This window comes from Prinia subflava, chromosome 2, assembly GCF_021018805.1.
Source record: "Prinia subflava isolate CZ2003 ecotype Zambia chromosome 2, Cam_Psub_1.2, whole genome shotgun sequence".
Lineage (NCBI taxonomy): Eukaryota > Metazoa > Chordata > Aves > Passeriformes > Cisticolidae > Prinia > Prinia subflava.
In genome coordinates this window covers 85,383,785-85,455,873 of record NC_086248.1, presented here as the reverse complement: position 1 = coordinate 85,455,873, position 72,089 = coordinate 85,383,785, and the positions used below count along the sequence as shown (strand labels likewise).

General features: G+C 39.9%; 1 protein-coding gene across 1 annotated transcript; it reads right to left on the bottom strand.

Moving 5' to 3' along the window:
* Window positions 1-12,772: 12,772 nt before the first annotated feature.
* Window positions 12,773-52,906, bottom strand: LRFN2 (leucine rich repeat and fibronectin type III domain containing 2). Its single transcript, XM_063390848.1, has 2 exons — window positions 50,480-52,906; window positions 12,773-18,610 (listed from the first exon to the last, which is right to left on the bottom strand). Exons 1-2 carry the CDS (start codon window positions 51,850-51,852, stop codon window positions 17,692-17,694), a joined length of 2,292 nt encoding a protein of 763 aa, XP_063246918.1. The 5' UTR covers window positions 51,853-52,906; the 3' UTR covers window positions 12,773-17,691.
* Between the last annotated feature and the right edge of the window lie 19,183 nt (window positions 52,907-72,089).

Below are 72,089 nucleotides of genomic sequence, written 5' to 3'. Positions count from 1 at the left end.
AGTATGAACAGAATGCAGGAATATTTTGATCATCTTTTCCAGGATTATTTTAAGAATTTGTCTGGAATTTGACAGCAACATTTTCTCCAAATTTCATTGAATAATACAGTTAACATATTGCAGTAATGTGCAGGGAAAGATGTTGTACCACTACTGGATCTCATTCAGAAATAAGATAGAAGATTATGCCTATCAAAAGGACCATAAATTCTGAATATGATACTTAAAGGATTTGCCTGCACAACTTGTTACTAGTTAAATTATTTTATATACAGAGCTGTTCAATCAATGTTTGGACCAACCAAAATATTTGCTAAATATGAAATTTCTATTAAGATTTGCAGCATACTAAAACCACATAGCACAGCACACTGCCAAAACTGTCATGTGGCTGATATAGTCTTAAGGGACATAAAAAATTAAGAGGTATTGGAAGTACAGCATTTCTTTATGTCAAAGATGATGGCATTGAAACAAATAAGATTGATTAGTCATATGGATGTCTTTACTAGTACTTCATACAAAGCAGATTTCTTGTTCTGTGAAATTTTAATACTGAAAAAACCCCATTAATTTCCAACAGAAATACAAAAGAAAACCATTTTTTAATTTATTTTGCATTGTTGAGTTGTATTTTTTTCATTTCATAATAGAAGAAAAAACCTTTTTCAATGGAAAATGATGCCTTTTATTTGTGAAAAGGAGCTGAAATATCTTTTTGTGACAGTTCTGTTATATTTTCCTGAAATATTGTGCGAAAAGTACACCTCATGAGGAATGGCCTACACACATAAATATTTTTTATTTTATCAATCAGTAATTCCTGACTAGAAATTACAAAAAACTCTTCTTTTAGTGCTAGACAGTATAATGTGTACAGGCCTGGGATAATTCCATTAGTTTTAATTTATTCTAATTTTTAATATTGTAAAAGATTTCAGTATCATGTCTCAAAATTTGCTTGAAATGGTGTAAATCCTTCCAGTTTCCTGATATGACAGTGATGTAAACTCTCGGATGAAGGTTTATTTTTGCACAGGATCTGGAAAGAGAAGGCATTTTTCCTTTTTCGTATGACACCTTCAGAATCTTTAGTCTCTGCATTTACTATAGTGTTTCTTTTCTTCCTTTTTATTTGCTTTTATTCCAACCTTGCTTCAGTCTCTTGCATGGCACTGGGTTCACCATTCCTCCTTCTTTGCTCCCAAACATTGTAAAGGCAAGGAGAGCTTTCATTTTAAAACCGTTGAACCGTGGGTGCAAGTACCATTGGAAAGTGTACCCTACTCTCTTTTTAATTTAGGGAGGCAGGTACAGGGCTTGACTTCATTTGGAACTGCTTATTTTTAGTTTCTCAAAACTAGAGACTGGCACCTTTGCTCCATTTTCCCCTTATGTTTTCCAGTGTGCCTCATTCACAAGGAAAAGTGGGTATTTGTAAGGGAGAACCAGCAGCTGTTTAGAGAAGAAAGAAGCAAAGATTAACTCTGCCAAAGGGCCATTGTATAGGTGGAAAAAGCATAAGTAAGCACAATTAGTGTCCCACAAACCTGTGGGCTACACAGCCATGGTGGGTCATTACATTTGGGTTCAGGACAGCCTCTCAAGGAGCCGTGTATGCAGCAAGTAAGCAAAATAAGGATGGACTGGATAAAAAGTACAGACTCCTGAAATACTAATGACAGACTTGCACTGCATCTTTTTCGTTTGTTTTGTTACTTCCAAGGCAGGACAACTACCTAGGAAATTCCAGAACGAAATGGATTTTGTCTTCTTTGGAGCTGTGATGTAAATGGTGCTTAAGGACACTTTGCCCCAGATTAGTCCATTCCTCTCATGTACTCTTCCTCTCTGTAAAACCACTATGAATCCAGTGCTATTTGTATTGACTTCTGTGCCTACCTGTCTCTTCTTGCCTTCAGAGAATCCTGAATGGAGTTTTTGCTACTTGTCCTGATTCTATTTTTTTTTCAAACTTTGTGCTGGGGCTATCAAAAAACAGACTGCCTGCCAAAGTGTCATCTCTCATTTAGGGGTGCTGTTTATTTTATCTGGCTGTAGATGCTCTCCTTGTTCACTGCCTTCCCCTAGCAGGTCAGAGAGGTAGCCCTTTCCTCCAAGCCATATTTCACATGGGATAAATCTATCCCACACAAGCAGCAAGGAGGGATTTGTGTATGCAGTGTCTCTAATCCAGTGTAATTCAGAGCAGATGGCTCAGGGAGCTGTGCATGTGGCCACCTGCAGCACCGCCCCACCGCCCCGTGCCAGCTTTGGCTCCCTGTCCCTGGCAATCCCCACCCACCCGTGCAGCCAGAGAGGCAGGAGGCTCTCATGCTGTGTCCCCCTGCAGGGGTCCACATCATCTTTTCACATGCCTGCCTTACTTAATTACTTATAATCTTCTGGAAGAAGGTAGTTAACGTTGAACCTCATTCTGTCCCTTAAAATCCTGTGACCTGGAGGATGTGGAGGAGGGCTGCTATCCAGTTAGTGGCTTAGCACGGGGGCTGGAGCCCTCAGGGACGCAGGGAGCTGCAGGTGCAAGTGTGATGCTCACCTGAGACACACTGAATCAAGAGAGAGAAGTTAACTTGCTATTTTCCTCTTGAAGAGTTGGGGTAAACACACCCCGGTTTCCCCGGTAGGGCCTGGGAAGGACTGACTTCTCTAGTGGGTCTCATGAAGTCTCCAGTTTAAGTGTCCTATAGCTGGCTGTCAACTCTGCCAGGTGCTGTAAAAGACAAAGCCAACAGGCTTTATTCTGAAGGGAGAAAGGGTGTGGTTTCCCTCTCACCCAGTCTGATACACACGATGGATGGCCCCAAGTTTTCAAAAACCTCTAGAAAGGCTCACTGCAACCCAATCACGAGATATTATGGTTTTAACATAATAAATTTGGCATTTGAATTATCTTCTGATCTTCAAATTTAGGCAAGAGGTTCTTTGCTATAATCTGGAGGACTAAAAACTTATTTTTTTAATAGAAGCTGACAATCTGTCAAAATAATTTAAGTATAGGACCTTTATGAAAGACACCAAATTTAGCAGTGTCCTGATATAAATCACTAACTTTGAATCCTCTTTTTGCCTTGAAGCACACAGTGACAGACCTCAGAATTTTCATGCCAGGAAGAGTAGTTGCAGATCCTATCATTATTTGCCTAAATGAAACATATAACCCTTTAACCAAAATGTTTTCAGCTAGAAATCAGCCTAATAATTTAGTGGACTCAAACCAGGTACTTATTCTGCCCCCATCAATCTAGTATCTGAATGGCTCATAAAATTAAAATATAGTAAAAATTTCAAGGTCACTGTCTGTTGGCAGTAATTAAAGCAGTCTCTCTTTTTTCTGAAGAACTCTTTTCTTTTCTTTATTTTTTTAATATGTGATCCTACACTTGATTTTGCATGTGATGTGTTAGTGCTACCAGTTTATGGGGTGACTGTGTTCAAAAGAGATAAGATTTGACCCTGAAATGAGGGTATTTCGTGGTTTTGGTTATTATTCAGTGTAAGGTCAGCTAAACCAAAAAATTTAAGTGTTTATGATCTCTGTCTTGGAGGGGAAAAAAAAATCTTTTGCTCCAATAAAACAGGAGTGCTAACAATGACCAAGGACTAGGGATGAAAGGCAGGGTTTTAAGTCTCCTATTCCTCCTATTCAGTGTTGGAGACATTGCAGATGAGACCAGGAGACAGACACACATGAACAATGAGAGGTCTTAGGTGTTAAATAAATACTTAATGTTAAATAGATACTTAAGGTGTTAAATTAATACTTAATTCTTCAATCTCCTGGATATGGAGATTGAAAAGCAATCAGACTCAATAATCTGGATGCTTATGTAAGTACTATTTGTTATTAGGTGGCCTAGATATCTTTGTAGGCCCTCTCTCTGCTAACAAGAACATGAGTGTAATGCAAAGTTGAAAAAAACATGAACGAGGTTTGATCAGAGAGTCCCCCCTCTTTGGAGGGACTATTCCTGTTTCATACACCAGATCCAGTTTTTCAGGTAGGTCTAAATAGGCAGGATTAAATAGTATGGCAAAACAAATATGACATGATAACATAGTCATTAATCCAAAGGACAGGGGACAGTTTTCTAGGTTTTGTGGTATTCTGGAAAAATAAATCTTCATAGTTGTGCATGAAAGGCCACTGCTGCATTAAAATACAAGCTCTAAATGTAAATACCCCCTGTCACCAGCATGCTGTAGTGCTGGGCATGGGCCATCAGACAGTCCCAGCGGGCTTTCCTCTCTTTCCCCCATTAGATAACCATTCTGACAATGTTGTAGACTGAAGCAGGGGAAGTAACTGCATCTCCTATCCCCTCTACCAGATTCGACTCCCTGTGGGTAACCCAAATCTCACTGTGTTCAACTGCTGACCAAGCAAAGGCACAGGGAGTTAGTTTGTGCCTAATGTGTTAACAAAGAAACACATTCAAATTCCCGGACACTTGACAAATCCATCTTTCTCTATTCTAGGATTCAGTCCCCACTGATACCCTGGGAGGCAATTTGCAAGTGACTGTGTTGTGCAAATCTGCTTTGTTTCCCTTGATTCAGAGATCAAAGTTGGGAGTACAATTCTTTAGTATTTAATATATAAATCCTTCCTGCTTCAGAAGTATATACTTAAAAGAACACATTGGCAGTATATAGGCATGAGTATACACACATTTCCCACACAGCAGGCAGAAAGAAGAGCAGAATGTCACATTAAAAGGTGTATCTGACAAAAGGATAAACTCAGTAATTAAGTATTCCAATTCCAATGCACCAGATGGGAATAAGCTTAGAAACCCAACACTGAAGCAATACATTTATTGCTGTTGAGTTTAATTTCCCTCTTTTGCTCCACAGTGTGGAAGGGAAGAAAACCACGGGAAGATCATATAAACCAATCTTGCACCCATGAGTCAATAAGGCTGCTTATCCTGCCTCATCCTGCTGAATTCTCATTTTCCTGTCTCATATTGACATGGTTCACACTGGTCTTGCAGCAAAACTTGAATCCTAATCCCCGATGCTTTTTATGCATCCAGTCATCACAGAAATATGAAGAAGGAACCCATACCTAAAGGGGGAGTGTCTGAAGTTCTTCTCTTTTGAAAAGAGGTATTCATCAGGAGGGAATGAAGTGTGGTGAATGGAATCCCTGATTTTAGTAAGGAATTATCAGTGTGATCAGCCCTAGAGACAGACAGCTGTTTGTACACCTCCCTGCTTGGACACCATCCTTTTCCACAAGCTTGGCCATTTTACTTTTATTTGGTGAGAAAAATGAAAGTTCCATGTCTGTCACTGAATTCTGACAGAATCATTACACAGATGTGTGCATGAATGTATATATGTACAAGCTTCTCTAGGCAAACTGTTTCTGTGTCTTCCCAGTAAAGAATTTTTCAGGTTTTTTTTCTCACACATTTCCAAATTGCCTGTATATTTTCCCAGGCTTAGTGAAAAATAGTAATCAAAACTCTGCAGGTACGTTTTCTCTTTCACACCAAACTTACAAAAAGTGTATCCTAAAAGGAAAGGAGCTGTTTGAAATCTCGCCTAGAAGTAATAGAATGGTTGCACTGTCAGTACCTGGATCAATGCAGACCTATGTGGTGTCTGAGCTTCCAGTTTCAGACAGAGAATATATAGTCATATAAACATATCTACCAGAGATGAGACACACAATAAATGGAAACAGAAAATGTATATGCGTGTGAAAGAAAAGGGAAGAGAGGTCAATGAAGAGACAAGAACATGCTTCATTTCTGTCAGTTCTTACTGTAAATTTGAGGAAATCAGCTGTTGCCACCAGTGATCAGAGAACTGTGTGTAAATTCCATTTTCAGACAGTTTCAAAACTGTGCAATGGTCCGACAGGAATGGAAACAATGGTACCGTGTGCTTCAAGTGCCTGACATTTATACAGTCAGTCAGCCATTGAAGAGCTGAATGGAAGCCATATATGGGGATTGAAGAAAACTATAGAAGGAATAGAAAACTATTAAAGAAACATATTTTCATAGAAGTTAAAAATCTTGTGCCATGTAGTGGACTGCAAAAAAAGCTCCCTGGTTTTGCCTGCTTCTTATCCCCCCATACATGGAGAAATTTGCACATGCTCTCCAAGGTTTTCTGCAAGGCCAGCACTGCCAGGTCATTGGCACCATGCTATCATGATGACAGGGACCCCCCCAAGAATTCAGCAGAATTTTGAAAATTGTAGATTTTCTCCTGCAAATGTGGGTGACTTCTTCTTTCTGAAACAAGCAGAAGGTCCTAACAAAATGTGTGGAGTATGAATTCACTCAAAAGCTCCCACTGGAGTAATATTTCTCTAAGTGTTTTGGGATGTCTGCACCTTAAGACAGGTCAAAATTTATGAACAGGAGACTAGGTCAATACATCTAGTGATCAGATTTTTTTTGTTTGCTTACTGGAGCAAATGAATGTTTGCTCTAGGTCAGCAATTTTATTCAAAGGCACCCTAGGCCAAATTCTTTAATTTGAAAAAATTGAAAGAAATTTTCAATTTGAACAATTGAAATTCAGATTATGCCTGTATGTACAAACTGAGAGGTGTCCCCAGTTCCTCTAGCATTTCTTCTCAATGTTTTAAAAGAACTCTACCTTTGAGGGAGAGGGCAATACAGCCAGAAAAAAAAAAAAAAGTGTGAGTGAAGTAAAACTTGAACACAGACTAATTTAGATGTTTTTATAAAGTCTTGCAGACTTCCCTCCACAAACCATTAAGTCCTAATTGCCACGCTAATGTTATTTTATATTGTAAGTGCAGCTCCTGAGTCCTGATATTATGGCACCCAGTGGAATTAAAGCAGGCACTTAGCTTTGCCACCTTCTCTGCTGTAACCTTTTCAATCTGTGATTATTATTCTGTCAATGCACACTTGTTCATTATTACTTAAAGGTGTCGTCCCTTCCTCTAGGAAGACACGCTTCTGTGTAAATTAGGGCCATAACTAACCTCGTTCAGTGCTGAAGCAAGCGCCTTTCTTCTGACAAGCCATGAATTAAAGGCTTCTTTCCTCCCAGTGCAAAGAGCCTCTCTCCTTCACTCCTAATAAGGGCAATGCTGAGGTGGATTTAAAAGGCTCTTTTCTGTTAAAGGGGTTTGATCTGCGATAATCTCCTATAATCTGGACATTAGGAGCAGACCGAGTATTAGGTCTGGATTGCAAATCCACTCTCAGCCTTTTTAAAAATAATTTATTTCAAAACTCATTTGAATACATTACCTTCCTTTTCCCTTCCATAAAGGACATTAAGGAAATGCCTTTCAAATTAGGATTCAAATTTGATTAACTAATATTCGTTAATCCCAGTTCTGGTAATTGCATTTCTCCTTCAGGAATTTCATGACCCTTTTAGAAACTGTACAGTCTTGTGTTGCAAACCACATGCTATAACCCCATGTCAGCTTATCAGCTCATTTTCTTGCTCTGAGTGTATATGGAGTAGATGTAGCACAGTTGAGGAAACAATATAATTTCCATTTTAACTCACCATTAAAGCTCTTGGAGTTACATTTTCCAGATAAATTATCTACTGAATTTTGTTTTGTTTCTGTTGTGTTTTCATTTGTGAATTGCTTTTGATTTACCCTAATGTTAGCAAATCTTTTGCACAAGCCTCATTTTCACATATTTTTGCAGAAGGAGGTTTTTTATTCTTGGATTTGTGATTATACGGGTAATTTCAGCTGCTACATTCCCTATACAGCTATTTGTGGTAAAACCAATGTTATTACTTCTAGTCCCTTACTGTACCAGAATAACTTTGTCTATGGCCAAGTGATGAGGAGGACATGAAAAACAGCAAATAATGAGTGGAGAATACTTGTACTCCTGTGGGAGTACTGTACCCTAAAACAGTCAGTGGTAGAAAGACCATTCCTCATGCAGTCATATGCATGGAAAGTAACTGACAAAGATATTTAAGAGTTGAAGCTAACGTGGGATGAGCAAACCACGCCAATACCACACACATTTTGAGTCTGTCTGGGTTGTCACCAACAGAGGTAGTGAGGAGAGCATCATTCCTTCATCAGCTGCTTTTTATCGCGTAAAAAATAACAGGGGACAAAACATCCAAGGGAAACTCTGATCATTGTGGGAAAATATACCCCAGTTCTTTTGGGATGCACTGCTAATTAAATCCTGCTTTGAGAGATGGAGATGACAGAAAAAGAGAAAAAAAAATTAGACCTGTAGAACTGCTGTAATTTGTACAGGTTTTTAGCACTGGTTAGGTTATACTGGGGGCTGTGGGGTAGTTTAAGACCAGAAGAATTCAGATCTACTTCTGCTCAGAATATTTGGGGTTCAAGTTTTGGGCAGAAAGCATATGTGGATATTTTTGTCAATAGCTATATCATATTTAGCTCTTATTTTCCCACTCTGGTTTGTACTAAGAGTATAAATTCTTGAAAGGCTGGTTATTTATTTTGGTGAGTTTTGAAAAATATCTGGTATCTGTACTGGATTTCATTTTGAACAACAGTGTGGCCCATCTGTATACACCACAAATTATATGGACAATGGGAACATGCCACATAGCATTCTACATTTATGGGAATGAAGTTATATAACTACATAAATAAATATTTACAGTAATTAGCTTACTAAACATATAGAGTAGATACTCAAAAATATTCAGGAGAGAATAAGGCACCTGAAGGGTAGGAGATCCTTTCCTCACTAGAATGAGATCCAGGTCACCTGTCCTAGAGATTAATTCTGAAGCTCTTCACCAGGTATCATCCATATTAATGCCAGATGCAATTTAAACTCGGTGACATTAATTACAAATCTAACATATCTGACGTGATAATATCTTTTAGCTTTAGACTCAGTTTAAAAACTGGGTCACTGGTTTGATATTCCTAATGTCTATGCTTTGTATCCTGCTGGAACAATGGTAAATCTAGAGGGTCTGCATAGCCAGTGTATTTATGGCCAATTGCTCTGTGATTGTTCTGGAGAAATCATCCTGAAATGGCCAACCTCAAATTACGAATTGGGAGTGAAAACATAGCAAGGTCCCCAGTACTGAACTGAGTTCATGCACCCATTGAGAGAACACCGAAGGATGATGACAGATACATCTCAAGAAAACTGGGTCCCCAGTTTGTGAGTGATGAAGGATCTCAGTTCATTTGGTTGTCTTGTTACACTGAATAATTCAAACAACTGTAATTGCAATGATCAGTCAGTGCAGTCAGCAGCAAAGCTGCAGCAGAGTAACTGAGAAGGGAGCACGCCAGAAAGCACATCAGCCATGTTCATTCTCCTGTTGTGTGCAGCTACTTCATGGCACTGACTGTCTATAGCAGACAAAAAAATAGCCTCTCACCTGAAATCAAATGATAAATCAGTAAAGAAAGGAAACAGAGAAGGAATGAGATCTCATGGGGAGATAGCAAAGAGGGCTGAAGGGGTAGAAGAGGAGTGGGGATGGTGATGAGTCCTGGAAGGTTAGGCTAGAGATGTTCCTTCCATCTCAAATAAAAGCAAGTTCTTACAGGCTGATCTAAACAGCAGAAGAGGTATTCCCCTTCTGGACTGAGGTTCTGCAGGGTTCTGTAACCTAAATTCCCCGAGGAGGGAAATGTTCTTTACCCTTACTCAAGATTGTGCTCAGTGGTTGTAAAGGAAATACAACCTGGGTGACTTCACCCCTCAGATTCTGGTGGCCCAGGCCAGCAGTAACACTGATTTGGGCACCCAGCAGGTACAGAGAACTGTAGCCCAGAAGCTGCAGCCAAATCTGTGTTGGTCTCATCTGCATTCATGACTTCTAACCAGTGCTACCCATTAGTCAACACTCAGAGTATCATGGGCAGATACATTTCAATCATGTGGGTCTGTGCAGTCATTTTGGATGTGTTTGTGTAGCAGCCCAGCCATGCACAAGCTGAGGCTCTCTGGCAGCTGTTAAAAGCATTTGTGCTAATGGCCTCAGCCCTGTTTGCATTTTCATGCATCTGCTGAGCTTGGAATTGGCCTCACAACTTGATTTTAAAGGTCCACAATACCACTGGGGTTTCTTCACCAGAAAAGCATCATTTATGGCCTTGTATTAAAAAAGAAGAAAAAAAAAAAGATATCTTTTTCTGGCCCTAAATTCAGGAACACCTGTTTCTTAGGATCAAATTGGTGTTATATGGAGTGTTTCTTATCTCCAGATATTATTACCTGGTACTATGCAATGGTCTCTTAGAAAATGAATCTTTTTTTCCACAGAAGTTTTTTATTATATGCACATCCAGAGGTGTATTTGAAAACAAGAATGAATATCTGGGTTTTTTTTCTCAAAACTAGGAAAGAAAGTCACTATTTGAGGTGATGGAGTTTTTGTTAGTTTGGTTTTGGTTGGGTTTTTTTGCATTATGGCCCAAAGTTTCATATTTTATAAAGTTGCTATGTGTTTTATTGTCGTTGCTATTTCTGTTGCCATTCACCTTGGTTCTACATTTAGTGACAGTGAAGCACACAGAAGGTGCACTCTATCCTTCTTGCAAATGAGGAATATTCTCATCAGCTCTGAAAATACTCACCTGTCCATTTCCAAGTGCCTCAGGCAACCCAGCCTTAGATGACAAGAACTATCTTGTTTTAAAGTCAGGCTTGGCAAACTCAAAGACAGGAACTTGAAAGGAAGACAAAGCATTCAGAACTTTTTTTTTTTTCTTTTCTTTTTTTATTTTGGTCCTAGTTTTAATTCTACTATGCTTTATTTCTCAGGGTGTGAATTTTCGAAGGAATTCTTTGCTTCTTTATGGACAAGGGGATAAGGATGTGCAGCCCATCAGGCTTTGGGACAGAGTTCTCTGAAATTTTCCTAAAGGTCCTAAAGGTATTTTGCCTGAAATATCTAGTGTCCTGTCACAGGATACTAGGATAGAATGATTTATTAGACATGGAATAGCTGAGTATGACATGTTCCTGCATCTCCATGCCTCCTGTCTCAGCTGTGAGCTGTGCAGTGATCCTCTCCTGGGGTTCTTTTTCAGCAGCCTTTGTGCATGAGGGTTTCACCAGTGATCAGCAAGCAACTCCCTGCTGCAGCAACACTAGGATCACATCTGTCTGATGGGCACCATTACTCTGTCCATGGCACATCATGGACACATGATCATGGCACATCACACTTATGAGACTAATTATTTGAAGTTTCCCATCTCTGAGTCATGCTTGAAGGAAGGAAAATTAACACATCCACTCCTTGGATTTTACTTTAAGTATCATCAAGACTCAGGGTATAAAGCTGGAATTTCATCATGTCTGTGCCTTCTCAGATCCTGCATTTCATGCCTGTGGACCAAAAATGTTGTCAAAGAGGAACAGCTTCCCTGAAACAACAGTCTCTTTTTCCTGTTCAGACACCTATTTTGTGATTTGATCCATAAATTGTACAGGTGGTGTCTAACAGCTCAGCATTAAACTAGTCTGCATTATTCATTGCAGAGCAGAGGACTGGAGTACTAATACTTTAAAAATAGACAAGTGCCACAGAAAGAACTTGAATAGTGCCACCAAAGATATCCATTCAGTTTCTCATTGCATGAAAAATATTACAAGCAAACTTTCGCCACAAGTTGATGTCCAGCTCTGTAACTGTACAGGCAACCAAGGGAGCATTTTCCTTTCCTTATTGCAAACTAAGATTTATTGATTTAAAAGTTAAGAATTACTTTCCTCTCCTACAGGTTGTTGATTTTCAGTGTTTCTCTTTCCTGCCAGTTTCTCTAGCCTTGCCTCTGGGCGCCTCAAGTGACTGAGTGTAACGTGATGCTGCTCTATCCCAAGAAGATAACTAAGTAAAGCACAATATCATCAGAGCACATTTAAGAGCCCAAACAGGGACAGTGAATGCAGAAGAGTAACTCCTCGTGGCTGTTTGCCTCTCTGCAGAACACAAGTGCTCACTGACAGGAGACTTAGCTCGAGAATGTGGTAGGAGCATCAGCTGAATAAATGCCCTAATGGAGGAGTTGAGCCTTCGCTGTGGTCGTAGGAAATGAATGAACCCTCTAACCCCCAATTAAGTTCATCTGAAGCACTGATGTCTCCCAGCTGTCATGAGATGCAGCTTATCAGCTAACATGCTTCTTATAAAGAAGAGGTTTCTGCTCTTTCTCTCCTTTTCTTCCATTAGCATTTAATGAAAAATGTAGATGTTTCTTTATTACCAAGCTAGGAAGTCTTTACATCACGAACCATACAGATAAAGAGAGCAACATGTACACATGTGCATGGGAATGTATATGCATGACTTCCAATGCCTGCACTTGCTGATATCTGTATCTGGGTGTGTATTTATATCTCTGACATTTGCCATCTGTTGAAAGCCTAACACTGGGAACAAGCATCTGGCACTGTTTCGTATAGTAGGGCCTTTTGACAGCTGATGCTGAGGAATGCTGTACCTTTGGGGATTAAGGAGTACTTAATTAGGACAAGGAAAACATACTGCAGAACATAAAATTCCTATATTGAAAGCAAGAGTTTCAAGGAACTCTGATGTGCTTTTCGTCTGGCCCACAGCCTAAAACCAACCCTCATTTCATGTACTCAGAGGGATCCCATCATCATATTTAGGGGAATTTAAAGGTGAAACATGCAAGATATTAAAACTGTTTCTTGATAATTCCACATCCAGAATATTATTACACATCCAGAATTGCCCAATTACAAACTCTGAACATAGAGAGAAATAGGCTGCGAGAGGTAGAAGGGTGTGCTGTGAGCACCATATGGTGTACTGTGGGTTACCCGCGGGTTAATAGGTGCAAAACATCGCAAGCAGATGTGACATTCAAGCTGTTCAAAGACTAAAATGTTTTCTTAGCTATTCATTGCCCTCCAGGTTAGAAAGTGCTTAAATTTGCTGTATTAAAGTTGCTGCATTTATCGCACTATTTCAGAAACCTCCAAGGATTGTCTTTGGTCATCTGTCTTTGCAACTCTTTGCTGGCTGAGGAGTGAGAAATGAAACAAGCAGGCATTTGGAATATTATTTTCTTCTCTTGCAGAGCAGATCACTCCCATGATTTGGAATATAAACAATTTTGGCAAAAGAAAATCTACCACCTTTTCAATCTCACATCATTCCGGGAAGAGATAATTCTCATTTCTTTGAGTATTTGTAAAGCATTGCTTTACAAGTGAATTAATCCCAGTTATAACCAAGTGCAGTGTGTAGTTTGGAGACATATCACATGTGTTTTCTTCCTCTAAGGAAAGTGGGAAAGTTTGCCGTTTGCTAGAGCTGGCAAACTCAGAAAGAAAATTTGAAACCAGAAATATCTTCCAATTCATGAATCTGTAAGGATATAAATGTAAGGAAGTAGTCTGGTCTTCTTTCCTATGCATATGTACATACATAGGCACACAGTCACACACACACACACACACTGTTATTTTCATTTCATACAACCACTTGGTTCTTAGCAGACATCAAATGAAATCCACATAATCACTATTTTCAGAAATTTCCATTTCGTCATCTTGTTTAATATTCTCCAGGATGATATTCTGGGGATTTGGGTTCGATTTTTAGCAGGACTAGCTGTGTGGAATGTAACAGGACAATCAGATCTTCTTCTTTCAAGCCAATGACATACATTTTTAGGGAAAAAAGCTAGTTCCACTATTATAAAACACATCAAAATATTAACTTACAGGAGTTACATATGCAGATGTCTTTAATTATTTCCATAGGCTTCACTTTAAATTATCTAGCACTCTTAATTTCTCAGACTTCTCTTATCTAAAGGCTCCTGTTGATCTCTGTTGTTCTCCTTACTATCTGCACTACCTTACCTTTTCACCTAAAACATGGCTGGTATAGCTGCACATCAGGCTACCCCATATTAACTTGTGAGACACCATATAAACTTCTTGGTGTAGACATTCTCTCTGCTGAGATGAGAGGACTAGGCCATCAGAGCTATCTCAGCTCCTAAATGATGAGCGAAAATGTTTATTGCAACAAGTGGGCGTCTTTGTATCATTTCATGAACCACTGATGTGCAGCTGGGCTCAGAAGCGAGGCAAGAAGGAATCCCTACCACATAGCAGCACTACAGAAGGATAATCAAATCCAGAGATGCTGAGTGAGGGACACACAGGAAAAAAGAGGCAAGGTAGAGATTGTGTGCAGAGAACCCTGGGGCCTTAATTGCACCTTGACAACAAGGGAATGGATACAGGATGCAACCCAAACTACAGAGCTGCCTTCAGCAGCTCTCAGAGGGGAAAAGAGGAAGCCACAGGATAATTCCAAAAGCCTGCTTTGTTGGTAGTGGAAGTAAGGCAGTGACTGGTGGCACCTAAAGGATGATCACAACCCATAAGCAGTTGAGCCCTCTCTGAGGGCTGGCCAACATGAGGCTCCCTGCCTCACCTCTGAGACCCTGAATCCTCTTCCTCTCAAGTAGTGTGGGCACCAAAGACTGTCGCTCTGCACCTGTTTAATTTTGCTCAGTATTTGCAAATCAGCTGATGTGGGTTGAGCTTCATTCATTAATGCTAAATGAATTAATATTATGATTAACAGTAATAAATGCAGCTGCTAGAGTGTGGAATTTATTACCTTGGTTCTTTGGCAACTATCCATTATTTTAAAATGGTATCTGTTGGCTTACTTCCCATAATTTTATATGAGAATGTGCAAGAGTATTCCTCTTTAAGAGAGAAAACAGTATGTGATATACTTGAAAATTCATGGCTGCATATGCTACTAATATTGAAGTTGAGCTCAATGTCTAAATTAAAACAACCCAGATGTCATGTTCAGAGCGAAGTAGCAACATAATAAAAAAGGTCCAACTGTACCACACTGGAACAAGGAAAAGAAAATTACTAACTCGCTACATGAACATCTTTAAGGGTTTTCAGTGCAACATAAATGTCCATGTCATCAATGGTTAATATGAACTGCCATCTGGACAGTTGGATTATGTAGATTCTGGCACTGGAGGTGTCATTCTCAGAAAGCGTGAGAAAAAACAGAGAGTTTGAAAAATATTCCAAACAAAGTTTGACTGAATCTCTCTTGAGAGAGATTATCATCTAATAATGTTGGTGAGCAACAATCTCAGCAAAAACCTACAGAGAGTCAGGTCCTAAGTCTAAAAATGCTACCTCTTCTGTCTGTAGATTTTAGATCAGGGTTCAGAGTACTCTAGTAATATAGACCTATAGAAATGCAACAACAGAAAAAGAGGTGAAATGCCTTTTACAAGATCTTTTCTTATGCATTCCAAATAGGTTCTTGAATCCTATTTTATACCTAAAATTGTTTGAAGTCAAAGACAGTTTGTGGGAAAGAAAAACCAAATATCTAAATATTAAAGACAATTTTAAAAACAATTACTTCTTAGGTTTCAAAGCAGACCACGGAATAACAAATAAATGAAAAGCAGGTACTTTTTTTTCCCCAAGGATGTTTTTTTACTGTACATTTTGTAGCCAAAAAAAAAAAAAAAAAAAAAAAAAAAAAAAAAAAAAAAGAGAGAGAAAGAAAATAAAGAAAAAATATTCTGATCACAGGGATGTCATTATCTAAAACTCCAAGTAGGAAACATGACAAATACAAGATCAAGTACACAGCCATGTCACAATATATCTCTGAACCTTAAAAAAAAATATACATAGCGTTTTTCATGTGTTATTTTCTCTGTGCCTTGCACACTTTCTCCACTTCTTCTACAAAATCATAGTAACAATGCGCAATTTCAGAATGATTCCCAACAGTTGATCAAACAAATAAATAAACAAATGACAGGACAGTTGCAGTAGCCAGCAGAATGTTAGAAATTGCAGTAAAATTGGTAAGGAAAATAAATTCTGCTGGATGGGACATGTATTTCTACAACCACAACAATACTCACTGAAAACCAATTTGAGAATCCGTTTACAACCCCTGAAGAGCTCCTGTTATAAGTACCTTCCTGAGGGTGAGAGACAGGGGAGTAGGAGTGCACCAGACTGGGAAGGGCTATATGTAATGGAGGGGATACATGGGACACACCATGGTCTGAGATACCCAAATTTAACTCAGCTTCTGTGGCTAATTTGGAGCATAACTAATCCCCTGAAATACACAAAAACTCAATTTTCCTGATGTTACTGATACAATCAAGACATGTCATGGTGACTGTAGAGATGGAGCTTTTGTCACAGTGGGGTGCAAATTTGTCATTTTAGTGGAGTGAAAGCATGACCTCTTCCAGAAGCCACTGCTATTCGTCGTATGGAGAGTTCCCAGGAGCTACTTTTGTTTTCCCTTTCTTTATCCTTTATTAGGGTATCCTCATAACCATTTTCCCCATCTTTGATAACAACATCCCTACACATATCAATATCTGCTGCAATCTGCCTTGACCATTGACTAGAAGAGGTTATGAAGGAGATGAAAGAAAGAGGATTTTTTTTTAATTTGTCCCTAGATTTAATTTTTCCTAGGACAAAAACTGATGGTATTAGAAGTGGGTTATACAGTACATCAGATATTTGACCTTTGTACATATCCTCCTTCCCATCTGGGGGATTTGAGAGGCTGAAAACAAAAACAAAATATGCATGGAAACATATCTTGTGTTGTGGGGAAAAAGCGACTCAAAAACAGTAAAAATCAAAACAGAACAGAAATAATTAAATACAACCAAAAGTCCATTCAACAATAAATATTGTTTGCCCAGATGTCACAGTTTAGACCATGAGATTATGCTGAACAATTTACTCTGATCTGTCCCTGTGGGTGCCCTGCCTTCACTTTTGAGAAAATCCCTTGCAATGACAACCAGATATATCCTAGCACCAATCATATCAACAGAAGTATTTCTGTGGTTAAAAAAAAAAGAAAAAAAGATGCCAAAAGAAAGAAAGAGAGAGAGAAAGACAGAGAGAGAGAAAGAAAGAAAGAGAGAAAGAGAGAGAGAAAGAAAAAGAAAAAGAAAAAAAGAAAGAGAAAGAGAGAGAGAGAGAGAGAGAGAGAGAGAAAGAAAGAAAGAAAGAAAAGAAAGAAAGAAAGAAAGAAAGAAAGAAAGAAAGAAAGAAAGAAAGAAAGAAAGAAAGAAAGAAAGAAAGAAAGAAAGAAAGAAAGAAAGAAAGAAAGAAAGAAAGAAAGAAAGAAAGAAAGAAAGAAAGAAAGAAAGAAAGAAAGAAAGAAAGAAAGAAAGAAAGAAAGAAAGAAAGAAAGAAAGAAAGAAAGAAAGAAAGAAAGAAAGAAAGAAAGAAAGAAAGAAAGAAAGAAAGAAAGAAAGAAAGAAAGAAAGAAAGAAGAAAGAAACCCTGTAAAATGAAATTTCTGCTGTTAAATCCCTTTTAATCGTCCTTGTTTAATCTTCTGTGAAGGTTCACCAAGAGTCTGAGTAACTTTTGGAAAGCAATGCTAAATACAACTAGCAAATTCCTTGAAACATTCACGCATGGTTTAGTTGGGGCCAGACAGGAATGGTACCATATGTGCCTATTCACATTTCATGACCCTCTTTTGTCTTTTACTATTCCTGCAACTTACTTGCTTGCCTATCTTTTTGGCCAGTACAACAGAAAATGTTTCCTCCCCTCTCTTTCCAATTGCGTGGCCCTGAAGCAAACCACGCTTTATAACACATGAGGGGAGAAGAGGAGGGGGAGACACTGATATTTACACCGTGCTTTCCATTACCCACTCTGAGCTCCCGAAAGTCCCTTTTGCCCCTGTTAGGTCATTGTCATCATATTGCAAAAGCATGCCGTTGACCGAGAGGCTCCTCTTTGTCCAAATGTTTGTTATCTTTTTTGGGTAGGTGCAACACTGAGATGTGGCAAAGTCCCCCATGTCAAAAGAATGGCTACGTTTAGTTTTGCCCTCCAGAGGCAACATGAGGAAGCTGCGCAATTTGGACTCTGTCTGGCCCAGCAGTGGCTCTTTGTCCGAGTGGCGGGCCACCGTGGAAGTTCTGGAGTCTGTCATTTCCTCCTTTTTCTGACATTTCAGTTCCAGGGAGGCAAAAGCTCCCATTAGCCGGTCAATATTGTGTTTTGACCGGGAAGGAGGCCTCCATTTACTGGACAATGTGCCCTGTTCACTTTGGAGGCTGTAGTTGTCACAGTCACGGCTATTTGCAGAGCTGGAGGAAGAGGAGATGCTGCTCCGCGCTGACTGACAGTTAAACTCCATAAGTTCATTCCTCACCACCACTTTGGGATTGACTTGGGGCAAGACTCCATTCTGAACTGGCTGTGCTCCGTTTGTCTGTGAGTAGACGTTGCTGACATTAGACATCTTCCCCTGGGAATTGTTGCAGACCTTGTAGCGCACCATGAGAATTACAATGAACACCAACAGCGTTGCCACAATGATGCCTCCAATGATCAGGATCATGGTCCCACCCAGGAACTGGCTGTGCATCGACTGGCACTGAGGGTAGTCTTCTTTGGTGAAGAACTGGGCGCATCCCACAATATTGGTGGCAGTAAGGGTTGTGGCCGTGTCATCCCACATTGCCAGGACACAGAGGTCATAGCCTGTTCCAGAAACAAGGTTGGTTACAACAAAGGCCTTGTTTGTAGCTGGTATCATCCTTGGGGAAAAAAAAAAAAAAAGAAAAATAAAAGAAAAAGAAAAAAATTGGTTACTCGTGACACAAAGGTAAAAGAGACAACAGAGATTAGAACAACATGATGTTAACTGTTCCGATTACCGGCAGAGACGAACCATAAAATTCAGAGCCCTAAAATTCAAACAAGCATTCCAGCTTCCCAGCTCCTGAGGTTCAACATCCCAGCATTCAGTAACACACAAGTTTGAGGGCCAACTCTCAACTGTACAATAAAGGGAATAAGAAAAAGCAGACCAAACTAAACTCAGGATTCTTTTTCCCCTCACTTGCCTCTGTCCTAATCTGAAATATATTCAAAACTAAACAAGTAACTTAGAATAAAAGCATACAAAAAGCAGTTATTTCTGAGTATGCAAATGGCCCTTGTGCTTGCTGAGTCTCAATGTAGCAATTGTCACATCACAGGTGCCTGAACATTTACTGCCTAACATCAGGAGGTTACTTACCTTGTGAAGGCAAGGGTCTACACTTAGTTTTCTCATTGACTGATAATGAAAGACAGGCAACTATTTCTCTCTTCTTCTCCACTCTCCCACTTACTTTCCCCATCCTCCTACTTCCCACTGTGGGAAATATCTCCTAAAAATGCAGCTAGCATCATCTTTGCCAGAAATTTATCACTGCAACCACCTTCCCGTTTGAGCGAGAAAGAAATACTGGCATTGACAGTATGGGCTGTGGAAGTGTGAGGAGACGTAGGAAGATATAGGTATGGAAATAAGAAGGTTTCTTTAAAATAAAAAAAAATCTACTCATGTATAAATCCATTTCCAAAAAACAAATAGCTAGGCTGAAACTGTGCTCCAAGTTGGGACATTTATGGACATTATTCTTTTCTGCCACAAAACTCAAGCAGTCATTTGAACTCATGTGATATTACAGCATGACTAGCATTCAAAGTTAGCAGATGGGAAAGAACATGGTCTTCCCCCATTTCAAACTGGTGAAAATTGCAGTACACTAGTGGAACACAGTGGAGAATCTCAGAGTTGGTGCCTAGTGGGTAGCCAAGAATAACACCAAAGAGATACCCCATGCATGTTTCTTGTTACTGCTATGCTAGAGGCTTGGGGGAGAGAAAAAAAGCTGAAATTAAAACAGCCTGGTATGATTCAGATCTGCAGGTCTTTTGCACCAGCAGCAAGGGAGTCCTACAGGCTCTCGGAACACGCAGTGATCTGGTGTGACTATTTGGGATGGCAAGGCCTGGGCACAGGAGCAAGGCAGACTCCCTGTGGGAGCGCCAGGCTTCCTTAGCCTCAAATCACTGCCACAGCCAGCACAAACTGCAGCTCTGCAGAGCACCTTCTGTGCAGTGGGAGGGAACAGACCTGCACAGAGAAGCAGCAACCTCAAGGCACTGCAAAGATGGTTTTCTGATCATCTTTGCATTTATGCATTCACGCCACTTACTCAACCCTTCGTCTCGCCACAGGCGAGGATGTGGCTTCTTTTTAAAAAGCAAACAAACACAGAAAAAAAAAAATTCTGTAAGGAAAAGAAATATCCATGAGAGACATTTGGAATATAAACATCATCTGTCAGGTTTGCTCAATGTTGTATTTGAAATTCTAGGCACATTTATCATCCTAATGGTGCTGTTTGACACAGATATAGACAAGCTATTCAGAATGAGCCAAGGGGTCATAAAGCAGCCCTCATGAAACACTCCAGATACTGTTATTAAAATGGTTTCCAAAAGTTGAAATATTTGGTCTCAAACTATTTCTAATTGTAATGCTTTCCCTGTGGCTCTGTCAACAAAACACCTCTGCTCACAGCAGACTGCATTTTGTTGAATTGTTCAAGTATGGTTCAAGCATACACCAAGGATGATAAATTGAATAACAGAATAGTATTGATCATCAAGCATTTGATTTTAAACCCTAGAATAGTTTCACCAATTTCTTCCTATCTCCTTCTGTAGTGCTATACTCCACTTTTCACCACTACTCCTAGACCAAAGCTTAAAAAAATCTGCAGTTTTTAAATAATTCAGAAGTTATTTCAATGTAAATCTCATTACAAACAAGTTGCACTGTTAGCAGAAAGAGTAGTCAGCCCTACAAACTGAGTCTTGGACTTGGGTCATGACTCTTGGAAAAACAGGACTGTATCACCATCTGTTAGAGTGGTTTCTTTGGCTTTGCACTGATGGAACACAGAGACAATCTCCGAGCAAGCAGCAAACACCTGGGTTTACACACTTTATAGCTTTGTATGTGCCTGGTCATCTGTGCATTTATGGTTTCTCACTACTTACACAAGCCTTCAGTCTGGCCTCAGGTAAGGATGTGGGTCTTTTTAAAAAGTGAACAAACATAAAAAATAGAAATACTGTTGTTCAGCCTCACACACTAATGCCCAATTTGAGTGAACACTGATAGCCCAAATCATTTACAACTTGCTTTCTTCACACACAATTACACAGAAGCTTCCAAAGAAATGTAACTGCCTAGAATATTTCAAGGACTGGTAGGTAGTGAATAGTTGCAAGAAATGCATAGCCAATCTGTTTTTGAATGTACAGAAGCAAAGTCGTAACTAGTCCTAAAGCTTGGACAGGTTAACTGTGTTGAAATGTGCTATAATAAAAACCTCATCTTAGCCTTAAAAAGAAACTGAGTCATTTCTAAATTCAATGAATTCTGGAAGCTACATCTGTGATAATATTGGGACTAATAATGTGTTTTTAAAAGATTACAGCTGTAATCCCAATTAAGGAAAAAGCAATCAACTCTCCAAAATCTAAAATGAAGAATTTTGGATGTTTCTGTAAATAAACTTTAAATGCTCTTGAAAAATATTCAAATTATTCTGCGAAGGAACAGCTAAGCATAGGAATAAGCAACAATTTCAGGAGTACTAGGAGCTAGTTTTCTATCTTACAGGAAAGGCAATCTTGTTCTCTTAAACTTGCCAGATTTTAAGAGTATTTTGGCATTGCTCCATGTTTCAGTCTACCCTTCCCAAACACACTGCCAGTCAGATATGATGGATGACATCTCTCAACGCTCCCCACATCTAAAATCGATGCAGACACATTTTTATTCTGGGATATTGATGACTCTTTATTAGATTGTCCCCAACACAGGTAGCTGCAAGATGCCACTTCAGTCTTTGCTTGGCTGCCTAGGAGGGGGTGTCTCCTCATGGCTGCTCCATACGTGCAGTGCCATTAATCATGGACCACCACGCCCTTAACTCTGGGACTCAATAGCACAGAGCTGCTGTAAACCTAAGAGGGGCCAATAAAACTGGCTCTAGGCAGAGACCTTGCAAGGCTTTGTCCAGTCCACTCATCACCTGAACACAGAAAGTTGTTTTCAGACAGCAAGGATCTGGTGCACTGGAGGTCAACAATAGCTCTTTAAAGTCGTCAGCTTTCAGAACTCAGAAGATCCTGGTGCTCACTTGCCAGCCCTCATATAGCAAACATACTTAACAGACGTGGCATCTTGAAACAACAAGCTTGATAGTGTCCACCTGCTCTTCAGGTCAGGGTGACCTCGCAGAGATGATTCTTATCACAAAAGAGGAATAAAGATCTAAATTTGATACAAGCTTTTCTTCAGGAAAAATGTCACAGTTGAATAAGTGCAGGAGGAGATCAACTAACAAAAGACTTGCTTATAGATTGTAGGTTGTGAAAGGTTTTAATCTATCCAGTTTAAGGAGTCCTGGAGCAGTGAGGACTGGGAAAGCAAACAAACACAAAAATATGTTAACAGGGAAAGTGTAAATTTAGTTCCAGCTAGGTCAAGACAAAATTTGAAAATCTTATGGAAATTTCACTGTCCAGACACATAAGACAGTAATTTCTGCCTTTCTCATTTGGTTTATTCTCTTTGGAGTAGGAGGAGCAGGCAAATCTCTACATTCCTGCCACGATTTTGTGATCTGATTCTTAATCTGGCTTCTGAATGCTATTTGAAAGTCAAAATATCCCAAAGATACATGTCTTAACAAGGTTCTAACCTCTCTGAAAATCCTGCCTCTACAAGGAATGAAATGAGGATGGGGTCTTACAACTGACCTTCTTAATTTACAAGAAAAAGCCCCCTTCTCTCACCCTTTGGTACAATAGCTTTAGTTACTGGAAGAGGAGGAGACCTATGGCCAGGATTGGGGCATGGCATAAGTGTCTGAATAGAACAGCAGTGGACAGATGCTCCTTGGAGAGTTACTGTGTGATGAAGAGCTGTGAAGCCGTGAGGGTTTGCAGGGCTTGTTCAAACAATGCATTCCCTTCAGTCCATGGAGATTTGTGTTGCATTTTGTGAAAGCACCAAAATGAGCCCATGAGACACTTTTTACAAAAAGGGAAGGAGAGGGCTAGAACTCTTACTTGAAGTTCATGTTATTTTGTATCATCACTAAAATGTCCTTGTTATGTCCTTGTGGACACAACATACAGAAAGCAAGCAATTTTGTAATCATTCACTTCGGTGTGTGGTGATATTAAGAAAATTAGAAAATAAATTAGTTAGAAATAAAGGGGAAAAAGGTTTGCTGCAGACTTCTGTCATAATCCCAGATGTAAGTGAGCACTGAAGCTTGCAGAGAGGGAACTGTGCTGAGAATTTAGGATAACTGAGTTTTATTCTTCCTTTATCAGCTTCACTGATATCAGCCTCCACTTTATCAGTAATTCTCAGTTCCTGAGAAATCATTTTGCTGTACTGTAAGGCTCCTCATTTATAAAATGGAGATAATGCCAGCAATCTCCTTTTAAGAGAGGCCTGTAGTGTATCGGAGGAAATTAGTAGATATTGTGATTACACTGTAATATACAAACGGTTCTTTTCTTCTGCGTAGCACTGGGGATTAGCAGGACTGAACTGTTGGTTAATACTCTGGTTATGCAAAATAGACAAATTAGACAAAACCCAGATTAGCTTAATTGGCTAGGCAATTCTCTTCCTTTTCTCTATCAAAAGAAGGATGTGATACCATCTAGCTTTAGTTTAAAACCGCTTTAATCACAGAACTTGCAGGGACCTTTCAAGGCAATTTCTTTGGGAAGGTACTTGCAACTAACTTCCAAGACTCAGTTTTATAGTAATATGCTGGATTATGTTGCTTTTTTAATAGGGTTTTTTTTTTTTGTTTTGTTTTTTTTTTTTAAGTAATATTACCCAGGACTATATACTACCTATGCACAATTTTTGTTTTATTATCTGGGTCTATAGACTACCTGCATGCAATTTCTCCTTCTGAAATGGATGCTAGGGCTTTTAAAATAGAGTCATGCTAATTTATTAAATGCTGTATCAGGAAATAGTGGGGGAAAAAAAGGTTAATAAAGCTTAATTCCTTTTGTGAATTTTGTAGCTGTTGTAGACTATACACCAATTGTGGAGGAACTGCTAACTGATGGTGTCATTATGCACTATGATTTGTAATGAGTAGGGGAAAAAGAAAGAGGGGTGCAAGGGTGAAATGGCAATTGTTTTGTAAAGTTGCATTCCAGTTCGTGATCACATATTGTTTCTGTACAATAAAGCCTTACTGTGAAAATAGCAGTCTCGTTGTACACTCCTAAACGTCTTCTTGATAAAGTTGCTTTCACTTAAGTGCAAAATATTACTCTCAGAAATAGAAATCAATCCAGAAAAATTAAACACTGGAATATGAACAATTTTCATTTTTCAGGGAAAATCTCATGCCAAAAATGATCCTTTTTTTCATTAATGAGTTTGTCTGCTATTTTAAGATATTTGTAGGATTTTTTTGGTGTTTTTGTTCCCCTTCAGTCCAGTTTCATATGTTTTTTCTGGAGGAAAAGAGAAAAGATTCCAGGTAATTTGCTGCTGAGTGTTGTAGGAGGGTCTGAGAGAGTCCTACATTTCAGGTAGAGTGTCCACCTTCAATCTCAGTAGGATAGAAGTAGGATGGTAGAGAAAGGGGATAGGGAAAGCATCAGTGGGGGCATACTACAGAAAGATTGACTAAAAATCATGTAAAAATATGATCTTCCAGCTAAGCCAAGACAATTGTAAAGATAATGAAGTGAATCAAGAGTGGAAAGGGTTCTGATGGTGCACAGAGATTAAGAAATCTGGAGAAAAGGTCAGAAAAAGATCAGGGGAAGACTAGAAGGATCTAAATTGAAGTGAAAATGTCACACATGATGCATTGCCTGGGAGCAAGAGCATGCAATTGACAAATTTGGGCTGCAGACTTAGCATTCTTCTTGGCTGGCAATTTTGTGATTCGCTTGAAAGTTTAATGGGATATACTGGTGTATGTTTTTTCTGTATTTTTATCCTGTAAATCCCCAATTTCTGTAGTGATGGAAAAAAAATAGAACCTAAAACATTATTAAAAATTAAGTAAGTTAACAATGGAGATTAATTTCTGACCCTTCAGATTTCAAAAGAAATCCTTGAATATGTGTCTTCAGGTCATTCTAAGGCCTCAGGAATTAAAAATAAAAGCAAACAACAGGTAAAAACTACCAAGTATATTTCTGTGTGAGATCTCTCTTTTGGCACCTGATCCAAGATTTTTTAATTTAGAATCTGAGAAAGACAGAGACCTATGGTGACCTACATCTTGAAAAATGACAGTTTTATTTCTGGTGTCCCGGGAAAAGAGATGTTTGTTAGTATTAGCAACAGGGTATAATTCCTCTGTCAGTCAAGTCAACACAAGGAAATGTCAGATAATACCAGGAGGTAGCCAGACTTTTTCAGTAAACACTAAATCAACCCAGTATGAATAATTTCTTGCATTTTTATTTTATTAGTTTTGCGGGCTTTTATGATATGCAATCATAATTTTGCCTTCAGATGGAACATTTATTATTAAACACAAATCCCTTCTCGCTTTTCTGAAACTTATCTTCTCATCACTCATTCATCCATCTGCCCTTCAGAGAATCTGTCTTGTCAAATAAAATACATAGTACATATCATTTCATCATTATTTCCTAATTTGCTTATGTTCTTTCCTGCTCTTTTGGGGTTGAAGGTGGGTAAGAGAAGGTAGAGACAAAAGCAATTCATATGCCTGTCAGAAGATGGTAAGCCAGAGAGATACTGATACTTAATATATGCCTTGTGCTATAAGAGAAAGTAAAAACCAAAACATCCCAAACTTTAAACTGTTGGCTCAGAGAATATAATTTTTTTTTTTTTTATGGGCTGCTGAACAATGTCCCCTGGGGGTACTTTGAAGTAATTTATCAGGTGACAGAGGAAAGTGTAGGCCTCTAGGGGACATCACTTCCTAAGGCTGAGAAAGAGGAGCCATGGTACAAATTATGCTGCTCCCCTCCATTGCCATTGTTCTAAGGGAAAACTCTTACAATTCTCAACAAGATTCTTGCAAACCACAGGGAGCTGCAGTCAGGCACAATGGGTGAAGCACTTGGGATGAAGATGACCAGAAACATCTTCTGATTTTTTGGATCAATGAAGGTGCTCACTTCAGCTGTCCAGTGACTGCTCTGGGACAATCTCATTTTGGTTCATGTTGGTATGACAACACAAAATTAGACTTTCAGGCTCCCTGATCTAGGCTATAATTTCTTGCATGTGGACACAACAGCAGCAGACATTTAATGCCCTGAGCTTTCAATTTTATCTTTAGAGGGAAAGCTTCTCTACACTCTAGGAAGCCTTGTCAGCACTAAAGATTAATCCAGTCACACCCAAGCTATTCAGCAACACACAGAACACCTTTCACCTCATTATATTAACTACCTCAGAAAAAAAATCCTCACACTGATTCAAATCCAACTAAAACATATTTAAGCTCATTAGCAGAGTAATTGAAAGCCCACACAATATTTCTGTTAGTAAACGTGAAGCTGAAGTATTTATGGAAACAATGCAGAGGCACACTAATGAATTCACTCTGTATCTACACGTAAATGTTGAGTTAGAAAGCCATCATAATTCACAGCAATGTTTCAAAAAGTCAGGAAGTATATTTCAGATTACTCAACAGTATGTAAATTTAGCAACTGACAGTGGTAGCAACATATTACAACCACCCTGTTTCTAAAAAGGAGAGAGGTAAAAGTTTTCCATGAAAAGGGTGTTCAAGACATTAAGCAGAATTTGGGACCTGGGACACAATTTTCCCAGGTTTTTATAGACAAATGGCTCATACACTTGTCTGAAGGGTCATGGCTGTTCTCTCTGACTCAGGTAATTCTGAATTATTTTCTGCAGTGCTGGACAGTTACATCAGAAAAGGTCATCCTTCCATACCAGCAGAGGTTACCAGAAGGGAGCACCTTTAGAAGTAATGAGCACATTTAGAAACTCACATGAAATTAATTTGGAAAAGGGAATCTGCTATTTTCCTGGCAGAACACAGCTGTCAGATTCAGCCAGATGCTATCCTTTCTTGAGAATTACAAGTGGGGTTTTCCACTTATTTCCAGGCAGTGAAATCTGTATAAATTATAACGAAGGGATCCTATAGCTAACAGATGTCCACCCCCTTTTTTCTGTGAGAGCTCAGGCAAGCCGAGATGAACAGGATCCTCAGAGACTTGCTTGCAATTTTGCCCATGCTTGCAACTCAAAGCACTTATGCCAGGTTAAAACTCACATTTTCTGTAGAAACTTGGTGTCCAGCCACACAGGATAATTTTATGTCCAGAAGGTCGTGCTGGAATGTCAAAAACTCCAGGCACTGCCTGAAGTTATGTATGCCCATATTTTGTAACCAGCTGGCCAAAGCAAACTCCAACATGCTGTTTCAAGTTTTTCTGTCAAAAAAAATCTTTGTGCACTGGTAAGAGAAGTGTGGAGTCAGCTAACAGCTGACAAGACTATTCTAATTATTCCAACCAAAAGAAAGAGTCATGAAATGAAATGACAAGAAATTAAATTAAATTAAATTAAATGGCCATCACTACTCATACAAACTGTGTATACACTGATACATCAGTTTGTACAGAAGAGTGTCTCAACATTAGTTTAAGACACAATTTATACATTATCATTCAAGTGTTTCCCCACCCAAGTGACTGAACTTGTTTTGGATAGTCTCAAGAGATAAGGAATGGTTATCTACCAGACTCTCAAGCATCTCTCTTATCATGAAAGTTATAAAATAATTTAATTCCCACGGGAGAGAAAGGGAGAACTGCATTTAACAATTCTTGAAAAATGAGATAAAGAATAACTATCAACTCACCAAAGACACAGACATAGTTTACCTGTGTTTAGAGAGTCTCTCTGGCAAACCCTCTACTCAGTTAGAAAATATTGGAATTACTTTTTACTATGGGATACTAAAAGGTATACAGAAGAATTGTTTGCTTCTTGTAAACTGAGGAAAATTTTGAAAAACATATAAGCAAAGTAATCATCAAGCTTCTAGATTCTTTGCTGTAAGAGTGAGAAGATCTTTTGGAACAAAAGTTTCTGTGAAGCATGCACAAGGTAAAGAAAACCAGAAGGATTCAAGGTGACTTTTGCAGTAACATCAGGATTTTTTTTTTTCATATGCAGAATGAGAACAAAGGCAGCAAAAATCACTAATGGTCAGAAAATATTGTCTCCTAAGGGGGGAAAAAAACCCCAGAAAACAAAAAAGAAAAAAGTAACATAGATATGTAATGAAGGCATTTCCTAAAGCAGAGGTTTGACATTTTGTCATTTTCTGGGTATTGCACAAAAAGCAAAGGAAAAAGAAGGCTGGAAGGACTGGATAGCCTAGAAAGATGTGGAGATGTTGAATTTTGGAATGCTCTACAAAAGAATAGAACACAGTTACATCCTTTCAGCTTGTGATACCAAAATTAGACAAAAGCATTCCTCACCAACCAGAGACACCCTGCTTTTTTCAAAGCTGAGACTGGACTGAAAGTATACTCTGTGAAGAGTGACAAATCCATTACTGAAAAGGAAAGTAAAACCCATCCAGAAAAAAAGAAGTTTTTGCTTATAATTACCCCAGGAGAAAGAAAATAAGAAGTCATTTATAGCTTCAAATAGTAACATGATTTTATTATCCAGAAATACGTTTTGTCTTTTAGGAATATATTTCTCTGATAAAGGATCTTAGATAAGTGCCATAAGATTTCTGGTACATAAAAAATATAGTAAAAAGTAGTCTACTATTTATTTACATTTTACAAACGCTCTACAAGTCTAGAATCAGACTACTAGCAGCCTAGTAAAGATCAGCAGTCCAGAATCCAGGCTATGCATCCCATTAGTGAACTCATTGGAAAGAGGAAAGCTTGAGCAGTATTTATTGGATTTTTCTCTCTTGCAAGTACCAGCTATATACTTTGCAAATATATATTTGGCCAATCCCAAATTAGTTCTCACTCACAGAAAGTATGCAGAAGATTTTTTAAGTTTCCAGAAAAGGAAAGGAATCCTACTCTTTAACAAAGTTGCATATTAAATGAGTTTATAGATATAGGACTGCTCAAATTTGGTATCTCCCTTTTATTTAAGAGAAACCCAATTTTTCTCTTTAGGTTTGATCACATAACACTAAGAAGAGAGCAGAAATTCTTCCTGTGTTTCAGCTTCCCTAATTGATTGAAATTTTACCTGGCTCCTTAGATTTACCCAGTAATGGCTTAAATTACTGAATATGTTTTAAGGTCAAATAAATTCAGACAGTGAGCAGGTGACCAACAAGTTAATTTGATTGCACAAAGTCCCCAAATGGTAGGTATGGCATCAAGCCTGTTGATAGAGCTACATCCAGATCTGCTAGGTTTATTTTTCCTTTACCATGATTAATGGCTAGTCATCATTCCTAGAGGTTTTTGCAGGCACAGATATTTCATTGTTTACTGGGAGAACAAAAGCTTTTATTAGTTATAGGCATCCATATGAGGTCATTACAGACAATTAAAAGCAGCTTATGAATAATTTTACTGAAAAACTATAAATTCTGTGGAATAACGTGTAAGAGTGCTCTGTACTGTTGAAAGGGAAATGAAAGAATGTATTTTTCTTTATCTTTGCTTGAAAAACTTTCAAAGAGTAATAAAGGAAGAGACTGACAGATTGCTCTGCTTTGGAGAGCTTCAAGGGTAAAGACTGAAAACCTCAAAATTTTCACTCTGTAAAATCTTCTCTGAGCTTTCCTACTGGAAGTCCAGAGAGGTTAAACAAGTAGAACATGCAAAAATTACCCTGAGAGCTAAAAAGGAGTGTGGAATAAAATGCAACTCCAATGCACAATGGTGCTCAGTGCACAGCTTTTGCCTACTTGAAGAATATGGAATCATTAGTCACCTCTACTGTCAGTCAAGGGAATGCTGTCCTCATGCTGTCAAAATGAGCAGCAGTAGAAATTTGCCAAATGTTCATTGATACTTAGGAACAAAAAGGTTGAGCTGAACATTGATTCATTACACCAAGCAACATCAAAACCTCAGTGTGATCCCTTCAAAAAGACTGAGGAATCAAAAGTCAGACTCATTCTTAGAAAAGGAGTCCGATAAATACTTTTAAACATCACTACATAGAAATATGAGATTTCAGGCTTCTTTGGAGAGCAAAGCCAGCACTGCATTCTGGGGTGTATTAGTTATAGGACTCTGTTTTCCCTTATTTGTATTTGTCATGAGTAATCAGCATTTGACTCAACTTTTCTAATACCAATGTAAATCTAATGAGGAAGCTTAAGCACAACCCTCTGTAACCACTCTAAGGGCTGGGAGATTTGCTGTGATTAAAGAACAAATTATGTTGCACTAGGGAAAGCATTTTCCCCTCTCTTGTCAATAAACAGTTACCTTAGAAGTACCAGAGTGCAGCTCAGAGTGTATGAACATGAGAATAAAGAAATTTTACTCCCTTACAAAGTTCTGCGAAATTGTGCTTCATTAGAAGAACTGTTGATTTTGGTTTGTTTGCAGTGGGCTGGATTAGAGGGAGTCCTAAACTTGCCTCTATACCAATTGATACACAGCTTCTGGGCTCTGAGTTCATCTCTCTAAGTGTTGTTTAGGTCCATTCCTGGGTCACACCCAGACAGTGCCAATCCCATGACATGTGGAATTGGGATAAGTGGAACCATCAGTGTATGGCAGGACTCCAGCAAAGCACAATGTCTGATTTTGTCATGAAGAGAGAATAAGGGCCAGATGAGCATCTTGGCTGTTGAGATGACCTTTCTTACTTTCTTGCTGGGGAAGTCATCCAGCTTGGTAGAGGTTTTAATTTTTTTGGAAGCTTAATTTCCTTCCTTATTTCTCTGTCTCACCAAAATGGTGGAAGGACGGTCACCTGCAGAAGAAATGAAGCTGCAAATCTGCTGAACAGCAGCTCTGACTGTACAAGATGGGAGGATCCGGCCTGTACCCAACTGCGTATCAAAGGAACCCCCACATTTCCCTCAAACATGTAGTAAAAGAAACAAAGTGGGAATGATCTAATAAGAGCTGTCTGAAAATCTGCTTGGGACCTGCCTTTGTTTCCAAAGTGTCTGGAGACATCTCAAGCAGAACACACTCCTGTTTCATCCCTTGTGCCTCTCTCAGGAAATAGTAGAAATACAAAAAATCTTGTGTCCAAGTGCGTCAAGGGCTTTTCATTCACTTTAAGATTGCTTTCAAACCCATTTAGGGTGTAGTCATTTCCCTGCCATGTTGACTCTGTCTTTGAAGATGTGTATTTGTACCATCCCTCCACATTCAAGTGTGAATCTTTTATTGATATTTACCCTACTGTGACAGTGCCAAAAATAATTGTGACAGTGTCAAAAATCATTACTTGGTGGTTGGAAAGTGCTGCATTCAGAGATCAAGTGGAGATAACTGTGGCACTGCAGAAAACTTCTATGAGCTGTTGGCTTTTACAAAATTCTTAGAATTTACTATCTAATACGCCTCATAGGCAGACTAAAATTAACTTACCTCAGACAACAGAAAGTCCAGATAGAGCCAAATGATTCCTCACAATGCATGTGAATTTCTCTTCCACAATAACCTGACTACAAGCTACAAGTCAAAAATGAGTCTGATTCTAAATTCATGTGGCTATCCACCTAATGAAGATAAAACTCTGACTCATGGTGATTAAATTTCAATGAAATATTTAGGAATGCTAAATTGGTTTCAACACTTCAGCAGTAGAAAAGAATTTATTCTGTCATGACTAAAATTCATAACCATGTTTCAGAAAATGAGTAGATCTTTAATGATCATGCTGGCAACATTTTGCAGTGCCATAGAAAAGGTGAACAAACAGAAAAGCTTCTATAAACACCTGCATAATCTCTCACTCCATAGTGTAACTGTATGGTAGCCTGCCACAGATTTCACTCAGGTCTTTTTTCCTCATGTGCACTCTGGGTTTGTTGGCAAATACTGGCCTCTTTATTCTCTAAAGTGTCCCAGAACTTTCACAGTCATATTTCTGATGCCACTGCTATGTGGATATTTTTTTCTTACCTTGCTATGGAATGAATCACTCCACCCTCCCTCCAGCACGAAGACAAATGTGAATGCTGCTCCTGAACATATGGTAGAGCCTAAAAAAAGGGTTATCTTGTAGGAGTGTATCTGTATGCATCACTTATCACACCATCCCCAACGGTGAATTTAAGAGATGATAGCTTCTCTTTTTCTTTCTCAAACTGCTCATGTTCAGCATTTCTGTCTACTGCTTTCCAACATGCTCATGATTCCTCGAGAGGGGAAAGCCCACTCCCAGTACAACTGGCCTTTTACATATTGCTCAGCAAACTTGGATTTGCTCTACTTTCAGGGACAAGTTTTATAAGGTTCAAAAACAAATGTACAGAAGTTTTGCTCCTTTCTGTATTCATAATTTCTGTGTGACATTATAGACACTTTTTTGTCTCTGAAGAGAGCAACCTCTAATTGTATGAAGAGACAGATTTTTGAAGTTACAATATTTTTACACTGCCCTCAGTTTGAGAGAGAAGGTGTTAACATAATATTTTATCCCAAAGCAATCTTCTCAGATTACAAAGTCTGTCTCCCTCGAGAAGCTGTGGACGTCTTCAGAGTGACCCATGTGATGACAGCAAAGGGTCATTTTTCTGTGAACATTCACTACTGTCAGGAAAATACTTTGAGGATTTCAGAAAGCTTAAACCAGTACTCAAAAGTTTTTATCTAGAATAGTCTCTAATGGAAATGCTTTCTATAACTCCAGAGACAGCTACCACTAGTTGAAGGAACACCTGGCTCCATTTTTGTCTATAAGACAATTCTATACATGTTCCAATGGCTCCGGCTAAAATAGATTTAAAGCTTGGTAGAGAAATGGCTGCTGTAGTTGCCCACAGAAAAGTTTACAAAGACATTAAAAAAGCAGATCTAGCCTGGAAAACTGAATGAAACACAACCCGCTTACCTAAACAGAAATTGCAAGTTTGACATCAGAACTGCACACTTCTAAGGATGGGAGGAAGACAATTTTGCCATGGATGCAGGATGCCACAGATAAAGGTGAATTTTAAGTACATGGGTCAATATGATCATAAAAGAAAAGGCATAAAAATTGCAAAGGTACCAGCATTTTCATCTTGGCTTAAATCAGAGTGGAGTCATGGGTATATGCACAGGGGCCCCCGTGAGCTGCCTGGTACTGAGACTGCTCACCAGCCACAAGAACACTGTATATTAATAATTCCTTCAGTGATAACCAGCAATTGTTTTAAGGCTGAGCTTGTGCTCACCAAACCTGGCCTAATCTGTACCACTGCACTGAGCCTGAGACTATTTCTTAAAAGAAATCTGCTCTTGCAGTCTCTCACCTGCAGCCCTGCTGTCTTCGCAATGCTTGAGGCCTTCACACAGACACACCAAAAAACAGCAGGAGAAGCAGCAAAGAGGGTGATGCTGATGAATGGCTGCAGGGACCACTGACCATCCCAGACAGCTATACCCCAAAAGACACATCTACACCAAACCCCTCCCACACTGAATCACAGCACAAAAGGCATCCTGAAAGGCAGACAGGTGTGTCTGCAGTGCTGAAAATATCCTTGGATGCAACAATCCAAGGGACTGGCTAGTGAAGAACATCCCTACAGCGAAGCAAGAAAGAAGTATGCACTTTCATATTTTCCCATCTCAGATGCAGCCCAATGCAAATTGTCATAATATCCTCTTAATTTACTCAGGTGCTTTGTTCAAGCTGTACCTTGATAAAATCAATCCACGAGATTTCAGTGGAGCAGGATAGGAGACACTTTGTGGATCATAGCTTAAGAGCTTACCCAGAGAATAAACAAGGATAGAGAAAGACTTTGATCCTGCTTTCTGCACCTGTGGACACTGCTTAAGGTTTGGTAGGACCTTTCCTACCACTCTTCTAGACAACCAGCAGCCTCTGAAATAGCCAGTACCTGTGGTTTCCATCAGCCTTACTCTCAGTAAGGTTCAGGAAGGGCTGGTACTTGGATACAAGGGCTGACTGAAAGCTTGACAGCCCTTGCCATGTCTGTTATAAAAGCTCTCAAGAAGATGAGGCTGTGTAGTGCCTTTTTTTGATGCAGCCTAAGAAGATCCATATGACTGCTGTGATATGACTGCCACTTAAAGTAATGAGTATTCACTCACAGAAATTGGGGCAATTGAGACATTAATGCATACAACTGTAGCATTAGCTTAGACAGAGATGTTCGGTTTTACAGAACCTGCTGACTTCTCCAGAAGACTTTGATCGACAGTTTAACTGCTTCTACATTCTTGCCTTTGTAAGGGGTGGTTCCCAAATATTAAGAGCAGTATGTGTAGTCATTGCCATCTAGTCTGGCCTTCTGTTCACCAGAGTCCAGCACAGGCTGGGAACTTTATCCAGGGACTCTCCTGCTGATCCACAGAATGCAGTTTACTGGACATGGGGGCTGAAGGATTTCTCAGGGGATGAAAAGTTGTTGACTCTACCTCTGTCTACTCGTTCATACCACAACATCAAAACGTCACATCTGATTTCCACTTTCAATATATAGGTCCTCACTTCAGCCTGAGAAAGATAAAGAGTCATTTACACATCTGCATACAAAGAAAAAACAACAAGCAAAGAAAAGACTTTTGGGCAGGATGGAGAGTCTATTTAGTCTACATAGTATATTTAAAGCTGTTGAGGTTTATTAAAGTTCTGAAATTTACTTTTGGAAGAGTCAGAGGATGGTATGAACTTGTGGAGAGGAGACAAGGTGTTGTGGAGATTTGGAATATAAAAAAAAAACTCATGGGTGATGCATGGTCTGTTACTGGCCAAGATGACCAGCTAACAGTTAATGGATTTTTATAAAATCACTTTTATAAAATAATCGAAGGGCAGACTTGAGAAAGCCCAGGTGGTCACAGACATCCTGTCCAGGGCCATGATAAACATGAAGACAAGTATCAAGAGTTTAATTATGGGAAAATACCTAGGAAAACTGGTTGAAATTGAAGGAGATAAAAAGACAACATGGAAAGAGAAAGACCAAGATATTACATGCATAAAAGGCATTTAAATTTGGTTCCAGAGTGTCCAAAGATAGGTTGTTTTTTGCATCCAGTCACTCCCACTTGAAACATGCCTGTGACTGTGAGGTATTTCTGTGTGTTATTATCACTATTAAAAGTGGCATAGAAAAAGTTCCCTAAGATTTAGCAGCTTTTTCTGAAGGTCACAGGACCACATGAACACAGAATAATGTAAAACCAATACCTTTTCAGCTGAGCAGGTTAGTTTCTGCAGTACTACTCAGTTCTAAAGTGATTTTACTATCAGACATGTCAGGGAGGCCAGCACCGTTCAGCCCAAGGGTTTTGTGCAGCAGATCCTCAGTGCTTTCATGACAAGCCATTTTCAAAACTTCTGCTGTGTAGATGAAACAAAGGTGGCCTTTACCCTTCGCTTTTCTCCATTTAAGGTCAGCAGCAGTTCTCTGATCTACTGACAATGGCACATGATGCCCATGGAGAATATCCCATTGTTACCAATGATTAATAGTTGCATTACACTCCCCTCGGGGTCACAGCTACTCAACACCTGAGAATCTGAGAATGATGGAACATCCCCAGTACAGATAAACTTATGAATCCTTCCAAGCCAACACAAATCACCAGCTCTCTAGGAGGCTCTTCACAAGTCAGGGTATCATTTTCAGATTAACATGTGCATGCATCACAAGAGTGGGGAAAACAGATCACTGACAGGAGGTACCAGAGAAATAGTTTGACTGATGATCACCACTTCTTAACTCTGCTCACTGTTGTTCACTTTGCAGAAAGAAAATGTCAGAAAGGCAATAATTTATTGTCCACTCTATCTGTGTCTGTGGCAGACATTTCATTTGCAGTTGTGCTGAGAGGTGCATTCCGAAGCACACGACTTGTCCCAAAACCAGCAGTACAATAACATCACGAACCAGCTTCCAAAAGGGCTGCCCGTGGGAGTAGTGTATCAGTCACTTGGAGACATAGCTCCTAATTTTAACCACCAAAAACTTTTATTTCTGGTAGCTCTGTAGAAAAAAATTCATGCATTAAAGAGAGCTGGACTATGTTTAGGCTAGTGGATTGTCTAGAAATGGCTCAGCCACAAAAGCTCAGCCTTCCTGGCTGCTCAGAGCTCCAAATCACTATGTAGAGACAGAGCCTTGCCCCTATCCTGGCAAGGTGAGGGGCCAGCCAGTCCAACTCTTTGGACCACCTGAGACGTGGTCCCCAGAAAAGTGAGAGTGCCTCCCACCCACTACAGCTGGGTGTAGGAGCTGGCAGGAGGAGGAAAGGCAACCCTCCTGAGCTGCCACTGCAGCCAATGTCTGAAATAAACACTGGAACTTGGGGGTACAGAAACCTCTCCAGGGGAGCCAGGCTGTCTGTTTGTGTAGGCTGACAACTACACTCAACTTTTTTGTAAACAAAACAGAAGGCATGTGAGATTGCCAAAATGCTAACTCTCTGCTACACACTGTAATTTTCAGCTGTGAAGTTTAACAGAGCTTTTCTGGATACATAATAGAAATGTATCTTGTAGTTCTCAGAAGCTGCAGTTTATTAAGAAAAAAAGGAAAAAAAAGTATTTTATTGGCATCTTTTGTTTTTAATAAGAGTATTCATAGGTTCAAGAAAAAAAGTAACCCTGTTTAGATACCCATTTTCAAAAACAGAACTTAGAAAGCTTGTTTTTCAGTGAAAACCTTTAAAATATTAATGGAATAGAATATTATTTCCTACATATTTTTTCTTACTCTTTCCATAATTTCATTTTTCATTTTGGGGGAAATAGATCTACAATTTTCTGAGTTGTTCTACCTATAGATATTTAGAATTAACAATGGCCTAATTAAAAAAAGCTTGAATTTTTCATTGACTGGTTGGTCTCTGCAAAGTTTTGGTGCTTATCCAGATCTGACTGAACAGCAGTTAAATTTCCATAGTTTCTGAGGATAGGAGATAGGACTCAAACCCACAGAAAAGTCTGTTCTGCTTCCATTCCTGGCCTGCTATACAGCAAAAGAAATCACCTCATTTTACCTCTGTGGTGGAGTAGAGAATACAGTGGATTTTCAGAGAACTGTGTGTGTTAACCCATCCTTGGAAGCAGCATTGAATTTCTAATTTCTGAGTCCTCACAGAAGGTTATATCTCATCTGTAGTTACCATTATGTTTGTGATAGACACATGTATAAGGAGCATCCTATATTGGCTCATGAAACTGTCCTAAGTATATATCCATCTATCTGTGCCCAGTAAAATATTGGTTATCAAAAGAGGTATCTAAAAATAGTGGGGTGAGAAGAAACAGCAGAAGGATAAACAGACAGTCAAACCATAAAACACAGGATCAAATTATTTATCAAGCAGAAACATTTAAAGAAAAAGTCTGTGACAGAAAAGTCAACAGTCATAAATCTTATAGCTCACTAGTTAGCAAAAAGTCTCACAGACCCAGAAGCTTGATAATTCTGAATAGAAAATAAAAGCAAAGAAATTTCAGTCTGGCCTTAAATTAAATCACAAGTGGGAAAAGAGGATCCAGTCCTGACAAATTTGTTGGCAAATCCAGAGGGGAACAAAAGGAAAAGAAGTAATACATTAAGCAAAGTTACATGTAATTCTTATTTGGGAATGGAAAGAGGGAGTAAAGATAAGACTTTTTTCCCCCCAAATTTATCCCTCTGCCTTCATGTACCTTTCTATGTGTTCATGTCACCCTTTTCAGATTTTATCTTCCATCTTCATTCCTCTGCCTTTAGCTAAATGTTTTGAAGCTCTCTGCCTTTTTGAACTGTCATTAAAACAAGGTGTAAGAGACAGCACTGCAGATAAACAGCAATGCGTGTCACCTGCTGAGCTGTGCTGTCACTGCCAGCAAAAACACAAAACATCACACACTCAAAATTGGGCAAAACATCTGAGAATATATAAGAGGGCCTTCTTGTTTCTCTTAAGTGCTTTTGTTTCACCTGTAGCAGGGAGGGTGCAGCTGGGGCAGGACAAATGCAGTATCTACTGCTGCTGTCAGAAAAAGGCTGACAAATGGGATGACTCCCAGGACAGGAGGTTTTTAGCTCCTGCAGCTGCAACTGTGTGAGGCAGAGCTGTTTGGTTTGTGTCTGGCAGATGGACTCGTTACCTGTGCCAAACAATCCCCTCCCTTAAGGAGCTTGTGTAAAGTATTTTGCATTACTGGGATGTCTCCTTGTGTTCAAAGCTCCTACAGGCAGTAACATTGGATGCTAGCAAACTCATGGTACACTTTGACTGTAAAGGTGATTGGATATCTCAAATTAAACATGATTTTAGTGTTAAAATAGGAGGTTCCACTAGATCCATTTTTGCTTGCCTCTTGTAAGAAAAATGACAATGAAAGCTGTAGCTGTGGGGATGCACAATGTTCTTCCTCTCCCTGACACCTGTGAGGGGTGCCCTGCTCCCAGCCCTTGCTCTGTGTCCTCTGCTCCTTTCCCACTCACCCATGAGCAGCTGCCTCCTCTCCCTGCACACTCCAGCCGTTCCTTTGTCACTGAAGGAGGTGAAAGCAGGGACGATATGGGCTGGAAGTAGGAACTCTGTGTGAGGTGGGGAGTGCAAAGTGAATGTGATGAATTTAGGGAGGCTCACATCCAGGAGGAGAGTAACTCCTCAAGGGGCATGATGTATGGTGGAAATGGGACTGACATTCTGAAAGCTGTAACATCCCCAAAGAGATTGATAGCAACACTTCCGCATTTCCATATGAAATGCCTTTATTTTTTTTCCCATAAGCAAACAAAACAACCAGTATGGAGAATTTTCAGTCTACAGAAACAGATGTTGCAAAATTGGAATTTCCCATGGGAGAGATATTCCAGCATTTGTTCCATTTATAACAGGGCTAGAAAATAAAACTGGAGTTGATACATGGTTTGTTTCTTCATAGCCATTGCAGAGGCAGGTGTTTGGAGGGTGTGCTAGACAGATGTTGCACATTGCTGCAATGACTGCAAGACCGATTACCATTGATCTGGGCTTTTTAAATCAGCTCCTTGTTTGATGTCAAGAACAGTCAATTACATTGTGGTTCTGTCCCATTATATGCCAGATTAAGGTTTGCTTTGGTTAAACTGAGGTACTAGATTCAAAACTTCCCCAAGATAACATCTTTTGTTTGGGAACTAGTAAATGTGACCTGATTTGGAAAGCAGCCTGCATATACTTTTGAGTATATGCCTCCCTGTCAGCAGCAAGCTTAACTGGGGTTAAGCAGAGGAGAGGAAAATGGCAGGAGCCAGGAAAACTCAGATCATGTCCTCAGAGACTTCAAGTAGGAAGGACTCCGGTAAGTTTCTGTGGCTTTTCTTGGAGTCTCTTTGCTACCTTAAAACCACAGGAAGTTTCTGGACTCAAATCACATAAAGAGGGTAGAAAACAGATTTTTATCTAGTGCAGACATACATGGTTTCACTAACAAATGGTTCTCAAGCTTGGCAAGCACATTAACCGAGACCTTACATGAGGAGGTACAGGGACCAGCAAACTGTTAGGAGCTGTGTCAGAATGGAATTTGTTTAAGAACAGTGAAATAAAGTATTTAGTCTGAAAAACACTCCAGCTCTGGCATAATTAGTTAATTAAACCACACCAAATAAAATTATCTACCATAAAAGAGCCCAAATAGGGAAAAAAGAGGAAAAGGGAACCAAAGTTTTAGTCAGAAAAAGACCTTACATCCCAAAAACCACACAGCTAAAACCTCATATGTGTTCATTAGGCAGAGTTTGTACAGCACAAGGTCTTCACCCCACACCAACCTGTACAAAGGTACAGTACTGTGCCCTGACATGGGACTGCTGCAGTGACTCAGGCTTTTGTTACTACTCTTCCCAAGTGGGAATCCTGCTCCCAGAGTTCATTTTATCTTTCCCCTTGCAAAGACTTCTTCACCTCATAGAAGTTGCTAGTGTCCCCAGAGAAAAAGAAAAACAAACTATTTAAGCTGCTGGCCACACATACAGCCTTGTGTGCTCAATGGGGGTCATACCCCTAAGCAAATCCTTCAAGAGACAGATGTACTTATGCACTGTTTTTTTTCTAGCAAAGAGATTGCAGCATTTCTAGTGCCACTGAGAATGCAAGAGGTTTGTGTGACACCACCCAGAGAAGACAGAGCTGTCCCTGCCCCTCTCCTCAGCCAGCAGCCTGTGACAGCAGCCAGCCTGGGCTCTATGAAGCCTTGGGCTGGAGGAGCCAGGTTCTGATGGTGGCTATTCCTTCTTCTGCCTTTTCAGGAGTAGTCACATCATGGACTCAAACAGCGGCCAGGGAAGGCTGCAGGGACCCAGGGGTGGAGCAGAGAAGAAGGAAGGGGTCCTCTTGGCTTCGTTGCCTGCTCAGCTTACAAGAACATTTGGCTCCCTTTCAGGGCTAGAAGGGAAGAGGCACAGAGAGAGAGGACAGTTCCAAGCCAATTTCCTTTCTCTTCCCCTCTCCCACTGTCCAACCTTGGCAGCACTGTTAAGTTCCTCCCCACGGCACTTCCAGGCTGCGAAACTGCACGCAGCAGTGGAGAGACGAGCACGCGTCACGCTAGGGACACATCCTTGCCCCGGAGCAGCCAAGCTGAAACTCTGCCTCTACGCACCCAGATCAGCCAGATTCGGGCTCCTTTGGACACTGCCATCCCTCCCAAGCCCGCAGTTGAAGGAGTGTGGGGGCTGTGCATCCTTCTCATTCCTTGCCAGCCTTCTGGAGCAGAGGCGTGCCCCCCTCCCGGCGCCAGCAGGACTGATTCATCAAGCCTGACTCTCCAAGGCAATCTGCCAGACGACAGAGCTGCTGGTGGGGTGTCTTGATGCTGTCAGCTGCCCATATGTCTGTTGGGCAGCTACTGCCTGTGCAATCCCCACTCTGAGAAAAATTCAGAGCACGGTTTGGGATATCTACATCAGAGCCAATTCCACCCTCTAAGCCGATAAAATAAACGGATAATAAAAAAAAAAAAATGGGTTGAGCAAATAGGACTTTTATGTGTTTTCTAGTCAAAGTGAAATAAATTACGAGACAATAAATATATTACAATGCTTAGACAAATTCAAAGTGATGGAAGGGGAAGGGAAGGGACGACAGATGGGCAAATACAGCATGCATTCACACCTAGTGCTGGCTGTCTCAAACTGTTCTTCTCTGCAGATAAACTAATCTGTAAACCAGGAGCAGCTGATCAAAAGAGGCTTAGGGCACAGCCTTACCTTGCGGTCTCCAGGGATTTTTCAGCCACCCTAAAGCATGGCTGTAGTCCTGTAGTGGATGGACTCTATCCCATCCAAGGATGCCAGACTAACATCCCTTTCTTGCCCAGATCAAGTGCATATCTCTCTGCTGCTGTGGAACACAGGTGATTTTGCTTCCACACTACAGTGATCTGAAAAGGCCAAAGCCTGTTTCCTTTCTGGACAGAACCACTTTATTGGATTCTTGACAACTGTTCTAGGATCTAATATGATCGTGCTGTGGCTCTGAGAGGTCAGTAGGGCTGTGACAGTAGGGCAGATCAGCTGCTTTTCTCTGCTATGAAAATCAGGACATTTAATTTTAAACATATACAGTTCTCAATGGCATTATAGTTTCAAGGTTTCTTTAGAAAAAAACACTAGCCTGCTATCCTCAACTAGGGCTGGATTACAATTTTGCTTGGCCCTGTTAGAGATTATTATGGATTACAGGGTACATGTACATATTGGACTGCAAAACACGACACATTTGTGGGAAAGGGTAGTATTACAATGAAATAAACCATATCTTGCTTTCAAAGACATCCATTACCTCATATTTTCTTCCTTTACTACTGAAAATTTGAGCTACATTTCTCCTCTGCCTGTTTAAGAACAAAGAAAAGATAAATGACTTCCTTGTAGTACAAGCCTTCATTGAAAACCTACAAGTACAGCACTCGAAAAATTACATAGACTATGAACTTGATTTCTGCCTCAAATTTTAAGTTCCTCAGCTTGTCTGAATCCCCTTCTTTCATCTTTCCTAACCAAAGTACTTACACAAAGACTACTCACCATCAACATCTCAACTGAAGCCCCAGAATAGGCTTAAATGAGAAGCAAGTGTTGTATTCAGCTTGCACTGTATCATCTGAAAAGAGACTTTTTCTCACTCTTAGTGCAAATGTTTTGCTCAGAAAACCTGCCTTTTATAGGCAGCTCTAAAAATAAGCAAGCCTGTGAGGTCTAAAGCTAATCAAGCCTTTATAATATAATTTATTTAGTCCAGTGTATTCTTATCTTGATTTTTTTTATTTTTCCATTGCTGTGTCTTTTACAGTTCAATATTTTAAAGTCATTTCTCTAGGAAAACAAGCTGTATCATTGCTATTATGTGTTAGGGTTAATCAGTGCCATCATTTTACAAAAAAGTATATTTTCTTCTGAAAATAGCCTGAGCCTAAAAGCAGAAAGCCTGGTGCGAAAGAGAAAGGGTGTAATAGGAAATTCAGAGCAAGCAATTAAGTAGGTAAGTCTGCAGCTATGCCAGTGAAATCAGGCACTATGTTCTGGCTGTGTTTGCCATTTTGACTTATTCTTTCCCTGCCATCTCTTTGTCCTGTGTCATGTATTTGATAGATAAAATAGTCCTACATAACCAAATGAATATAATTGCTTGCACAATCCTCTAAACAATATTCACAGTCAGAGCTCAACTGTTCAGCACTGAAAAGACAAGGAGAAACAGGAACCTACTGCAGGAGGAGCAGGTGCCCTCTTCCAAGACCCTCCTACCAAGAATCTAAAACCACATCAGCTTTGAAATGGGTAAAAAGGCTTTCCAATGCCTTCAGATGGGAGCTGCATGGGGTGGGTGTCAGGAAGCTGGGGAGGTAGGAGCTGGCAAGGCACCCTCTTTCACCTGCCTACAGCCTGGAACCCGCCCGTGAGCAAGTGGGAGCTCAGTTAGGCAGAACGATCTCAAACTGGCAAGGCAAACTTTAGTAATAGAGTGTTTTAGAGAACAACGTGCCTTTAAGCATTTTTTAAAATTTGTAACTCTATTGCAAAATGCCTGTGGACAAAAATAGATCATCCTCTCCTTCAAGCAGGTGTTTTTCAGCCATTACCTTTACTATTGGCTCAGCACACTTGAAGCAGATTTCTTAGTAGTCTGAATTGGTGGTGATCCAGTTGAAATGAAGGGTGAAGGGAGGGGAGGGAGGAAATCCTCAGCTACTGATTTAGAAAGACTAGGAATGGTTGTCACACTCTGTGATTGCTGATACCTTTTCCATTCCTCCTATAAGGACCCAGATATCAGTAGATGTGACCCAAAATGAGGAGGACATTAAAGTGGATCTCTGACACCAATTAGAATTCAATGGATGAGCAGTAGAGAGAAAAGGAGTATTGGGAACTTGCTGCAGGTGCTGAAGTGAAAATGCAGAGATCAAATAGAGCTTCTTGGGTGGTTAAATATGCATTACACATACAAATTATGGATATGTTAAAGATTTTTCATTTAGAGATCAAATTGTTGACTCACCTGAAGCTAAATAAAAATCTTATTTCAATAGTTCATTTTGGCATCAGATGCATAACTTTTTATTACAATGAAGGGAGTGGGGACAGATATTGTCACTTAGGTTCAGAGCATCTGAGAGAGGGGATGTGGCAGATTTTATGGGCAAGAACTAGCTCATCCTGAATTCCCCTCGAGTGAAGATTCTCAGCCTTATTGATCTGAATTAATAATTGGTAGCAGAGATAAAACAGGATACTGCTGTCTTATGCTGAATCACAGAACTACAGACTATTCTGAGTTGGAAGGGACCCACAAGGATCATCAGATTCCAACTCCTGGCCATGAACAGGGCTGCCCTAACAATCACATCAAGTGCCTGAGAGTGTTTCCAACTTTTGCAACACCCTTTGATGTGCAGTGAGATGAGAATCAGGTGATTTAACCTCATATTCAACTCCTGAGGCTGTACTTGGGGGTAGAGCTGTCGCATACAATTCTCCACAGGCCTCAATAAATGTTATTTGGCAGGAGTTAACCTTTGAAGGCCATGGGAATGCCTCCAAGCTGGCAGCAGGTGCTGCCCTGCCCTGCCCTGCTCTGCTGGGGCACTGCAGCCCAGTCAGCAGCAGTGCAAACACTCTCTCATGAGCCTTCACATACATCTCACAGGCTCGTGTCAGGGGCACATCTCCCCCAGGGATAAGGGGCCGTTTAGTATTTTATATCCCTTTCTGTGTCAGCAATCAAACAAGAAAATTATCTGGGCAGCATCCACATGGTCAGGCTCTGCTCATCCTGAGCTGGACTTGCTCTGACCAATGGATTCCTCATCAGCTTCTGTACAAGCACCAAATGGATGATAATTTGTCACAACTAAACAGGATGAATTTAGGGACATTACTAAGATGTACATCTACTTTTCTTGCATATAGTTATTTTTAATATATTTATTTTATGTTTTATATTTCTATTTTCCACTTCATTTTCTGGTAATATATGCAATTTTTCTCATTTTCACTACATTTTCTTTTTTATTCTTTAAAGATTTCTCATATTGCAAGTGAGGGTGAGGTGGTGGGAAAAAAACCAAGCACAAAAAGCAAAGAAAAAACAAACAAACAAACAACAACAACAACAAAAAACCAACAAAAAAAACCCCTGTCCCTGTACTTCCCACACAAAAGAAAGAAAGAAAGAAAAAAAAAGACTAGATGAAAATGTTTTCAGCAGACACCAATAAAACCCCACAGTCCCAGAATACAGGCACCTATAAAGCAGATTCTTCATTATGACTGCTGCCCTGCAACAACCTTGCACTTGCTGAGGGTTCTCCAACAGACATTCCCACTGCAAACCACTCTCAAATGATCTGAAGTACCAAATGTCCATGCCATACTTCCCTCTCTAATGATTACATAAATTTTGCCTCCCTTTGGACTTCATGTTTTTATTTTTATAATGTGGCGCTCTCCACCTGTCAAATACAAAAGATTAATACATGCTGATTAGCATCTTCCTGTGCTGTCCTCTCTCCCAGTTGTTGTTTTATTTAATGTTTAAATGTGCAAATGCTTTGGCCAAATCAAGGTTTGTATCCTGCATACAATGCAACTGGACTAGCTCAGCTCATGTACTGAGGCTGGGTTGGGAATTTTGGTGCAGATGTGATCTGTGGAGGCAGGAGGTGGGAGATGGGTGGAACTGAAAATTGGATAGAAGTGTGGCAGGCATTTATCTGCAAGTCTGTATTTGTCTGAACCCAGTGACCAAATCACAAGTAAGGACAGATGTTTGGGCCTTTCTGAATAAATGAATCCCCTGTCTTTTCCAAAGCTAACCCATATTCCTTATTTCTAACTTTCCTCAGAGAGAAAATGACATAAACACACTTTGCTAAGGAATCAGGCTGTTGAGAAAATTTGCCCTGCCAGCAACAGGACAGGGCTTCCTCTGTTTTCAGTCTTTAGCTGGAAGATCTCCACACAGTAGGCCTTCCTTGCAAGAAGCATTAGACACTGGCATCCTCTCTGATGCTGAGTGTGGCACTGCTGTTCGAGACAACATCCTTACTTGAATTCAATACTCCTGAAGTTTGCAGCACCTCAGTCGTGAAGCACTTTCTTATTGACATGCACTTGACTAGAAGAGTGCATGGGTATATTTATACCACCATGCTGTGGGAAATTCAAGCTCAATTAATTACTTCCTCCCTAGGTTAAAGTATCCATAAGTGCAAATGCCGAAGCTATTTTTTGCTGATGAAAAGGAACTGAACAATCACCTGATTGCTAAACTGCAGCCAATATTTAACTGAGAGGTGACAGGCTAGTGGGAATCTCTGTTCAGCCACCCTGTAAAGCACTTGCAGTGAAAGGAGCTGTGTAAATATAAATCATTATTATATTGTTTAAGTAATCAAATCCATGGCACCATTGTTTAAATAAACTGGAGATGTGGAGCCATTTATTCATCTTTTAATGCTTAGACTGCCTGCTACATAAAATATATATTTAAAAAATAAGCTTTCAGAAACACATAAAATGCTTTTTTTTTCCCCAGTCCTGAATTTATAAGTTAGGGAGACTTTAGCGCTACAGTAATTCTTAATTTGTACAGCTGTTTTCATCACTTTTAGTATGAAATACCACAAAATAAAACAGACCTAAATCTCTCATAAATCTAATGGCAGTGTCGCACTTCAGATGCACATTTTTAAATGGCTGCATCTTTGCTTTAATTCAAAATACAGCCAGAAGGCTCAGCATGACCTGGGAAATTCTACAAAACACTTGCAGATTTATTCGCTTTTGAAAAAGTAGTGAATGTATATATTACACCAATGCCTGCTGGCCAAAACTGATACTTGGATACTTGATCCCCCATCATGTAGGGTGCACTGTGCTTGAAAAAAAACAGAGTCTCTTTCCCCAGATGCCTTACTTGGATTCAAGTGTTGTAGTTATGTAATCCTCCAACTTAATCATTGATGACTATCCCTGTTGCTGCAGACCACACAATGACTTCAAAGCAAGTCTCCCTGTTTATTTATGTGGGCTCCTGGTGCCATAATATTTTTCTAATGTGTTTATCCCTGTGAAGCAAGGTGGTGCTGTCACCCAGGTTACAGATGGGAAACTGAGGCTCAAAGATACTCTTTTCTAAATATTTATATTTCATTTCATTTCCTTATTCAAAATGAATTAAGCTTACCAGTGCAGAAGTTGCACTGATCTTAAGTCTGGCATTTTTACACATCTGAAACAGTTTGGAGTCCAGACTGAAAGGAGTAGGTAAGATTTTCATGACAGAAGATGTTTCCTAGTGTTCATTCCTTTAACCCTGAGTCCAAGAACAGACATTTCTTTATAGATCTTGGTCTTCTTCCATCCCTTTCTCTATTGGATATTGGTTATTCTTTCTGCATCTTTTTCCTTCAAATAAGGAGTGATATTCAGTTCTGAAATTTGTAGCAAGCTTCTGGTCACGGCTAAATGTGACGGGTACAATACACATTTACTGCCACGGGTGTTGGTGTTACAGTCAAGATGAAAGAATGGAAAGATTGCTGCATTAAAACCCACAGAGTGCAGATCCAGGATCTACTCATTAGGTCAGAGTCAGAAACATGCACCCTGAATGCATTGAAACAGATCAACACCTGCTATGAACTTGAGCAAAGGCCCTGAGAAAACAAATACAAGCAAAGGTCAGATGGGAAAGCAGACAAACCGTGCTCTTCCTGCTAATCCTCATTATAATGGCATTGGTACATCCAAAGCCAAGCTTCAGATTCTGGTACCATTTCAGCACAGTGCAAATGGGAGGCCCAGCAGACAACATTTTCCAGAATCTCTCAAAACTTAAATTTTTATTGAGCCATTGCACCCTACTGTAGTCCCCTTTTGCACCATCCTGCCAGTGGAAAATCACAGCTCTCATGGAAGGGAAAATGGAACTGCTGTCCTGGGTAATGATCAGGGCAGATGCTGACATCAATGGGGAGGGGGGAACTTCTGCTTTCACTCTTATACAATGAGTACAAGGTTCATGAAAAATTCTTAGCAGAGAAAGCAGCAGATTTCTGTGTTCTGTGCATACATTTCTTGCTAGTGGAGCAGGATTTGTGAAAGCTGAGCACAGCTGATGTGTCTCAGTCCTGGAATACCGACTGTCTTAGCGTATATTAAGTGCCCATCATTTTAGCAGCTAAACAGTATCACGTCCCATTTAGCACATACACTGCGTTTTATAGAGCACAGCACTGCTGAAATCCTTTTCCCTTAGGTTTTTCCACACACTCATTGCAGTGATATGCATCTGACCAATTAAAGCAAAACAGCTTTACTTAATTAACTCTAAGGGACTGAGTGGTTCCCTGACTGGAAGTTGTAAGAACTGGTTTTGATATTATGAGTACCATTGATTAACTCTCAGATGCTGGACAATCACTTCATCTTTCTATGCTTCATTTTTCCCTCGTGCAAAATGTAGAGGAAAAAAAATTGTTTTCTTTGGTGAAGTGCTTTTGAGAGCTGTGAATGAAAAGAGCTATGCATCATCAGTGAATCCTCAAAAAAGGTCTGATGGGAGATTTTTTGAAACAGCGCTCTCCTCACTGAGCTTCTGAAAAACTGAGCCACAACCAAATAAAGCAGCAAAGGGCCAAAACCTCACTGGGAGGACAAGTGGGGACATGATAAAAAAATCTAGCAGTTGCCTAAAATCTTGACAGCAACTTTTTCTTCCAGACTGGGCTGGCAAGATGACATCTTTCATTTCTGCCTATGGCACCCAATTCTCACCCATCCAATTCCTAGGCCGCATGTCAGTGCTTCTGCATGGTTTTTTTGGTGGTTTTTGTTGTTGTTGTTTGTGGTGGTGTTTTTTTGAGGTTTTTTGTTTGTTTGTTTTTTTCCCTGGCCTAGAAAATTTTCCTCCCAATTTTCCTCCCTAGAAAATTGACACATCCAACCATTTCCAACATCTGACAACCCCTGCGAACTTCTCTTTCTGGTTGCAGGGATATTTCTGTTTACTGGGCCAAATTAATTTTACAATGAACATATGACTTATACATCTTTCAGAGTGGTTTTCAGCCTTACACTGTGGCTAAGATCTTAATTGCTGCTGAGTTTTGCCAAGAGCATTGCCTTGGGGAATAAAATGGCACTAGCATGTTTTCTTCCATTCTGTTCCTAATTCTACATCATTACTTTATCTTATCCTTTCATTCTGCTTAACTCCGCATAGTTGCAATACCCAAAGCTAACACACTGGTTCCACTGTACATTAGCCCAAGCAAAATAAACAATTTTCACTTTCTAATTGATTTATTTCACGATATTTTACAATTAAGGAGTTGAGGTGGACAGAACTGAATTTTCTCAGATTAATTCAGTATTTGAATAAATATCCTTAAAAAAAAAGCCTTTATACTTGCTGGTCAATATTCCTGCTTTTGGCAATAAGTGAGTGAATTTGGAGTATCTAAATTGATTATTTTATTCTTTCTGTTTGACAACTGACTCAGATAAAGGTATTGTTGGCACAAAATTTTGTCCATATCAACTAAACATTCTGTTCTGGAGAAGCCTTAAAATTAGATTTCATTGCAGGAGGAGGGTGAGGGAAAGATATCACATGAATATTTGCTACCTCTCCTTTTGACTTCCTCATGCTAAAGAAAACCACCTTGTGGTACAGAAGAAAATAACAAGGCTTGTTGTGGGATCTGGAAGCCAAATACCATGACTTGATGAATTTCTCAACTTTGCCTGCAGGCAGCAGGAGAAGAACAGAGTAGCCATCAGGTAACACCAAACCTACCATGGAAATCAATGGCTTTGACTACGTTTTGGCCACGGTTTATTCTCAAATTAGGTTCAAACCCCAAATCCCATTATATCTCTAGCAGATGCAATTTTTCTCCACTGCTTCAGGATGTTTATAAAGCTATAAGAGTTGATATGTTTGGTTCTACTTTTCCATGAGATTCTGACTTCTGCTGGTAGATCATATACACCCAAAGATACAGTTCAGTTCAATGAAATCTTTGCAATAAAAAGGAAGGGCAAGGTGGTTTCTAGGGATTCATCGCTAGCATGAATATGTCAATCATTCTTTCAATACACAAGGAAAAAACAGTAGTAATGTTTTCCTGTAATGTTTCTGCACATTTTTAGTCCCTAAAAATTTATTGCTGCTTCACTGCAAGAGCGATTCCTGTTTTACATCATTAAAAGTCATAGGAATTGTAGAACTGGAGGATCATAAGGAACATTTAGGATTTGCTTCTGAAATTATATCTACCTCTTCTTGCATTTAATATGGTATAAAAAATTAAATGGTCCAAAGTTGTCAGCCATTACAGTTGGGTAAACAGATGTTAGTGAAATAAGAAACGAGCTCTTTCATATAGGTGAAAAATGTCTTGTTAGCAACCCCAGATCTTGAATCACAGAATAATTAGAGCCTATGTTATCGGTAGACAGCACAAACTTCCTCCCACGTTGCTTCCTCTCTAAATAGTCTGTTTCAATCCCACCTACAGGAGGTGGAAAGGGAAATTTCTGACTTCTAGTCTTCAAGTTTTCCTGTCTTTGTTAAGCATACTAAGGAGACCACCAACTGCAGCACTATTTTTTCCCAAATTGAAAATTTTACTGAAAACAGCTGTTGGAAAATAAGTACTACAGAGATTTGCAGTGTGAGACTTGGACAGAAAAGCAACGAACAGACCAACTATTTGCCAAACTGACAGAGAGAATGCAAATTTGTCAGATACCACTAATGCTACTGGTCACATTGCCATCTCTGTTCAAAGTCAAGTCAGCAAAAAGTCAAAGAGTAAAAGACTACTTATGTTGATTTCCCCCCCATGCCATCATCAGAGGACCAAACAAAAATGCATTTACCTGTAGATCAGGACTTCATCATCCGAGCAGTTATACTGCAGCTGATACATTTTTACCCGGGGGGCCGACTTGCTGACTGTCCACTTGACCAAAGCTGAGGTAGTGGTCACATCTGACACCAGGACAGCCCTTTCCGGTGGGCCTTTTGTCTCACCGCGGTTGGACTTGGTGGAGCTGGTGATGTCCGAGAGCCTGGATTTCGGCGGAGCCGCTTTGCCTGTGCCATTGCTGAGATGGGGAAGCTGGACAATGGAGAGTTCAATCGTTGCCGTGGACTCTCCTGCAGCGTTGGCCGCTATGCACGTGAAGGTTCCGTAGTCCTTGGAGGTGGTGATGTGGATGTCTAAGGTGCCGTTGTCATAGACGGCTGTCCTCGAGGAGTTCCCGATCAGACGGTCGTCGGGGGCCACCCAGTGGATGATGGGGGTGGGATCCCCAATGGCTTTGCACTTCAGCGTGGCCGTCTGCCCTTCCAACACCAGCAGCTTGTGGGTATGTTGTGTAATAAGAGGAGGCTCACAAACAAATTCCTCTTCCCGTACGTACCAGAAGTACCTTCCCTTTAGACTTGGAGGAGAAGCACAAGTTTCCATATCGTCGTCCCTGTCAAGCCGCCTCAACCACAGTAGCTCACAGTTGCAATGCAGTGGATTTCCCCCAAAGCTGAGGGACAGAGGTGGTGAAAACGGGGTGACAACCAATGGAATTACTTGTGATCTGGCAAATATAGGGTCAGGAGGGAGCTTCTGCAGTCTGTTGGATGTTAGATCTAATCTGGCCAATTTCTGAAGATCTGCAAATGTCCCCTCTGTTATATAATCTATTAGGTTGTGATCTAAACTGAGCTGGTGCAAGTTTATCATCTTTCTTATAGATTCCCAGGGAATGCTTCGGAGGTTATTGTAGGAAAGGTCTAAGTCTTCCAATGTCAGTAAAAAATCCTCAAAGGCTTCATCAGAAATGCTGCTTAGCTGGTTGTTGTTTAAAATCAAATGCTGAAGGTTAATTAAACCTCTTAAGGTATCCTCTTCAATCTCAGGCAACCTGTTGCTGTCCAGATGCAAAGACCGAAGACTCTCCAAGTCGGTGAAAGAGTAGGGCTGTATGTAACTAATGGTGTTTCTGGACAAAGTAAGGTCAACAAGTCCAGACATATTGGCAAAATCTTGTCTGCTGATATTGATAATAAAATTGCCCCCAAGACGGAGTTCAACAGTTCTTCGATCTATGTCCAGTGGTACAAAAAGGAGACCCTTGGAAGGACACAAAGTCCCCAGTGACTCAGACAGGTTCTGACAGACACAATATTTGGGACAAGCATTGACTGTGACAGCCATTCCAAACACCAGGATGCCGCAGAGCAATTTTTCCATTGTAAATCACGCAACTGTACCTGAAGAAAAGAGTGAAAAAGAACATCAGCAATTATCATTTAATAATTGTAATACATTTCTTCCTATGTCTTGCCTAACATCTACCTCCAGAGAGATGCCTCCTCTCAGGAGTCACACCTAAAGGCATCAGCTCTCCAGGATGAGATAGTTACGTGTTAAAAAAACATTATAAAAACAAGATAAAATCTTTTTCTTTCTCTCTTTCTTTCTCTCTTTCTCTTTCTTTCTTTCTTTCTTTCTTTCTTTCTTTCTTTCTTTCTTTCTTTCTTTCTTTCTTTCTTTCTTTCTTTCTTTCTTTCTTTCTTTCTTTCTTTCTTTCTTTCTTTCTTTCTTTCTTTCTTTCTTTCTTTCTTTCTTTCTTTCTTTCTTTCTTTCTTTCTTTCTTTCTTTCTTTCTTTCTTTCTTTCTTTCTTTCTTTCTTTCTTTCTTTCTTTCTTTCTTTCTTTCTTTCTTTCTTTCTTTCTTTCTTTCTTTCACCACAGATTGCAAGGCTTATTAAAAATCCTGAAAGATTTCATTTGAAATAGTGTCTGCTTCTTTGGGAGTAGAAGCTAGAATCAGTATCTATAATAATTACTTTCTGCTGCATAATAATGTGCAATTAGTTTTAGGGTTGAAGCAGCTGACTTTATGGATAAAAATAACTGCATTTTTACCCTTCAGTAATGTGGTTAATAATGACCATGTAATTATCTGGCCAGTTCTGGGGCAAGCCACTTGCCCACTCATAATAAAATTAATGATGGACAGCATTAGAAGCAGAAATCACATGTGTAATTGCCACCTGGTTTCACCCTGTGCTCAACCAAGCCATGGTGACAGCATCTAGCCCCAAAGAGAAGGGATCCAGGGGAGGACTGTGCTACCTTAAGTCCCTGGAAAGCTTTTTGACAGCTACATGCTCTCACACTGCAACTCCTACTGTTGCAGTGACAGTGAAGCTCTTGCCCATCTTCATGTCCCTCCCTTGCACCCTGTCAATTCCTCTTTGCACCATTATCTCCCTTTTTTCCAACCTCTCACACAGTTTTCCAGCTTAAACTGCAACAATGTGTCTTTGAAGAATAAACAAAAGTCATGCTTGAGCTGGCTTGGAGAGACAATTGTGGTTGGGAGAAGTTGAAGCCTTGGATTTGGGAATATTTACTTGTACAGGTTTGCTGACATTCTTCCCACAAGTGCAGGACATAGGGAAACTTGCTTCCTTGATGTTTCTCCCTTTCCCAGACCCTGCTGTCCAGCAGGGCTGAAGAATGAGCACTCATTTCTAGCCCTCATTCTCCTTCTGAGTAAAAGGGCAGATAGACAGAGCTGTATTTCTGTGAGGGCTCTCCTTGGCTTTTTTGCTAGGATGGTTTGCTCCCGTCTCCAAGACTCTCCCCCTGAGGCACTAGTTAAAGGCACAATTCAGGTTCTCATTTTGAATGTGGCCATTTTGCCTCTCTAACCTTCAATCACCAAATAAACTTGCACCACTGCTTGGTATGTGCCATATCCCTTCTCAATCATGCAGGCGCTCATACACTTAGCAGTTTTTTGGCACGTGCTCCGATATATTGAACCCCCAGCAAGACACACCAAACACAAAACAAAAACTATCACTTCAGCAATTTTTAAAGAACTCTTTAAACAGATCTTGCTCTATCTTCTTGTGAAAGGAAAAAAACCTAACAGCCTATGTTTGAGACTCTGCCCAAAAGTTCCTGGTTCATGCCCTGGATAAGGTGGCTTGGTATCTCCTCTCCAGGATATGCAAGATGAGTCAGAAAGGAGGAACTGTAGAAATGCAAGATGCTCTGAGTGCTGAACTAGGAAAAGTGTGTTCGTTACGGCAAGGTTTTCTGCATGGCGTGAGGATGGTAATTATATACTGTTATTACTATTTCATAGCAGAGGAAACAACTGAAGCATCTGTGTTTGCTGAGCTTTACAAACAAGATGAAAGCAAGACACTTTTAGAAAGGATGGCTTGAGAAGAGTAATCTTACCTTCAATAGTAAATAAAGGGCTACTGAATCAAATGTTTGGAGATAAGCAAGTCTGTTATTGATGCAAATCTGTGACATACATACCAAAGAGCTATAAATATCCCTTACAATGTTATCAATTGGTAGTTTAGTAGCAGGCAATTGCCTTTTTCAATCTTAATTATAAATGTATTATGCAGCTTTAATTTAGTGTATTACCCTACCAGCTGAAATGATAAACAAAAAGCAGTTTAAAAGGGAGAGAAATAGATACAGTTAATTAGTAATAAGCCCTTTCATAGCTTCTCCCTCATCTACATTCCCACCCTCTGAATATCTATTCAAAAATGTGAATGCACACTTGCGACAGCCGTGTCTCCTTTAAGTGTCTCAATTCTCTAACCACATTTTTTCCGGATGCTGGTAAATATCACAGTGCTTTGGGGAGATGGCTGACTCTAAGCATCAGAATAAAGAGCATTCACGGGAAAAAAAAGTAAAAATGGGAGGAGGAACAGAAGTTAATTACATAAAATAGGGACTGAAGCACCAAGAGGAGGATGTGAAGCAGGAGGCCTAAATGGCAAAGCAAACCCTGATGGGGAAACCATCTGTGGATGGCTCGAAAGCACATCATCTGCCTGTGTGTGCTTGCACGTGTGCAGGAAAGTCACAGAGAGTGCAGCATGTGCTTTTTGCCAGCAAGAGGGCAAACTGGCAGCAGCCACTGTCATCCCACCTAGTGCACGCACTTGAAAGTACTAATGCAAGTATTGTTTGTTTACAGAAGAGATTTCTTCCTCTGTGATCATTTGCTAGCATTGTTATTTCAAAGCTTCTGAGCCTTGGGTTTCTCTACAATGTAATCCTAAAGTGAACAGTTCACAATGCAACGAAGAGGGTATAAACCCAAAGGACTTCCTATAGGGCATTGGAGACAACAGAAATGGACAGGACTCCTTAAGGAGAAAATCTGGGACTTCCATAGGGCAAATGATTTTCCTTTCTCTCTCCACACAGACAAAGCACTTGGGCCAAAGATGAAGTAGGAACTCATAGACTAACTGAATCATAAAATAGTTTGGGTTTGAAGGGACCTTCAAGATCATCTAGTTCCAACCCACCTGCCAAGGGGCACCTTTCACTAGACCAGGCTGCTCAGAGCCCCATCCAGCCTGGACTTAAGTATTTCCAGGGATGATACCAGATAATACTGCAATTCTTGAGCCTGTACAATTAAAATCATATCCTTTAAAATCTAGACCATCCCACAAAGTCATTGTAATTGCTAGTTGCCAAGGAGATTGATGTATAATAAAAATTGTTTTGATTTAATTTTGGGTAATTTTCTTGTAAGACAGAAAATATAGTGTCAAGTTTAGGGTCTGTTTTTGCTGACCAGAATGCTCACCTTGTTCACAAAATCTCTTGTAAAGTGCAACACCAAGAATTTTATAAGCTGCTAATGGCAGTCTTGTGATAAGCTCCCCGTTCTGATTTACATTTTAAAGATATCTATCAGCCTGATAAAGCATATTTCTCACAGCAAGTCAGTAAATCTGGAAGAGTTCCTGTCTCAGCCCAAGATGAAAAATAGCCCCTTTAGTCCTCTTAGAACACGGATTGGTATGAATTAATATGTGCAAGAGCCATAAAACTTGGTGTTTTGTATTCAAATTTTCCTCATAAAGATACAAATTCTGGGATTTGGCATCTCATTTCCGCAATATCTCCAAGGCATTTTTTAATTCTATATTCATTGAACTTTGCATTTAAATCTCATAACCTTTGCCTACCACAGCGCCAAGCACAAGGTAGCTGTCAGACAAATAATATGCAGCATCAAGGCTGGGAAAAAGAGAGAGAAAGAAAAATATTAAAAAAGGAGAGGTGGATGGGTAGAGGTTCTGATTCTCCAGTTTCCAAGCACCCTGGGACCCGGACTCCAGGGACTGTGTGGGTAAGCTAAGATATCTCCCTTCAGTTTTTTAGGTGCTGTGGAAGAACTGGGTTTTCTTTCCTGAGAGCTGCCCTTTTCCTTGTTATTTATCTTCTCTTATCTCTGTTTTAAGTGAACTTATGTGACTAGGATATCTACCCTCGATGCAGAGCTTGAAGGATTGCAGTGATGGTCGAAGTTTCACACATATTTTTATAAGCAGTTTAATCAACAAGGAATAAAAGAGTGTGGGACTAGGTCAGGAAAAAACTTACTCCTTAATCCCTTGCATTGCCAAAAAACTGTGTGGAAAGGTAGGTTTTGTGTTCTCCCTGATCCATGCAAGTAGTTTATGCTTCACTCACCAAGCAATTGCAATGCTCATAAGGAAAGTAAATATCTTTGCATCTGGATGTGTCCTCAGTGGCACATCCATGGAAACACAGGCTTGGTGTGAGGCCACTGCTGCCTTTGTGAGCACCTGTGAAGCTCTTCAGGTGTTTAAAGTCAGTTTGCACCTAGCAGCTTACAGGATAACCGACATTGCTTTTGTTGATCTTTTGCCTTTTTTGCTTGCCTAGGCTCCTTCATTCTTGGAGGATAAAGCTGATCTTCACCAGGTGCACACAGACAATGCAATGGAGGTTTTGGCTTGGCCTTTTAAGGAGCTGGTTTCATTGAAAAAATTAATAGCTCTAGGATGTGAACTGCTTGCTTTCTCCAGCCACCTTACATTTTACACCTCATAAAGAGGGAACATTTACAGCACACATATCTCCAGGTACTTGTGGCTGTCTATGCTAAGCTCTACCCATATTAATGTGACTGATATTGTTTCCACAGCAACAGAGAAAAGGGAACTGTGGGAAAAGTGTAACAAATTTATTGCCCTTTATACGACTTTTTTCTTGAATATTGCAGCCATATCAAGGTTGCAACTAAAAATATGTTTTCACCCTCTTACCACCATGAGGTTTATTTATGTGGTTTGATTCTTTTGAGTGCTGTTCTCTTGTTTTCACATTTCCAAGCAGCTGGGAGTCTCTCCTACCTGCTCTGTGCTCCCTAGCCCTGGAAGCAGTTTTAGCTTACCAGTATTTAGGAAGATCTAGGCTAAAAGGGTGGATGTGTCCAAGTAAAATTGTCTCATAAGATGGTCCTAAATGTAAAAACATTTTTTTACAGATTGCAGTCTTTAAAAAAATGGTTGTAACAGGATCCAGAACAGGGGTAAGGATAATGCACAGCTAATTTCCAAGAAAGCTCACTCTATGAAGTGTGCTTTAATCCATTCAACAGATCCCAAGGAAATAATCAAATATTTTCCTAGGCAGGGCTTTCTCCCATAAGAAGATACAGGTCTCTGTCTCATTCAGTCTCTCATGGGCAAAACCTGTGTCTCTATGTGTGCATTCTTGGAATGTTTTTCTCTATTTTTCATGATGCTTTCCTGATTTTTTCCTGACACCAGTCATGTTATTTTTTTTAAATGCTAACATTGCCCAATTCCTTCCCACTCCCAAGCTGGAAGTAACGCATCTATCAAAAGCCCAAATTATCAATGTAGCTTTCATCTCTCCTAGTTTACTAAAGTATCTAATTTCTTTCATTAAAATCAATATTTTCCATATATCCTAAAAGAACAAATCCATATGCTAGTGTTCTAGCACACCTAATCTCTGGAATTAGTCACTTCTTCATATTTCACATTACTTAGGCCAAAAAAAAGCCCTTGGACACTTTTATGAAGTTTTAACATATAAGATTTAAAAGACAATAGTAACCCCAAATCTTATCAGACAAATTTCAGAATCAATCAAAAATTTTGTTTTTGTTTGATACAGTTAAACGATTAGCAAATCGCCTTCTTAGGCAAGCTCTTGAAAACCATGGTACAAATTCTTTCCTAGAGTCACTTTGTTGCAGTATATATGGAAAGGCCATTTTGGGCACAAATATGTGTATACTCACTGTCCTGGTTTCAGCTGGGATGGAGTTAGTTTCTTCTCAGAAGAAATTCTGAGAAATATGTATGTAAATATTCATTCATATGTTTTCATTTTTCACAGAGGTACTGATCCAGGAGAAACATTTTTTGGTTTTTAGCTTCTCTGCCAAAGATGTCCCTGATGGCTGGGGCAGGGTGTGTGTGTCTAGCCTTAGTGACCCTGGAGCACTTAGACATGCAATGCACTTACATCCTAGTTCCTAAGAAATCTAGCAAGGGCTCTTAAGTAAAAAGTCCACCAGGTGTAGGTCTGTTAGATCACTCTTTACTATTGCTAGCACTTTGCTGAAATGAAGTTTCTGTTCCAAGCCATTCAGTTTTAAGAAATGTGCAAAATTAGTTAAGATTTTGAGATTAATTTTGTGAGAAAATAAAACTTAGTGAACACATTCTGTATACTTCCGAGAATCTGCCTGTCTGGCACTTCCCCACAATACATTTGGGGCATTTTCATCACTTCAGATAAAATCTGAAGTGCAGAAGCCTCAGAAATATTTACTACTCTCACTTCTCAAGAATACGTTCAAGAATATAGTTTCATGAAAGCAGAGGAGAGACACTCGGTTAGACTTCTGTGAAGGAAATTATGCATCGTGTCCACCTCCTGTTTGGAATCAGAGTATCCACAGGGAAGACAGACATTATCAACATCTTGGCTACTGAAAAGGCTTTGGCCTGAGATCGGCCTTTTTAGAAAACTGTCAGCCCTCTCTGCTGTTAAGATGGTCTGAGCTGTGCAGGTTCTCCATGGTCTAATAAGCAGTAAACTTGTTCCACAGTCATACTATCATACCAGGGCTGGGTCGCACAGTTAGGGACACACATCCTTTGGAAGCTGGACTTTCTTCCAGTTTCCATCCAGAGAGTGCAGGTGCCTCTACTTCCTTATGGCTACTCTCTAGATCTTGTCTGATCTGGCATCGTGCCACTTGAAGCTGGGACTGAAAAGCCTTCACATACACACAGAGAACAGAGAAAAAAAACAAAACAAAACATGGGCCTGAAATTCCTCTTGGCAATTAGCCTAAATTTCTTGTGCTGCAGAAGATGGAAATTTTTACTCTAGAATAATGCCTACCTGCAGTGCCAAGGTCAGTCTCATTTATATTTATCTTGAAGCTTACTGTTCAATTTTTAATTGCTGAGTGCTGATTGTAGTAACTAGATTGATTCAGTCCTGTAGCATAAATCCAATAGGCATGCTTGATTTACTCATTCATCAAATATTGTACTTTACACAAAACACATGATTTCCAAGTGAAAACATTATATTTCAGAAACACTAGAAACAGATATTTTGAATGCTTCACCTAATACCTTTCTTAAAGTGGTCTCATGAAACCTGAGCAGTCTTACAAATGAGTTTTTTCTCATGGGCTGATACTTGCCAGTGGGTAAAACTTCTGACAAAATAAAAAAAAATATATAGCTCTATCCAGAACTTGTGAATGACACATTATAACCTTAATAATCACAGCCAGATTTTGTTGACTAGTGTGATTTTACCTGTGAAAACATTGTACTTATATCATTTTACCTTCACTGACTGGAGAGCACAGGCTTTAGCTGCCAAATTTGTTGGCAAAAAACAGTGCTTAGCTACTTAGTGCTTTGCTAATGCACAAAATTTAAATGTGCGGGCAGGTACTTGTAAGCATACAAAACCAAAGTAAAGATAAAGAGGCCCTTTAGAAAATCCAAGCGTGTCTGTTTGGTAAACAGACACACTTAGGTGTGTTGCATCAGCAACAGATCTATCTGGGAAGTTTCCTAGAGCTTTCCAGTGCAGTCACATCTGTGCAGGACGGTGATTTCCCATGACAGAGACAGGAGATGAGGAGCAGCATTTTCACCACCACTAATTATAAATGGCTTGAGCACTAATTATAAATGGCTTGGGCTGGTTTGTTTTTTCTCTCCCACAGACCATTTGAAGGTCCATTCATTTTTGTCTGTTCATTTAATGCCTATCAACGTTTATCCCGTTTTAATGCTGTGTGCCAGTCTCCATCAGATTTCATATACAAGCTCATGAGTCAGCTAAGCTGGGCCCCTCTGCTATTTTTAGCCATCCAGTTCATTTATTTATCTTGTTCTTAACAGCAATCCTACGTTTTGCTTTATCAGCACAGTAGAGAAGTTATCAGTTATTCTGTTTGTTACTCCTTTGGAACACACACAGAAGTTGCAAAGGTGCTAAGGAGTAACTCTCTCAGAGAAATTGCCTGTGGCATGAAACATAAATGTGCATCAACAGACCCTACTGCTTTCTGAAAATACAACTGAAGGCCTCTTCTCATGCTCTGAATCCAAAATCCCCTTGGCTCTGAGCCATAAAAGAAAATCCTCAGGTAACTCTTTAGCTTACTTTAATTCTCGTAAAGGTCTTTATGTATTCTTATTTCCTTCCACATCAAAGCAAGAGCAGGATAATTAGAACTGGGATCCTCTTCTTTATCTGGGATTGTTACTTTTTAAATAAATTTTTATTTATTTTTTATTGACCCTTCATTCAGCCCTAGAGACAAAGTCTATCCAATATTCTGTAGAAAATATTTTTTATTTGGAGTTCAGACTGCAGTTTGTCTTTCATGTATAACCTACATGCCAAGAGGCACTGGTATGAAATCCAAGGCATGCAGAACTAAAGATCTTTATCTTCTTTTTTTTTCTCATAAATGTAATTGGGCACACAAAGTGCTATGCAAAAATCTGAAAATCCTTTGAAACATAAGCAAGGCAAATTTGAAGTCCACATCAAAAAAAAATACAAAACAAACAATCACTTTTGCTGAATGCCCCAGGATTCCTAAGGATGTTAGCATGGGCATTTGGTGTCTGAGGCCCCTGTTACAGGGAATACAATCCCAGTGGCTTGACTCTGTGGTTGGCTCATGGTTCAGTGAGAAACTGGCAAATTTCTGAGAAGGAAACATGAGAACCCTGCTCTGCCATTGTATGACACAACACAGGGCCTCCACAGTCTCTGAGCTCTGTTGGTAGCCTGCTAAACTTTCTACTGTACTTGCTTTTCACTTTGGATGGGACTAGATCTGTCCATTAAATTTCTCTTTCTAACACTTCTCTCTTTTTCATTCATATGCAGAAGGATAATTTACTGTTTCTCTGGAGGACTTAACATTCCCATTACTTCTACCATACAAGCAGCTTTTCAAAATTTGACTTTGTTGCATCTAGTTACACAGTTTCTTACTTCCACAGAGCTGTAACTGGATGGGAAAGAGAAAGGAGGACTTTTGGTAGCAATACCAGTTCTTTCACACCAGAACCTTAATGCATTTTCCAAAAGAGACAACTTCTACCTAATTTTAAGAGGTGAGGAAGAAAAGGCAAATCTGCCTCAAATGTTTTTCCCAGTATTCACCACATTCCTGGAAAACCCAATTCTCATACCTTCTCTTTGCACAATGATGTTTCCACATGTAAGGCATATCACTGTACAATTCTTAACACAAACCTGGTGTCATGGATAATGTTTACGTAATTACATTGAAAGGAGAGGTGAGGTGCTTGTGTCTCTGGGGAAGAAATTTGTGGAAGAAATTAACTCCTGGATTACTTCATCATGTCTTGCTGTGTACGTAACCTTGGATGAGCTTCAATTAACTTCTCTTTCTCTCCTGTAAGACAATTAACAGTACTGACTTCTGCTAATCAGTTGTTTGCGAGGTATCCAGAAACTGTGTTTGCACGTAAGAACAGTTTATAGGGAAGTCTGCTGTCATGGCACAGGAGGAGAGATTACAGGTAAGAGACATCTCATACAGCTTTTCCCTGCCTCAGTCTTTGGCTCTTCACCACCCCAGGACTGACAGTCAGCAGAAGGCAGAGGCAGTGTGTGTCTGTGTATGGCCAAAGCCACTTTGTCCCCAGTGCCCCATTTGCTGGCCTGAGCACCTGCAGAGTAGAAGCCCCTGGAAGACACTTTACTTCCTCTGTGACATCTCACATTCTTCATCCCCAATGGCTCAGCCACAGCTCAGAGGCTCACCTGTCACCGGCAGGAAGTTCATATATAGTGGAGTAGGTTTCAAAATTTCCTGACTGTGAAGAAACCCTGGCTAGTACAAAGGAGTACACTGGGAAACAGCACCAGGAAAGCAAATGGAAAGGAAATAAAAAGCATCCCTAATCTATTAATTTATAGATAACAACAGTACAAATATATAATGGTATTTCAGTCATGCTGAAGAGACTGAAGGCTTTTGCTCTTTCCGAAAGGCAACAGAGATGATGAAGTGTCTGGAGCACAAGTCTTATGAGGAGTGGCTGAGAGAGATGGGACTGTTTCACCTGGAAAAAAGGAGGCTCAGGGGGAACCTTACTGTTCTCTACAACTGCCTAAAAGGAGGTGTAGGTGAGTAGGAGTTGATCTCATCTCTCAGGTATCAAGCAGTAGAAAAAGAGGGAATGGCCTCAAGTTGTACTAGAACAGGTTTAGATTGACTATAAGAAAAAATCTCTTCACCAAAAGGTTTATCAAGCACTGGAACATGTTGTCCAGGGAAAGTGGCTAAGTCATCATCCTTGAAGGTATTTAAAAGACATGTAGATGTGCCACTTAGAGACATGGTTTAGTGGTTGGACTCAGTGATCTTAAAAGCCTTTTCCAATCCAAACAATTTTATGATTCTATAAATGTGTTTGATTGAATCATAGAATTTTTGGGTTGGAAGGGACCTTAAAAATCATGTAGTTCTAGACACCCTTCAGGGACACCTTTCACTAGACCAGGCTGCTCAAACCACCAACAGACTTGGTGTTGAACACCTTCTGGGATGGGGCAGCCACAACTTCTCTGGGCAACTTGTTCCAGTATCTCACCACCTCACAATGAAGAACTTTTTCCTAACATCCAATCTAAATCTACTATCTTTCAGCTTGAAGCCATTCCCCCTTGTCCTGTTATTGCAGTTCCTGAGGAAGAGTCCCTCTCTGGCTTCCCTATAGACCCCCTTCAGATACTGGAAGGTTCCTGTGAGGTCTCAGTGCAACCCTTTCCCCTCCAGGCTGAACAGACCCAACTCTCTCATCCTGTCTTCATTGGGGAGGTGCTCCAGTTCTTTTAACAACTCCATGGCCCTCCTCTGCACTTGCTTTAATAGTTCTGCATCCTTCCTATGCTGGGAGCACACAGCTGTACACAGTACTCCAGGTGTTGTCTCACAAGAACAGAGTAAAGGGGTAAAACCACTTTCCTGGCCCTCCTGACCACGCTGCTTTGGATGCAGCCCAGGACACGGCTGGCTTCCCGTGCTGCAAGTGCACAGTGCCGGCTCGTGTTGAGCTGCTCGTCAGACTCCGTCTGGTCTGCAGAGACCTTGGTCCAGGAAAGATGGAAAGTCTTTCAGGTTAGTCTGGGGGAAGGTGAGTGGAAAGCAAGATGAGGAAAGCTGATTTTCTACTACACTTGCTATGTTTATTCATGAGGAAACAAAAGTCTTCAATCCCCAGGGCTCTCTGTGCAGCACCTTTCACTGGCACTAAGTCAGCAAAAAAAGAACAAGTCTCTTAAAATTAAAATGAAGGGAAAACATGTGATAAAATAAAATACATAAGACCCCGATATTTCAAATATATATTCTGCTTCACTTTGCAGTTTCTGCTCACCAGCTATGCTCAGAATGACAGCCTTATCAGATAAGAGCAGCCAGCTGCCATACGCTGCATTTAAATTTATATTGCCAACAACAGGCTCCATTACCCAAGGATTTTCTTGTTGCATTCCTAATACTGCCTTTCTGCATGCTTTATTGTTTCTCATTTCCTTACGTACTCTTTACTTTCTAGTGTGTACCAGCATATCCTGGTATTTGTTTCACACATTTTGGGCTTTTTCACTTAATCTGTCTTTGACTAGTTTTCCTTTTTTGTGCCTCTAAACTCTTTCTGCTTCTCAAATACCATCTCTAAAGCTGCTGTCTTACACACTCTTTGCTGTTTCTTTCTTGCTTTCTGCTGCATCCAGCCACCCCCCTTCATTCCCTAATCATTTGATCACTGCACTTCTTTGATGTGTGAGGCTTCCAGTTCAGTCCCAATTTAATTATGTTTTTCAGAAGACTGACCTCTGTGGTCCCAATTTGTTCAAGACATTTCCTTCATTGATCCAAGGGCAGATCCCCTTACTGCCTGTTCTAAGCTAGATTCCTGATATTAGAAGCAGACATGTATTAGCACTTAAGGTCAGTTTGCATATATCAGCAGTTAATTGCACTGATTTATTTGTAGTAGATACAACACACTCTTCCCTGCCCTAAGGTCTAGATACATTAACACAAAATCAAGGGGAAATAATTAGAGGTATTCTCATACTACAGCAGATGCACTTTCTTCACTGTTCATAAGAATACTCAAAGAATAGATTGCATTTTTCAGTAAATTGCAAAACATCCCAAAGGTCTACATATTTATTTTCTGTTGGGCTATTATAGAAACAATGCCCACATTATTGGACTTTCCCTTCTTAAATTCTCCACCTATCATCTACTGTTTGGGAAATAATCAGAAAGATGGTTCAAGCTTTGAGGTAGAAAGTCAAATCAATGTTTTCCAGACAGAACAAGAGTGCTGTAGAACAATAACAAAGCAAAACACACTGCTTTGTAGATACCCAGAGTGGCTGGAAGCTAGCTCTGTCTATAAAATACTCATCTGACATACATGAAAAACTCCCTTATATTAGCAAACAAACATCTGCTTCCTTCGGCAGAGCAGTAAAATCCTCCCATCTGTAGCAAAAAATGTTATGGAAAACTGAAATACAATTTCCCTTCCAGGGAGGGTAAACTGCAATATTTCAGCCAGGAGAAGTGGGAAAAACTGATGATTGCTGGTGTTCATTGCTTCCACAGGGTTTGCAGTCAGAGGAGACTCTAGTGAAGGGTGCAGAGCACAGTGTTGGCACAGAGCCACTGAGATGAGTGCCCAGCAGGCATGAGGAGTGGCAAAGGTCTCTCTGCATTAGACTGAGCTAATTAAACACAGCTCTGTGCTTGACAGGATCTACAAATGCCTCAATCCACTTTGTCCCGTTGTGTCGAAGGATGAATTCACGTCTGAGTAGACCAGCACGAACACGTTACCCTCGCTTGCTGCCAAGAGCTGCCAGCCTCAGTAAGATCAGAACAAAGGTTACACTTGATCTGACTGAGAAGTGTCAAGGAAACTGAGCCTCTGGACAAAACCAGAGCTGCTTCAGGCCCGCAGCGCTCCTTCCCCAAAGCAGGAAGCTCAGAGTGGGATGACATATCTGCTACTGTGAGAGAAAAGGTGTTGGACTCCTGGGGCGAGGTGCTGGCCTTTAAAGTGAGAGCTGCTGAAATTCAAAGTGAACCTGACAGTTCCTTGTTCTTCACCATGATCGTCACGAGGTGTTGATCTTCATGCCGATGGAAAATTTTTGTTTTGAATGCGTTTTTCAGTTTAAATATAGGAGAAAAGCTCCATCTTCTCCCTCATGCTATTTGTATACATATAATCACAAGGTGTGAGAAAATGCAGGAATTTTTCTCAGGAGACGCATGTTCATATAAAAGAGGAGATTAAAATAATCAGATAATAATAATAATGCAGGAACAAATAAAAATGAAGTCTTGGATTATCACAATTCACAGTGATTTTCCCACATATGTTTAAATGACTAAGGAGCACATCTCTTACCTCAACCAAGCAACTCACAGAGTAGCATCTTTCAGTCTCAGAAATATTTTATAATATCCAGACTGCTTTCCTGGATGAAATTTGTCTGCCCAACACACACCCAACTCATTTTCTCACTTCTGAGTTTGCTCACAGCAAGGTCTGCGAACACATGCACATCCTTGTAACAACTGGTCAGACTGGGAAGGAAGTGTCCGTGCTGCAGGAATCACTTTCTGCTGGGCATTTTCCCACTCATGCTGCTTTATGCCTGTTGACTCATGGAAGGTATTTTGTATGTCTGAATTCTAGAGACTGATCTGTTCCCTCCTTTTTCTGAACTAGATTCCAGAATCTCCATTTTTATAACCCGTGGGAGGTTTGCCCAAGTGAAAGTGAGTAAGGATTTCAAGACATGGACCTCTGAGTCACAAACTCCTTGAAAAAGCCACCAAAAAAAAAGGCAAGATACCCCTGTCCAATGTACTGGAAGCTGTATTACAAGGACATCTCAGTTCTTATACAGAGGTACTCAGTGGTACCTCCTGGCAATAAAAATAAGGATGATGAATACAACATCTGTGGCAAGCCCTCTGCAGAGTGTCATTCCAGGATAGCACTGAGTGTTTCACTCTTCTTTGCCCAAAAAAACATCAAATCTTTGATTTTGCTGGAGCACTCTAAACAAACACAACAGTTTAACCTCTGCTGAAAGTATTTCTTGATTTCATTCGGATAATCTTGTTTACTTTCTCTCTTTTCAATAGCTTGTTTTTCCCTGTATCTCTGACATGCACTGGAGTATACTCATGCTTACTTTCCTATTCATCAATGGTAAGGGTGCACTGTGGGTGTGCCAGATGCCCAGGAGTCTCACATTTCCTTGGTAACAGCAAAGAGTTGCTAATCCACAGCAAATAAAAGTAAAATGTAATTCAGGCACTGAGATAAGGGTTAGGATGCTTGATCTCCTTTCCTGGTAATTTAGTCTGTGATCTCTGTTCAGATGCTATCCCACTCTGGGCTTTATTTTCATCAGCAACTGAAGGGGCAAATTATGTTGCCCAGTAGAAAGTATCAAGAGTCAAAATGTAATGTTATATTTAAGTACTTAATAATGCATTGGGTCCTAGAAAAAAGACAGCACAATAAGAAGTGCTAAATACCTGTCAACATCTATGTAGTTGATTCAGCTGCAAGCCACATTTGTGCTGGTGTGCACAAGCACACAGCAGCAGCAGGCAGCAGACACAGCAATTGGTGCCCAGAGAGACCAGAAACTTCTCTGGGGGCTCTCCAATGGCCCTGACACATGGCAGGGAACAGGCTCCAGAACCCCCTGGAGTATCCCTGTTACATCAGAGACCTCCCTTCAGACCAAGCTCCTGAGGGAGAATGCATCCCTGTGCATTTGGGACCTCTCGGTGGGGCTGGGGCTTTGTCCACAGGCTCCCGAAGGGTCTGTGCCACCATGGGATGTGGCTGTGACAAGGTCAGCACACTGCACAGCTCCAGAAACTATGAGAAAGAGGTCGACTGGATCTTCTCCAGGGCTCTGCAAGTACAACTGAAAACCCCAGGTTCTGATGGGGCTGATGAAGGGCCAGACACATGGAAAACAGCGGTGTGAAAATGATCTGGGAGTCCTGGTGGACACCTCGTTGAACCCACATCTAAAAATGCCTTTGTGGCAAGGAACAACAAAGAACAGCCTTCAGGCAAAGTGCTGCCAGGAGCTGAGGGAGACTTTCCTTCTCCTGTGTTCAGCACTGGTGAGACAATTCTGGACTGATGGGTCCAATCATGACCTCCCCAGGGAAAAAGACATAAAGCCATACTGGATTGAACTCAGAGAAGTGCCATTAAAATGCCACTTTAATGGTGGTTAAAGGGCGGGAGCCACCCTATCATGAGGAAAGGCTGAGAGAGCTGGAACTGTTCAGCCTTGAGAAGGCTCGGGGGGAATCTTACCAGTATGTACCAATACTTGATGAGGGGAAATAAAGAAGATGGAGCCAGTCTTCCCACAGTTGTATTCAGTGACAGGAGAAGAGGAAACAGACAAAACTGAAATACAGTCAATTCCACTTCAACACAAGAAAATACCTTTTTTACCATGAAGTCAGCTAAATACCAGAATGGGTTTTCCAGAGAAGTAAAGAAGCTCTCATCCTAGGATATGTTCAAATCCTGCCCGAATACAGTCCTAGCCAACCTGTCCTAGCTGATCCTGCTTTGAGCAAGCAGGTGGACTAAATGATCTCCCAAGCGTCTTTCAAACTCAACTGTTCTGTGGCATAAATAGGCTGTGTATTTTTATGTTACTTATCTAAAAGGCATTCTTGATCTCAGTGCAGAGGCAAAACAGCTTCTGCCCTTGTACTGTACAACATCACCTCTCTTGCAACTTTGAACATGATGCAGACAAGTAACCAGTGAATTCTACAATAATGAACTCTGTTCATAAGGAAATTAATTTCTAGTGAAGATGATTCTGTCAAACCAGCTCTGATTATAGCAAATACCTCACTCCAGAACACAAGCTGATGATTTCTCTCATCCATCACACTTTGTACTCCTGACTCAGGCACCAGGCATTGCTGAGAACCACCAACACTCATGGATCAATAGTCCATACACAAACAGGGTCAGATTGCACTGGTTGATAAATTATGGTAAGCTCATGGCTAAAAATCAATTCTTTGTTAAATTGACTGAGAATTATTGCAACTGAATGTTGCTTAGGGAAGCAAAGGTCCTAGACTCCCCCATTTCATTGTTGCCCACTTATATCAACTGAAATCACATTATTTTACTTTTGGCTTCTTGTTTCATTCACTTTAGGTAAATACTGGATGCAGCAGAAGTCATCACTTTTTTCTTATGACTATCAGAGGAGTGGGGTGCAAAGAGGGGGTGGATAGGGTGGGTGAAGAAAAAAAATATTTGTGCTCATCATTCTATGGAAAGAAACTGAGAACATGGATAAAATAGGATTAGTTATGACTTGTAAACAAAGGAGGGGTCCCTGTTCCATCTCTCTGGCTTGTCCCAACTTTCTGCATTTCCTGGCTTGAGGGTTCAGTGCATATGGTTCATTACAGCAATGAACCTGAACATGCACATTTTCTTGGTGAAAGGTGAAGACTAGAGATCAACTGGAATTGTGCATTTGAATGTTTTTCCAGAAATACATTTTCTGCAAATTATGTATATGTATCATTATTTATAATATGGCTATGAATTTGGCTATGGAATTTTACATAGTATGACTATGAATACAATCTAAGGGATTCAAACCTTTAAAGAAAAGCTCCTTCCTCAGAGGTATAGATGCATGTTTGTCATCAGGTAAAGTGCCTTAGAACACAGAAATGACACAAACAAGATCAGAAAAGAGACAGAACTTAATATAATGTGGAAATATTTCCGTCAAGTATGATATCTTCCATTTGACCATAGCTCGTGCTGAGGAATAGTGAGACACTACAATGAAAGATGATAGAGTATGGCCATAGGGAGAACCTGCAAACCGAAAGGCACACCCTAAATCAGAGATGGAGTTTGTAGGAATACCTGTGAATTACTTTGCTGCCCCCAAGTACATGAGGGCCTGATAACAAAGCAAGTTTTATTGCTACCTGTGGAACTGGGCAGATCATTGCTGCAGTGACATACAAGCCCAAAATATTTACAGCATGTTTCATCTCAAATACAGAAAGTTAGTGTCTGTGTCAAATAGAGCCAAAATAATCCCTCTGTCAAACTGTTGATAACCTGACAACTGCTGCTGTATTGTTGAAGCATGAAAGAAATGTAATTTCTCTTGATAAAGTGTCTATTGATAGGAAGCCTTTAGTTTCTAGGATTTTACCACCCTTAAAATCCAGTAAAAGTGTGAGTTACTCCTTTACCAGCATGAGTCAGGAAGCAGCTGGGAAACTGCTTTGCACATGATGCAATGTCCTGAAATAATATGAACATCTCAAGGTTGGAATACACTCACACAGTGCAGCTGCTTATCAAAATGCAAGCAAATGATTAATCAAAGCACAAAGAGCTGGGAGAAAATGCAACAGGTCCCTTATCCTTTCAGGTGCCTAATTCACTATTTCCCAGCATTTCCAAACCACTGTGCTTGAATTGGTTCCTTGTAGGAAGTTATCATTTCTGCAAGAAATTGCTGGCACAAGGAGAATATTCTTTAATGATAGAGCTGATTTTACAGTCTGCTGTCCAAACTCTTTGTGCAGAAATGATCTAAATAAGAGGCTGGATGAAGCAAACATGGGACAAAAAATGCCAAGGACTGACTTCTCGACCCTAGTTATACCTCAACTGCAGATGTGATGGAGTCAGTTAAAGCCTTCAGCATTTAACCCTTGTTTATCATTCCACATTTGAAATACTCAGTAAAAAGTAATTGATTCCACCAGTTCAGAAAAATTTGGTCATCAGAATTAAGGTAAGATCAGCTTCTCCATCAGAGTCTTCCAGTCGTACATAATTTTAAAGAGTTTTTCATTCCTCTAGTGCAAAAGGAAGGCAAAATTTAACAATGTGGCTTCAATAGGTTGGTTAAATTGGTTGCAGGCTGATAAAACAGGGAAGAATTACACAAGACTTGTTCTCTTTCCTGTGAGGTTTTCACCCTGTTATAATAGCAATAGTTTAAGATTATACAACTTCAGGAATTTCATTTCAGGATATTCCTGATAACTGATATTAGGAATCCTGGAGCTATGAGGTATGTGTTTGGCCTTTCATAGCCTTGCTTTTGTGAAATTTTCATGGAAATTCCCATGGCTGGAAATGGAAGGAAAGGCAGGAGATTGGAGATTACTGACAGTGGCACGACTGCATGCCCTTCAATCTTGCCATCTTGTTCCACCCTGGCTGCTGAAAACTGCAGTCAGAGCACATTTCCCTAAGGAGGCAGCATATCATTGATACATGGTCTTTAAATGCTTTACAGGGTATTAATTTCACAGATGGATACATGGATGCTTTAATAGAACTATTTTATCTTTTATTTTAGGAGGACAGATTGGAATAAAAAACAAAACAAAAAATGAAATATATATAGCAATGACTAACTGTCTACAAATAGTTGAAACATCTGACTGTTAAAGATGAAAAAGAATTGTTTAACACATTGCAGAAGTATATAAATCATCAGAATTTAGTGTGTATGAAACAGCTGAAGATGAAAAGGAAAGATGATCTTGTTGTGCACAAGCAATTAAATTCACTGCTTTGTCACAGAAAACTGGTATTTGTCCTTTGGAAATTCTCTTAATATTTTTCCATGTGAGTTCTCTGTCTTTACAATGAAATCAAAGTCCTTCACTCCTCATTGTTTTTCTGTTCTGTCAACACACTTGAAAGCAGTTTGGGCCAAAATAGTTTCTTTCGATGCATTCACGTAATATAAGCAAATTATATACCAAATTGCTTTGGGGCCTCGCAGCACTGCCCAAATTAAATAATTACACTTGCACAAAAAGTGCCTTAGAAATGTTAAATGTCATAGTCTACCTAGTCTAATTATATTATGTACCTAGTGTTATAATGTATAATAAATTACTGTTTTCAAAGGCTAATTCAATGCAAATATCAACAGTCTCATTAAAGGCAAAGGCTACAATTTCAAAGAGTCTTAGTGTTTTAGGAACTGCAGACATAATTCAAAAAAAACCAAAAAAACCAAAAAAAACCAAAAAAAACCAAAAAAACCAAAAAAAACCAAAACACACCAACCTACAGGCTTTGGGTATCATTGAGACCCTTTGGGAATCTCACTTTTGGGTAATTAAGTAATCTATGAAATTTTTATAAAGTTATGAAGGACTGTTAAGGACTTCTGAAATTTTGAACCCAGAAGTCTGATCTGTGAAAAGTCTCCCAGGAAATCAATGGGAGTCACATTGCTAAAAAGAATATTTAAATGGTCTGGACAAAGCACTTAAAATTTGTCTCAAAGAAAATCCTAGACTAATGAATACAGACCCCATGCTAGAAGAAGTATAGACCACTTGAGGCTAACAGGTCTTCTTTTGATCTCTCTCTTCAGTAAGTCTTTTGAAGAGCATTATTTTTTTCCTAATGGCAAAACTAATAGAAGAAACCTTTCTTCAGTACAGCCTTGCACTCACTCTTTTAATACACTGGAGAGTAAAGCTCCTTTATTAATATACTCTACACTCTCACACACATATCAAATAATATTTCAAAAGATAAGAAAGGAAAGCAAAGAACTTGGGTGACATTTGTTGACATTTCCAACACGGAGGAAACAAACAAGTTATGCCGTGGTTGAATGTTAAAAAGGCCGTGGAGAGTGAGCTTCCCCTCACCAATACAGCCCTTGGGGCATTTTTAACTCAGCCTGATATTGTGTTCCCTAGTAGGAGGTATTCCTGCAACACGGGAAGACAGGCAAGGCTCCTCTCAGCTCTCTGAACACCCCAATAAAAAGGTCACCAGATCTTTTATTTCCATTTACATTTTTAAAAGATCAAGGACACTTTTAAAAGAGAATAATCAAGATGCTCAGCCTGCATCTAAACAAATCTTCAGCTCCAAAAAGAAATGAAAATCAAAATACAAGTGGTTTCTTTCATTTTTTATTTAAAATTTA

Coding starts and splice junctions, on each gene's coding strand:
- LRFN2 (XM_063390848.1), bottom strand. CDS start 51,852: ATGGAAAAATTGCTCTGCGGCATCCTGGTGTTTGGAATGGCTGTCACA. Junction 18,611..50,479: donor GATGAAGTCCTGATCTACAG/GTAAATGCATTT, acceptor TTTTTCCCCAAG/GATGATACCAGCTACAAACA.